Source organism: Oryza glaberrima, chromosome 11, assembly GCF_000147395.1.
Source record: "Oryza glaberrima chromosome 11, OglaRS2, whole genome shotgun sequence".
Lineage (NCBI taxonomy): Eukaryota > Viridiplantae > Streptophyta > Magnoliopsida > Poales > Poaceae > Oryza > Oryza glaberrima.
The window spans coordinates 25,605,772-25,669,822 of record NC_068336.1 but is presented as its reverse complement, the minus strand read 5'-3'; the positions used below and the strand labels follow the sequence as shown (position 1 = coordinate 25,669,822).

General features: G+C 41.6%; 4 protein-coding genes and 3 pseudogenes across 5 annotated transcripts in view; 3 read left to right on the top strand and 4 right to left on the bottom strand.

The window, feature by feature from the left end:
- Positions 1-3,349: 3,349 nt before the first annotated feature.
- On the bottom strand, positions 3,350-7,406 carry LOC127754946 (disease resistance protein RGA4-like). Of its 2 annotated transcripts, XM_052280555.1 has the most exons (3): positions 6,547-7,406; positions 3,983-6,156; positions 3,350-3,854 (listed from the first exon to the last, which is right to left on the bottom strand). In XM_052280555.1, exons 1-2 carry the CDS (start codon positions 7,404-7,406, stop codon positions 4,005-4,007), a joined length of 3,012 nt encoding a protein of 1,003 aa, XP_052136515.1. In that variant the 3' UTR covers positions 3,350-3,854; positions 3,983-4,004. The 2 variants fall into 2 exon arrangements, with proteins under 2 accessions (XP_052136515.1, XP_052136514.1); XM_052280554.1 differs by having other exon boundaries at positions 3,350-6,156.
- A 1,927-nt stretch (positions 7,407-9,333) lies between these two features.
- On the top strand, positions 9,334-23,327 carry LOC127754951 (disease resistance protein RGA5-like; annotated as a pseudogene).
- Positions 23,328-27,270: 3,943 nt separating this feature from the next.
- LOC127755882 (disease resistance protein RGA5-like) lies at positions 27,271-35,150 on the top strand. Its single transcript, XM_052281497.1, has 10 exons — positions 27,271-28,121; positions 28,636-28,703; positions 28,926-29,311; positions 29,378-29,675; positions 29,733-30,777; positions 30,928-31,061; positions 32,360-32,628; positions 34,216-34,457; positions 34,540-34,689; positions 34,767-35,150. Exons 1-10 carry the CDS (start codon positions 27,271-27,273, stop codon positions 35,083-35,085), a joined length of 3,762 nt encoding a protein of 1,253 aa, XP_052137457.1. The 3' UTR covers positions 35,086-35,150.
- A 2,173-nt stretch (positions 35,151-37,323) lies between these two features.
- LOC127754949 (disease resistance protein RGA4-like) lies at positions 37,324-42,175 on the bottom strand (annotated as a pseudogene).
- A 6,834-nt stretch (positions 42,176-49,009) lies between these two features.
- Positions 49,010-53,404, bottom strand: LOC127754948 (uncharacterized; annotated as a pseudogene).
- Positions 53,405-57,265: 3,861 nt separating this feature from the next.
- Positions 57,266-62,079, bottom strand: LOC127754183 (disease resistance protein RGA4-like). Its single transcript, XM_052279662.1, has 2 exons — positions 61,154-62,079; positions 57,266-60,344 (listed from the first exon to the last, which is right to left on the bottom strand). Exons 1-2 carry the CDS (start codon positions 61,981-61,983, stop codon positions 57,773-57,775), a joined length of 3,402 nt encoding a protein of 1,133 aa, XP_052135622.1. The 5' UTR covers positions 61,984-62,079; the 3' UTR covers positions 57,266-57,772.
- Positions 62,080-63,675: 1,596 nt separating this feature from the next.
- Positions 63,676-64,051, top strand: part of LOC127754143 (disease resistance protein RGA5-like) — a 12,832-nt gene continuing 12,456 nt past the window's right edge. The window contains exon 1 of the mRNA XM_052279616.1: positions 63,676-64,051. This exon is cut by the window's right edge and continues 735 nt beyond it. Within this exon, the coding sequence (XP_052135576.1) occupies positions 63,849-64,051 (203 nt within the window). The 5' untranslated portion in view covers positions 63,676-63,848.

Below are 64,051 nucleotides of genomic sequence, written 5' to 3'. Positions count from 1 at the left end.
CCAAGGAATAAAAAGAAACGTGATTTTGATATGGTGGGTCTGCAAAACACATGAAAAATATAGAAATAATCGTTACAATAGACCATAGAAATAACACATGAATTGATCAATGAGAGAGATATAGAGTCGAAGGAAATATTTCGAGAGGTTGAAGTTTTTGCTAACTTTTCTTCAAAATCTTTATATAAAACTACCATTTCTTAGAAATTTAAAACCAAAAGATAAGATTTAATAGTTTGCTTAAGATGTCTTTCTAGGAATTTTTTTAACAGGGTTAAATTTCTTCGTTTTCCTCTCGAAAACTCCTCCATTCTCCTATGGTTTTTCTTACCAATCAAGGTGACTTTAGGCCGAGTTTAGTTCCAAATTTTTTCTTCAAACTTCCAACTTTTTCATCACATCAAAACTTTTCTACATACATAAACTTTCAACTTTTTCATCACATCATTCAAATTTCAACCAAACTTTCAATTTTAGCGTGAACATAGTACTACGATTAATTGTGTGAAAAGGATGGAACGCTGTACAAGGATTGAATTTTCTGACGAGGGCAGGTAGTAATCTTGATTGCACACTTACGCCGAACGCGGTGAGAGAATTGATGGGCGCCTTGTGTGTACGGACGATTAATTAATCCTGGTTCGTATGCAAGGGTTCAAGACCGTCAGACAATTAATTATCATCGATTAATTTGCATACGCCACCCATTGTTACGTCATCCATGGGTACGCCATCAATGGGTGTAGTACGTGGAGTCCTCTTGAGTTGACTCCAGGTCATGTCTGTTGGGCCTTGAACCATGCACATCCATTGGCTGCTACGTACGATCATGAATTCCGTTTGTATTTACAAATGCTGCACTGCTAAACGACTGTTTTTTTTACAAACGGCTAAAATGATACTCCCTCCATTTTAAATTGATCTATATAGTTTTTTTAGTTATTTCTAGATGATCTACATATTTGTGTTCATTCATTAAGTCTATTCATTATTTGTGCATTGGAGTAAATGGATATTGACGCATGCATCCATGCATACAAGTATTTATAACCCACATGCAATATCTTGATTTGCTATTGGCTAGAAAATAGTGGGGATTGTGCATGCATCGAGTTTGTTGCTAGAGTAAATATAGTATGAGAGAATTGATCTACATATTTCATAGGTACACCAAGACCAAGAAAAGCTAATAACTCTCTCATACTATATTTACTCTAGCAACAAACTTAATGCATGCACCATTCCCACTATTTCCCAGCTAATAGCAAATCAAGATATTGCATGTGGGTTATAAATGCTTGTGTGCATGGACGCATGCATCAATGTCTATTTACTCCAATGCACAAATAACGAATAGACCTAATAAATGAACACAAATATGTAGATCATTTAGGAATAACCTCAAAAAAACTATATGTAGATCAATTTGGAATGGAGGGAGTATTGTATTAAAGATTAGTGTTTAGCAACTACATACTCCCTCCATTTCACAATGTAAGTCATTCTAACATTTACCACATTCATATTGATGTTAATGAATCTAGACATATATATATTTATCTAGATTCATTAACAATAATATGAATGTGGGAAATGTTAAAATGACTTACATTGTGAAACGGAGTTTCTGACCGCAACTGTTGAGGGCTCCTTTGAATCGCAGGGTAGAAAAAACGGAGGAATAGGAAAAACATAGGATTCTGACAGGAATTGAAGTGTAAAACAGAGGATTGCAAAACACAGGAAAAACACAGGAATGGTTGTTTGTTTGGAGCGCAGGAAAAACGCAGGAATCAGATGAGAGAGATAGACTCAAAGGAAATTTTCCAAGAGGTTGGAGCTCTTGCTAAATTTCCTTCAAAATCCACATGCAATGTGCCATTCCATAGGAATTTCATAGTATTTGAAAAGCTTCAATCCTTTGAATCAAATGGCCAAATAGGAAAATTTCCTATAGGATTTGAATCCTATAAAATTCCTACATAAATCTTTTGATTCAAAGGGGCCCTCAATTTATACAATTTGGTCAGCTATTCTTCGGTCGACCAGGCAAAAAAAAAAAGTTCTATTGGAGATACAACCTATCCTTAACTTCATCTTAAAATACTAGAGTATTTTGAGTAACTAAGGATAACAAGAATAAAAAGTCTACAATGCAGAATTACTGACATATAGTATGACATGAACCTTTGCCGACAGACAGTTTATTAGTGATTCTTTATATTCCCCAACATATGTCTGTTGCTAATTTGGTGTTATGGTGTAGTGGCGGCCGCCAGCTGCGCGCCGGAGAAGACAGCGTCGTCCCAAGCCACCTTCGATCTACTCCTACTTACGGCGACGACGTCGAGCTTGGAAGGGGAGAAGTGGCGGCGACAGCTAAGGGAGAGGCGATGGGGTGCGAAAAGGGGATTCGATGGAGATGAAGAAGACAAGGTGTGCGAGAGCTTCGAGCGGCGGTGTGCCCATAGCTTTGGCGACCAAGTGGGGATTCGGCGGAGGGAACAAGGAGACCGATAGAAAAATGTTGCTTCAGTATGACTGATTCATGGGTCCATAGGAGTTAAGGATTTATACGTGGGTCCACTTCGGTTGGTTTCTGAGGCCATCTGTTGCTATGCATGGACGATTGGGATTGGGGGCCTGGGGCGTGTCATGCGGTAAGGGCAAATTACTGACATTAAAATATGTCATCTCTATCTTTTTTTTTCTCAATGTGTGTTGATGGGTTAATTAGTACTACTAGCGTTTTATCACTAATGATTTCAATGGTATGTTACTTAGCAGTAGTATATAGCTACATTTTGTTTTGTGGAGTAAATACGTTGGAATTGTTTTTTTTTTTAAGTTGGCTCTAGGAAAGACATATATACTTTTAAAACCCGTCGAAAATCCGCACATATGAATACGTCACATAATTGACCAAGTTAACACGCCATGTGGACACCACGAAAAATAAAACCGCCTTCCAAGCCACCAAAGGACTATATTTATTCTGGATTAGGATGCAAATGAAACTCTACCAATAGGTGAGTAACCTAAAGCGGACTTTTTGCAGTTCGATCTAGATGGGCCGAGTCAAGCAGGATGGCCCGCTATTACTGGGCCAGGCCCATCAAGAAAAGGGAGGCAACACGTCGTTCCAGGCGCCGGCGATGGGAAGGGGAAGGGCCGCGGCGGCGGCGGCGGCGGCTGGGAGTGGGAGGGAAGAGGACGAGGGGGGAGCTCCGTCTTCCGCTCTGTTCCTCCTTGGATCGTCCGTCTGGTGGGTCCTCGACGGGGTCGACGATGGCGACCGGGAACCCTCGTCTCGTCTGCATCGCGGCCGCCTGATTCAGTGGAACCACACACTCACGGTGAGTCCTCCTCGCGGAATCTGAATGTCTTAGGCTCTTAGCTGTGTTTGTCCTACTGACTTGTTGCATCTTGGCGAAAAAAATGTTCATCAGATTTTACAACTTAGTAAGAACTAGTAAGAAGTAGTAGTAGTCCTTTAAGTTTACTTACTATTTTTTTTTCTGTTTATTTCATTCGAAAAGGGGAAATTTCATGGACCTATGCTTTTTGCACTGATAATCTGAGTATTTCAACATAAACCAAGTCCTACATTTTAGAAATAGGATTGATATAACTTTGTAGGAGTTCAATTTTACACCTCAAATTACAGAAAAGTTTAATTCAGCATAAACCAAAGGGTTATTTAATACCCTGAATTTACAAACCAGGTCAGTTTACATCCATACCTACAGCCCTTGCCATATGGCCTTTGGACCAAATCTCATAGGATATACAGCCGTCCTGTGTTCTGAGGTAAATTAGCATACTGTTTATCACTTCCTTCCAACAGACATGTACTGCATGTAGTGCACATCACACAACAAGTATCGGAAGAGAGAAATCTGGTCAATGTAACTGAACAACAAACCGACAAATATTTAAAATTACACAACAAAAAGATTGAATGGTCTTTATTGAAGTCTACCTGCTGCAGTGGCATATTTATGCTAGAGATTTGCCAAGGAAGACTGGGGGGCTGCCTCAGTGGCCGTTATCACCACCGGATGAACGAAAACCTGAAGCCGTGAAGAAGAAGGCTTTGAAAGTCTCATCTTATTGAGGCTAGAGTCCAGTCCATCATCTAAACTTGTCGTTTGAGCTACAGAAATTTCTCTCTGCTCCCTTATGGCACAAGGTCTTTCTGGTTCCTCGCTTTCCATTGGATTAACCTTTCTGAGGATCAAAATTTTAGGCCTATTCGGGTGGTTCTTTGCTGCCTGTTCCCATTGTATAGCCACTCCAGAGTTAATCGTGACTTCCTTGAGATATTTCATGTGTTTGATCTCGATGCCAGAAAGACCAACTAGACCTTGACAGAGCAGCTGAAGTGAGATGAGATTTGGGAGAGCTCCATGCTCGATTGTTGGCAGAGCAGAGGTGACACTTTTCACCACAAAGCACAGGCGTCGCAAGCTCGGGAATGCTCCATGTTTTATTTCGAAATTCACTAGCTTATATGCAACCAGTTTGAGGTAGAGCAGTCTGTTTAGATTGATCAGTGCTGATAGATGACCTTGTGTTAACGTAGCTGACGAAATGCAAAGCTCCGTGAGACTTGACAGCAAAGTAACAAATGGTGGCAACCGGTGAAGTTCTCCATTCAATTTTAGTGACCTCAGGGCATATTTGGAACCTTCAGAGCATGTCTTCAAATCAAGCGAACTCAGAAAATTTTCAGGACATTCTTCGGAATCAAGTGAGAGAGAACGGTCAATATCCCTATCAATGGGAGCCTTGGTGAATTCCTGAATGGCCTGTGAAAGATCAGCTATGTAATTACTGCTACCTGCAACATGTTTGAACCATATCTTAACCTTCCTCAGCTTTTTCATATGACCAATATGTTGCAGAAAACCTTTGCTTTCGTCAGTGATAAATCCTGCTAAAGTTTGCAAATTGCTCTTTTTGGAAGAGAAGAATTTTTGTAGTTTAGTCATCTTGTTCACACTATTCACATCATCTCTATGAAGCATAAACTTTCCAAAAAGGTGAGCTAAGTGGGGCAGCATGATTGCTTCAATGGGCAAAAACTTTTTCTCGGTTCTCCTTAAATCCAGTGTCTCTAAACAATGAAGTCCTTCAATGCTCCTTGGAAGCTCACTGATATTGCTCCCAAAGCTCAGGTATTTCAGATGCCATAGTTTGCATATGTATTTCAGGTGTTCATCATCCAAATCATTGCATTCTTGTAGATCCAAGACTCGTATCAATTTGCATTTACGAACATAGCAAATTGCATGTCCTGCATCCCCAAAGATTGTCAGAGATCGTACACGAGATAATTCTTCATCAGATTCCACGCTCTCTGTCAGTTCACCAGCATGAACAGAAAGGTGGCGTGCATTAGTATTGATACCTAGCCTTGGATGATCACGAGATGATTTCGCGATGAATATCTGTGACAAGGACTTGTTCAGCAAAAATTCATGCATAATTCCATGAGTTTTGCACGTTTTTACTTCAGAATTGTTTCTTGTGTCAACAGGCTGAACGATATTCTGGTCAATAAGCTTACTGAAATTCTCATCTGCAATATCCTCTTCTCTACGAAGAGAGTCACTTCGTGCATATCCTTCGGCTAACCACCGTCTGATTACAACTTTCTTCTTGAGAGGACGATTGTTGGGGAATATACCAAGATACAGCAAGCAGCTCAGAGCATAGCCAGAAAAACTGTCATAGCTGTCAAGGAGCACCTTCCTGAGTTCTGAAAAGCTGTAATGGCCATCCCGTTCTTTCAGATGAGATCCAAGGTTGCGGCACAGCTTAGCACATAGCTCTCCTGTGGGCTCACTTGAGCTCTTCAGATAATCAGAAACACTGACCAGAGCAAGAGGAAGGCCATCGCATTTCCCTAATAATGATTCTGAACCTTGCTCCAATTCAGGTGATCTAAACCCTGGAAATGTTAGTGTTTTAGAGTCTTCTTCACCAAGTGTGTTCATTTTATACACATAACCATTGCCATGGCTGCACATATTTGCTACTGACTGAATGGTTGTGGTCAGTATTATCCTGCTGCTTGTACCGTTGTCTACAAATGTTGATCTTATGATGCTCCATTGTTCCATATTGATGTCATCCATAACAATTAAATACCTAATAGCCAAATTGGGAAAATAGTAGGAAAATTGAGTAGTAAAACATAAATTCTGCTAATGCAATAGTCAGAACTATAAACAGTGAGTGCCAGGAGGATGTTCCTCTGATAAAATGAAAATCAAATTTGTTTGAATTTAGCAAAAGTGGTTTGCATTTTTTCTTTCTGGTTGAAGTTCCATTCCCCTGAATTATTTTGGGTTCTTAAACGGTGAACCAATGAAATTGATAAATGAGCAAAAACAAAAGTCGATCGAAAGTTCAGTTATGCAGATGAAATAGTCATCAGTGCAGAATCATGTTGGATCATTAGAGTAGCTAGTTAAACATATATATATATATATATATATATGCGTGCGTGCGTGCGTGCGTGCGTGCGTGCGACCTAACCTCTTGTCCTTGAGGTATTCTTTGAGCAAGGCTTCAAGGTCATGTTGCCCATCAACACCAATGGCGTCTTTGGGAAGAACTTGCTGGAGTAGAGCATGCAGGATCCCACTGTCTCTCTCCGGAGAGGTACCGATGGTGACCCATGCACGGTGGGAGAATTTGCCCTTTGCGCCAGGGCTATCATAGACCGCCCTGGCAAGAGTGGTCTTCCCCAATCCGCCAAACCCAACGACAGAGATGACCCTCATCTGTTCTGGCTCGCCCTCCACCTCGTCCAGCAGCGAGAGGAGCTCCTCCACGGGCTCTCCTATGCCCACTGGGTTGCATGTATTCCGGCATGGCGCTGTTGCCGACGAACTCATGGCACCTGTGGTGGGTTGGCCTCCGGCGATGACATCCACAATAGATTTGATGTCCATGACACGCTGGTGCGCCTCCCTGATGCGCCTCTTGAGCTTCTGGATCTCTTCGGCGAAGCTTGACCGGCTCTGGACCTTGCTGAGCTCGTGAGCCATCCGGCGCACCATGGACGACGCTCCGGGTCCGGCGCCATTGCTGCCGCTGCCGCGCTTGTGGTTATTGCAGGTGAGGCGGTGCAAGAAGCGGTCGACGCAGTCCTCAATGTCGTGCGAAAGATCAAGCATCTCCTCGGTGTGGAGCCGCGCGACGGCGTTCCGGGCGTCGTTCCTCCCCAGGACACGGAGCTGGTCGTCCATGGCGGCGGCGATCATGCGGAGGTCCTGCTGCAGAGAGTGGGTTTCTTGGGCGAGGCCCTTGTGCTTGCTGTACTCCTTCTCCAGCGCCATGAACAGCCTCCCCATCACGCTCTTCAAGAGTGCGCTCGCCGCCGCCGACTCCATTGACGTCCCTCGATCCACTGTCGATCAATCCACCTTGAGGTAATTCTGTGGATCAGCCAGAGGGAGCAGCAGCTGCAGGCTGGCTGCAGCCTACAACTCTCCAACAAGTCAACAGCCAACCACCAGCTGTCATATGTGTATATATGCGTGGACACCCTCAACTGAGTGCAAAATCAGATGTATAATATCAAAATCTTCGATCGGGCACAAGTACGTTTTTTAAACACAAACTTCAGATATCAGAAATTACTTTAATCTTGTTCACAATAGAGAACATATATATTCATAATTAATTTCACAACTTATTTTACATTTCAGTACAATATAAGTGTGCTCTTTTTGAGAAAGGATTAGGCTTATGTTGGTGTGTGCAAATTCATAACCCACTCCATCCATTTCAGATTATAAATCATTTTAACTTTGGTCAAAGCCAAACTACTTCAAGTTTGTAAAAAACTAGTAATATTTTAACCCAAGATAAATATATTATAAAATATACTCAATTATTGATTTAATGAAACTAATTTGGTGTTGTGAATATTACTATATTAGTTAAGAAAGTAGTTTCATTTTCATCAAAGTCAAAACAACTTATAATGTGAAACGGAGGGAGTATTTACTAATTCCTTTATGTATAGTGCAAAACTTGCTCTCGTGATTAGCCATTCAAGTTTATAGTTAAGATGGAATTTTTTTTGTTCTACGGTCTAGCTTGTCATACATTTGTAAATCACAAAATGTGTAAAATATAATATGGAGCAGTGTGTAATTTGTGGAAGAAAGTATATAACACTGCGTTTTGTGACAAATGTAAATCAAGTGAAGTTTGAGTGTTGAAATGTAATTCTCAATTTCAGGAATATTTGAGGACTGCTCTGTAAACCACATCATAGTATATTGAAAGGTGCTTGTCAAGTTGGTACTACAAATAATTGTCGAAGAGCTGGCTACACATGACACCGTCGTCTATTCCAAAGAAAACTACTACTCCCTCTCCCTCCGTCGCAAAATATAATAATTTGTGGATGGATGAGACATATTATATTGAAAGATACTTATTAAGTTGGTACTACAAATAATTGTCGAAGAGCTCGCTACACATGACCCCGTCGTCTATTCTAAAGAACACTACTACTCCCTCTCCCTCCATTGCAAAATATAATAATTTTTGGGTGGATGAGACATATTATATTGAAAGATACTTGTCAAGTTGGTACTACAAATAACTGTGGAACAGCTCGCTACACATGACCCCGTCGTCTATTCCAAAGAAAACTACTACTCCCTCTCCCTCCGTTGCAAAATATAATAATTTTTAGGTGGATGAGACATATTATCTTGAAATATTGAAAGATACTTGTCAAGTTGGTACTGCAAATAGTTGTTGAACAACTCGCTACACATGACCCCCGTTGTCTATTCCAAAGAAAACTACTAATCCCTCTCCCTCCATTGCAAAATATAATAAGTTTTGAGTGGATGAGACATTATATTGAAAGATACTTGTCAAGTTGGTACTACAAATAATTGTTGAACAGCTCGCTACACATGACCCCGTCGTCTATTCCAAAGAAAACTACTACTCCCTCCGTTGCAAAATATAATAATTTTTGGGTGGATGAGAAATTATCGGAGTACCTCTGTTCCAGAATATAAAAGGTTTTAGAATTGGACACTATTATTTAAAAAGTAGGTAAAATTAATGAGAAGAGATTCTAATTGGTTAAGAAATGAAGGTAGGTGGGGTAAGTGGATGGTAGAGGATTGTGATTGGTTGATGAAAAGAGAATGGTTGAGTGGAGGTAGGTGAAGAAGTTTTATACTTGGGACAAATTCTGTGTGCTAAAAGTTATTATGTTTTGGGATAGAGGGAGTAAATTATAATTGGAAGTCAATCACTCAATCCCCAAGGAGAGGAAAGCGTTAGACATGAAGCTAGTAAATGAAGCAAAATGGAAGAAGTCTCTCTCCCGTGTCCGACCTCCTCACTTGCTCAAGAGAGCTCGCTCATGCTACTCTGATCATCTGATGCCTTCAACTTCTAGCTAGGTTCAGTAATGCCTATCTTCTGTGTTTTTGTGATTCAAGTTGTATTAATTGCTTCCTGTTTAGCATCAAATTTTATTAGCAGTAGGCCTTGCAAATCTGTAACATGCACTTGATTTGTCTTCAGAAATCAGAACAGATATCTATGGTCTATGGAGGGCGCCTTGTTCAACCTCCCAGGGAGGCTCGATGAGCTCCTACGTCGTCACCGCAGCATCCTGCCCAAGGGTGCGGAGGACGAGATACCACTCATCAAGCAAGATCTAGAGGAGATAATCTCCATCCTCCATGGTCACTGCAGCGAGCCAAAACTGGAGGACCATGCCATGGTGGTCAAGTGCTGGATGAAGGAGGTGCGCGAGCTTTCCTACAACATCGAGGACTGCATCGATCAGTATGAGGAATGCATCGAGCAGTATGAGCACATCAGTGCAGCCAGGTATTATATTCGGCGCCGTAAGTTCAATCGGCGGCATGGGAACAGGCTGCCCCCTTGGGTTCCAGAGAGGCTGAAGCAGCGCCTATGGATGGCCAACAAGATCCGAGAATTCAGCCTGCGTGTGCAGGAGGTGATTCAACGCTACGCCATGTACAAGAACGACCTCAGTGGTATTGCCAGTACTGCTTCTACTACTACCATCATTTCTGATGTATCTTCTAGCTCATCTTGGCACCCTGAACCGGGTGGAAAGTGTGGTTATTTTGGTATTGACGCCGCTATGAACAAGATCGAAGATTGGCTTACTGATGGAGAACACAAGAAGCTCAAGGTGGTGTCCATTGTTGGAGTAGGAGGAGTTGGCAAGACCACGCTTGCCAATGAGCTGTACCGCAAACTTGGGCATCAGTTCGAATACCGGGCATTTGTGCGTTCCTCGCATAAGCCTGATATGAGGAGTATTCTCATCAGTATGCTCTCGCAGATTCACCCACAGCAACCACCTGACAATTGGAAGGTGTATAACCTAATTTCCAGTATCAGAACACATCTAAAAGATAAGAGGTGAGCACAATGTTTCAGGGTGTGAAACAGAGTTACAGATTATTCCATGTTTTTATTGCTGACTGCTACCATTGCCGCCTACTAAGCATGATATCTTTTTATTCTCTCATGAAACCAAACTATCTAAAATATTTCTATTATTTTGATGATTAATTAATGTAAACCTTCAAAAAAAATAGTTAACTAATCTACGGGCATGTGTTGAATAATAGTCTTTTCTTTGGATCAAACCATATCTTTTAATCATTTTTAGCCTTAGGATGGCTGTTCTAAGTTACAGACTGTACAAGGGCCGGAGAAAAAAAAATCATCTTAATGCTTATCATTTCATCATGCAAATTTCCCAAAACAATGCCTGATCGAGGCTTCCATTTAGCTATGTTAAAAACTTTCCCTTAAGCTTACTGCATCTGTGACTAAACATTTAATACCATTAATGCAAGAAAAAACATGAGTCCACATAGAGCGATGAGCTCATATAGCAATCATTGTTAGATTATTATTAGCATACTTTATTGTACAAGCATGGTTTTTGAGAAAAATATTTGACAGGTACTTGATCATAATTGATGATTGTTGAGTTATGTATGTGTTGGCCCATGAGGCCCATATACTACTCATATGTACATGTATATAGCAGAGTTAGAGAAATGAAAAAAAGTAGTGAAGCTTCTAGAGAAAAATTCCCAAAACTTCATGGTATCAGAGCCAACCGGCTGGTGGCTGGCGACGGGCGACGGCTAAACCCTAGCCTCGCCGGAGCTTGTCGAGGCGTGCAGAGAGGTGCTGAGGGAGCTGCGCTGGCAGAGCTGCGCGTGTACGCGGCGCAGGAGCGCGTGGAGCTCCAGGTGAGGAGGGAAACGCTGGTGCTGGAGCTCGCGGCGAGGACGCAGCGGCGTCGACGGCGGCAGGCAGAGCCAACGGCGGCCGCGCGCGGAGGGAGCTGCTGGTTGTGAGGACGGCACTGCTGGTGCTGGTGTGAGGATTTGGTGAGCTGCTATTGCTGTTCTGTTGCTGAGGCAGAGAAGATCGAGCTGAGGATTTGGTAGTGTGCTGTTGCTGCCGAAAGGAAAAGGGGAACACAAATTTGGTAAGTGTGTTGTTGCTGTTGCTGTTGAGCGAGCAGAGGAATTGTTTGCCGGTTGTGCTATTGGTGTGGCTTGTGTGTGCTGCGGCAAGGAGGTGAGCTTGTGAGTATTGTACTGCTGTGTGTGGTTGAGAAAGGAAGAAAAAGAAGGGAGTATTGCTGCTGGATCTGTTGGTGGTGTCGTGTGTGCTGAAGATTACAGGTGCAGAGAGCAATAGCAGGTGAGGAAAGCTGTAGCTAGCTTCATCTAGAAGGGAAGAAGCGGCTTTGGTGTTGGAAATTAATTATTGTCAAGAAGTAAGGCAACAGGTTGTGCAAGGTGAATGTGAAGTTAGTGCTTCAGATTGGCAGGCAACCAACCAAAATTCGTGTGTGCGAGAACACAGTCCAAGCCTCGGCAGTCACAGAGAGGGAGAGGGGTGCTGCTGTGTCGAGTTCCCTGATCAGGAGGAAAGAAAACCAGGGGACGTTGTCTTCAAGGTGTTAGAATAGAGTGAGTTTGTAAAAAAAAAAAAGAATGGAGGGAAGTCAAGGAACTGAACAGCTGCTTCAGAAAATGGCTGTAGAAATACAAGAAATAAGGGAAAGAATACGGAAGGAGAGGGAGAAAACAACAGTTCTTGGCAACCTTGTCAACCTCGCGCATCCCATGCAGATGCAGGTACCTCACTCAACCTGGATATTAGACTCTGGAGCATCTAGACATGTAACAGGTATGCCAAGTGAGTTTGTGTCATTTACTCCATATCCACCCACATATAAAGAAACTGTTCAGACCGCCGATGGTACTTCACAGCCTATCAAAGGTGTGGGAAGAGTACAGTGCACTCCATCCATTACATTATCATCAGTGTTATATGCTCCCTCCTTTCCAGTTAATTTGGTATCAATAAGTTCTTTGGTTGACCATATGGATTGTCGGGTTACTCTTGATCGAGAAAATTGTCTAATAGAAGAGAGAAGAACAGGAAGGAAGCTTGGGATTGGCATTAGGCAGAACGGATTGTGGTACTTAGATAGAAGCGGAACAAATAAAGCACTATGTAGTGCATTGGCAGTTGGTACAAGTGAAGAGGAAGCTAGATTGATTCTCCAGCATTGTCGATTGGGCCATATGTGTTTTGAAACTATGAGGAAGATATATCCTGATGAGATGAGTAAGGTGGACAGAAGCAAACTAGTATGTGATGCATGTGAATATGGAAAGCATACAAGAGCTACATATATAAGCAGAGGACTTCGGAGCATATCACCCTTTATGTTAATCCACTCTGATGTGTGGACTTCCCCTATTGTCTCGGTTAGTGGAATGAAGTACTTTGTGACTTTTATTGATTGTTACTCCCGAATGACCTGGATATATCTTATAAAACATAAAAATGAAGTACTAAAATGCTTCAAGGACTTCTACGCATTTGTTAGAAACCAATTCAACACATGAGTCAAAATTATCAGAACTGATAATGGGAAAGAGTATGTGAACAACGAATTTGGTAGTTTCCTTTTGATAGAAGGGATACTACATCAAACTTCTTGTCCTGACACACCACCGCAGAATGGGGTGGCTGAGAGAAAGAATCGCTATATCTTGGAGGTGGCACGTTCACTCATGTATACTATGAATGTACCAAAGTTCCTCTGGAGTGAGGCGGTCATGACAGCTACATATCTTATCAATCGTACACCATCAAGAATACTTGGGATGAAGGCTCCATATGAGATGGTATTTGGATGTAATGAATTTATTGTTCCACCAAAGGTGTTTGGATGCGTATGCTTTGTTCAAGATCATAGACCTTCTGTGGGAAAATTGGATCCCAGAGCTATCAAGTGCATATTTATAGGTTACTCATCTAGTCAGAAAGGATACAAATGTTGGAGTCCATCTGAGAGGCGAACATTTGTAAGTATGGATGTCACCTTCAGAGAGTCTATTCCTTTCTATGGAGAAATGACAGATTTGAGTTATTTGTTTTCTGATCTTGACAATCCAATCACGAGTGAAGATAGGTATGAAGGGGTGAATGAATCACTAGGAATGGAGGAAGGGGATGAATCAAAGAGGACGAAGGTTGTTATTGGGTCAATCCCATGCCCTATGGGCAAACTCCCACATGAGCAGAATTGGAGGAAACCACATGAAGAAGAAAATCTACAGGTTTATACAAGGAGAAAGCCAAGGTCCTTGGAGACACAACAGGTAGAACAACAACCTCTAACAATTGATAGGAATGAGATGGTGGAACAACATCAACAACCTCTAGTCATTGATGAAATAAATGATCAATCTTCTTATCAGTCAGATCCTATACAAGAGAATACCGAGACAGGGGGAGAGGAGAGTGAAATATCAGGAGAGGAATCTAACTTGCCTATTGCTAATAGGAAAGGGATAAGAAGCACGGCAGGAAAGCCCCCTATAAGATATGGCTTTGAGGAGGTTGAGGAGGAAAATGGGAATGACATAGCTAATTATGTGTCATATTCATCTTTATCTCCTGCCTATAGGGCTTTTATTGCATCATTACAATCCATAGTAATCCCAAAGGATTGGAGAGAAGCGAAGAATGATCCAAAGTGGCATGAGGCAATGATGGAGGAGATGTTAGCACTTGAGAAGAACAAGACCTGGGAGCTTGTACCTTTTCCAACAGGTAAGAAGGTGATTAGTTGCAAGTGGGTGTATGCTGTAAAACAAGATCCACTTGGGAAAGTAGAAAGGTACAAGGCAAGGCTTGTGGCAAAAGGGTACAGTCAAACATATGGAATCGATTATGATGAAACCTTTGCACCTGTTGCAAAGATGAGCACAGTGAGAACCTTGATATCATGTGCAGCTAACTTTGATTGGCCACTATACCAACTAGATGTTAAGAATGCATTTTTGCATGGAGATCTTCAAGAGGAAGTTTATATGGAGATTCCACCGGGTTTTTCCACCTCTCAAACTAAAGGAAAGGTATTGAGATTGAAGAAATCCTTGTATAGCCTTAAGCAGTCACCAAGGGCTTGGTTTGATAGATTTAGACGTGCAATGTGTGGCATGGGCTACAAACAGTGCAATGGAGACCATACATTGTTTTATCGTCACCGTGGAAAGAAGATTGCCATCCTGGCTGTATATGTGGATGACATAATTATTACAGGAGATGACACTCAAGAAATAGCTCAGTTAAAAGAGAATATAAGCAAAGAATTTGAAGTCAAAGATCTTGGTCAGCTCAAATATTTTTTGGGCATTGAGATTGCAAGATCCCCTAGAGGGATAGTTCTTTCACAACGAAAGTATGTATTGGATCTACTTTGTGACACAGGTATGCTCGGTTGCCGACCTGCCTCTACACCAATTGAGCAAAATCATAAGTTATGTACTGAATTAGGAGATCCAGTGAATAAAGAAAGATATCAAAGACTTGTGGGACGACTGATATATTTGTGTCATACCAGGCCTGACATAACTTATGCTGTGAGTGTTGTTAGTCGATACATGCATGACCCTCGAAGTGGTCACATGGACGCAGTATATAGAATCCTGAGATATTTAAAAGGGAGCCCAAGAAAAGGCTTATGGTTCAAGAAAAATGGACATCTAGGTGTGGAGGGCTACTGTGATGCGGACTGGGCTAGCAGCCTTGATGATAGGAGGTCAACCTCTGGTTACTGCGTATTTGTTGGTGGCAATTTGGTCTCTTGGAGGAGCAAGAAACAACCGGTAGTGTCTCGCTCAACTGCTGAGGCAGAATACAGGGCAATGTCAGTGAGTTTAAGTGAGCTGTTATGGTCGAGAAATCTTCTTTCTGAGTTAAAGTTGCTAATGAATATTCCCATGAAGTTGTGGTGTGACAATAAGTCGGCTATTAGCATCGCTAACAATCCAGTTCAGCATGATCGAACAAAACATGTGGAGATAGATCGTTTTTTTATCAAGGAAAAACTAGATGAAGGGATTTTGAAGCTAGGTTTTGTTATGTCGGGGGAACAAGTAGCTGACTGTTTAACAAAAGCTTTAAGTGTTGGGGAGTGTACTTCATCGTGTAACAAGATGGGCATGATAGATATCTATCGCCCATCTTGAGGGGGAGTGTTGAGTTATGTATGTGTTGGCCCATGAGGCCCATATACTACTCATATGTACATGTATATAGCAGAGTTAGAGAAATGAAAAAAGTAGTGAAGCTTCTAGAGAAAAATTCCCAAAACTCTGCACTCTACCAGATAGTAATAGCTGCAGCAGAATACTAACCACGACGGAAATTGAGGATCTAGCTCTACAATCTTGTAGTTATGACTCAAAGTATATATTCAAGATGAAACCTCTTGGTGAGGAGGACTCAAGAAATTTATTTTTCAGTACAGTTTTTGGCTCTCGTCCTACTTGTTCTCCAGAACTCAGTGAAGTTTCCTATGATATTGTAAAGAAATGTGGTGGTTTGCCGCTAGGTGTTGTCACTATTGCAAGTCTTTTAGCAAGCCAGCTTGAGAAACAAGAGCAATGGGACTATATAAACAAGACATTAGGTTACAGTTTGATGGCAAATCCTAATTTGGAAGGGATGAAACAACTATTGAGCCTTTGTTACAACAGTCTTTCTCAGCATTTGAAGACATGCATGTTATATTTTAGTACATATCAAGAGGATACCATAATTTGGAAGGATGATTTGGTGAATCAATGGATAGCTGAAGGTTTCATATGTGCAATTGAAGGGCATGACAAGGAAGAAATTTCAAGGGCCTATTTCGATGAGCTTGTTGACAAAAAAGTTATCCAGCCTGTACATATCAATGACAATGGTGAGGTTTTGTCTTGTGTAGTTCACTATATGGTACTCAATCTTATTACAAATACGTCAATAGAAGAAAATTTTATTATTGCAATAGACCATTCACAAGCGACTACAAGACTAACTGACATGGTTCGACGATTATCTATTCACTTCAGTAATGTAGAAGATGCAACTCCACCAACTAATATGAGACTCTCCCAAGTTCGGACACTTGCCTTTTCAGGGGTCTTGAAGTGTATGTCTTTTATTACGGGGTTCCGACTTCTTAGAGTTCTAATTCTACATATTTGGGGGGATGAGGATAGCATCAGAGCTAATCTCAATAAAATTTCGGAACTTGTTCGACTGAGATATTTGAAGGTCACCTCTAATGTCACCTTAGAACTGCCAACCCAGATGCAAGGTCTACAATATTTGGAGACGATGAAAATAGACGGGAAAATAGGTGCAGTTCCATCAGACATCATTCATTTGCCAGGCTTGCTGCATCTTAGTCTTTCTGCTAAGACAAACCTGCCCAATGGAATTTTCCACTTGATATCGCTTCGTACACTTGGATATTTTGATCTTGGTTGTAACTCAATAGAGAATATGCGGAGCCTTGGTGAGCTGACCAATCTCCAGGATCTACAGCTCACATATTCTACCGCACATTCTGATGATCTGAAGAATTATATGCAATGCCTTGGATCCATTTTGGAGAAACTCAAAAGCCTCAAGTCTGTAACTCTGTCACGTGCAGACTCCTCTGATGCAAATACTCTGCACACTGAGAGTGCTATAAGCATGAGAATATTTGTTGATGGCTGGAGCAACCTGTCCTCTCCACCGGCCTTGCTTCAGAGAATTGAGTTGTTACCGTGTGTTTGCATCTTCTCTAGCATCCCGAATTGGATTGGGCAGCTTGGAAATCTCTGCAGTTTAAAGATTGGGATTAGAGAAGTAACAAGTACTGATGTTGATGTTCTCGGAAGATTACCAGCACTCACTGTTTTGTCACTATATGTCCATAGAAAACCAATGGAAAGGATTATCTTTGATAATGTAGGGTTTTCAATCCTCAAATACTTCAAGTTTAGATGCATCGTAGCGTGGATGAAATTTGAGGCTGGTGCAATGCCTAATCTCCAGAAGCTTAAGCTAGGTTTTGATGTCCGTAGAGCAGATCAGCATGATACTATTCCCGTTGGAATCAAACATTTGTCAGGACTCAAAGAGATCTCTGCAAAAATTAGGGTCGCCTGTACGGTTGATGATCTTTGTAGAGGATTTGCAGAGTCAGAATTGACTAACGCCATTAGGATGCATCCAGGACAACCTCGTGTCAACATACGGTGTATAGATTGGACCTTTGATGGTAAGGATGATAACAATGTTGGGACACGAGAGGAAGAAAGTACTACTTTTGAAAAGCAACACCATATCGTGAAAGTAGACTCAACTGTAAAGTTTGCAGTTCCAGAAAAGGACCCTACAGGACGAGAAGAAGCAGATAAATCTATTGGCAGAAGGTATGGATTTCTCATCCCTTAATACAACATTACTAGTTTATTACGAGTACTTTTGCTAGACTATCACTCTTGACTCAAACATAACAGTTTTGTATTAAACTAGTGGTAGGCCAGGAGAATTTGAGGTGTGTCCACTCACCAGTCAAGAGCAACAATGTCGAAAATTCTTCATGCACTAAGGCACAAATAAAGTTTAAATGCGATTGGTTCAACTTGATCTAAGTCTAGAAATCACAAAAACACATTTTCAATTTTTCAACACCCATCGGCTTCAATTTACAGTGAACAATCAGCAATTCATACTAAATCCTAAAATATTTGGGGTACGCTGACGCCCCACCCACCAAATCCAAAAAAAAAAAATGCAAAATATACTTGCACGGTCCACTTCGCAGGTTGCTCTGCCATAAAAATATAGTTTCGTGATAAATTTGATGCTAAATTTGTAGTTGTTACACATATATTTAATCTTTGGTTTTGAGTTAGTTTGGTTAAAGTATTTGTAGTCTTTTGAAATGTGTTCATTCAGCATGGCACTAGAACTCGATTGAAACCAATAACATTTTCAACCGATTATTTTCTAGACAGTCCTAAGTATAATCTGGCTTCGTGCAAAACTTGGGAGGAAATTTTGGTTAGTTTTGTTTCCAAGGGCAGAGACAAATATGGTTTCTAGTCAACCATCAAACAACGCAAATTCCCTAACGGCAAGTACCCAGCAAACCAGAGTTGACTTCACCATATATTTATTCTTGGAATGTTCTCACATCGAACTTGTTGGCTCCTCTAACGCCGGATCATGCTTATGCAGTTACCCTATCCTTTCCTGCAGGCATCGCGACAACCTCCATGTCGCTGGCAGTTCGGCAGCAATGGACGATGCTGCCCAGGCGGCAGACACATCGGGAAGCGGGTCGCAGTATAGCGTCAGGATGTCGGTGAGCAGCGTCGCAGGCATATCCAACGAGGTAGAGGCGGAGGTGGGGGAGGCGAGCCCAGCAGCAGCGGCGGACAAGGTGTTTGTGGCCCTCGGCGCCGATGTCAAGCACGGCAAGAGCACCTTGCAGTGGGCGCTGCAGAACCTTGCCAAGGATGGCACCAAGATCGTGATTGCTCACGTCCACCGCCCCGCTCAGATGGTGCCCATGAGTAAGGCTTTTAGGTTTGGTTTTATCACATTACTTGAGAGACTCAAGATTGGATAGCTTGTCGTTTGGGTGATTTAGCGAGAATTTCGGGATTCCAGTTTTTGTCTTGAATCTTTGACTATGTCCTATTGTTAATTTCAGTGGGGGCAAAAGTTCATTATACCCTGATCAATCCACAAGAAGTGAACGACTATAGGAACAAGGAGCGAGAAAAGGCAGAAGAGGAACTAGACCAATATCTTCTGATATGCAGATAACTAAAGGTGCTCTTCCCCTCTTTTAGTTGTATCTATCACGAACCATAAATAAACTGTAAGCCATCTACCAGTCATGCATTCTAACATGATTTCAGAATATATACGTATCTTGTGAGAAACTAATAATTGAGGAGGAGGATATAGCTAAAGGGCTTGAACATCTTATTGCCCTTCATGGCATCACCAAGCTTGTCATGGGAGCAGCAGCAGACAAACACTACTCGAGGTATAGACCACAACCTGTTCTTCTTGGGACTAGCTATATTTATGGCGCCATATTTTTCACCAAAAAATAGTCGGTTTGTATTTACATTGTAAGTCCTTAAATTACATATGTAATTTTAGTGTATTTACAATGTAAGTTTCAAAATTACATATTTAAGTATCTAAATTGCATATGTAATTTTAGTGTATTTACAATGTAAATTCCAAAATTACATATGTAAGTCCCTAAATTACACATGTGTAATTACTTTGTAAATAGAGTAATTACATTCGTTGATGACCAGCACGTGTCATGCAAAGCAAAAAAAGAGTCGTCAACTTAGGAGCAAGTTGTTCGATCAGCTTATCAGATGCACTTTGCACGAATCGTGAAGAAGATTAGATGGCAGACAAACTGACTGTATTTAGCCTAGAAATATGTCGACATAATTTTAGCAACGCCGTTCTTTCTTTTTTTAATCTCATGGACCAAAACCTGTTTTTTTTTCCCTTCTAATCTCATGTTGGTGGTATTTCTAGAGCTGCAAAATATCATATTTGGCATACACATTGAACATTTAAAGTTGTATCACAAAATGTCGATTCTTTCATGATAAGTAGCAGTCGATGAATGCTGCTGGCAACAAATGAGAAACGGAAATTAAGGTTTATCAAGTTCTTACATTTTCGACCCTGGAATTGTTCCCAATATGCAGGAATATGAGCACACCAAGGTCCATGATAGCACTCAAAATATTGGAAGCAGCAGACCCATCATGTAAAATATGGTTTACCTGTAAAGGGCGTCTGATATGTACCAGGTAGGGTTAAAGAAAGCAGGGCCAAAGCAGTCTTATGGTTGATAGTTTTCAATGATACTAATATCAGAAAAGCACATTGAATAACATGTGAAAAAATGCTAATTAAATTTATCTGTCAACACTGAAGGGAAGGAAATACAATTATTCCTGCAATATCATCGACACCATTCCTCGATAAATTTGAGACATTGCGAAAAGCCTTCAGGTACCATGCATAATACAGATATGGATTGTCTGTTAGCACACTTTTCAAACTACCACACGGTACATTCTATGCGAAAACTTTCTATATAAAAGTTGCATTAAAATATCAAATATATCAACTTGTAATAGCTTTCTTGTTTTACATGTGCCAACTTGATCTTCATCTTCATCAATTTCAAACACCAACAAGATATAGATTTTTCCTCAGTTTCCATTAATAGCACGTTTTTAAACTGCTAAACGGTGTGTTTCGTGCGAAAACTTTTTACATAGAAGGTGCTATAAAAAATCAAATAAATCTATTTTTCAAGTTTTTAATAATTAAAATTTAATTAATCATGTACTAATGACTTGTCTACAGTGATATTATCAGGATCTCTGGATCAGTTAGGCGAGCAGCCCAGCAGGCCATGTATGAACATGTTGATAACCATTTTGCATCTCCTTGCGAGCTGGTATATATATATATTGCCTGATGTTCTGTGCAAGTTGAAAACCTAAGAGATGAGTTTTCTCGTCACTGAAGGTTTTGTGCAACGCAGGAGAATTCAGGTGATGATGCGGTAAGTGAAGCTCAAGACTTGCGCCAGAAGAACAAACAGAGAATTTCTTCCATGCCGGGGAAAAAGCAATACACCGAGTTCTCCTCCTCCGAGCTTAAACGAGCAGCCAGACACTTCAGTTTTGAACTCAAGATCGGTGTTGGTGCATTCGGGAGCGTCTACAAAGGCACACTCCGCAACACAACTGTGGCTATCGAGTTGCTGGTTGGCCATAGCATAGAAGGGCAATCAAAAGAATTTGACGAGGCGGTAATAAACTACTCCCTCCATTTATAAATATTTGATACCGTTAACTTTGTAAGTATATGTTTGACCGTTCGTCTTATTCAAAAACTTTCGTGAAATATGTAAAACTATATGTATACATATAAGTATATTTAACAATAAATCAAATGATAGAAAAATAATTAATAATTATTTAAATTTTTAAATTTTTTAAATAAGACGTACGGTCAAACATATTTAAAAAAAGTCAACGGCGTTAAATATTTAGAAACGGAGGGAGTAGTTCATCCACTAGATCACTCCTAATAACTCCATTCAATCAAATTGGCAACCATGCATGCCTGTTTAACCAAAATTAACATCATTATTGCAGATTGCTTATATCAGTAGAGTACGGCATCCTAATCTTGTCAGACTTATCGGCGTTTGCCAGAAGCCACTTGCCCTGGTGTACGAGTTCCTCCCCAAAGGCAACCTCGACGACCGCCTGACAAGTCAGAAGCAGCCGCCATTGACATGGCAGGAGCGCACGAAGATCATCTATGAGATTTGCTCGGTGCTGACCTTCCTCCACTCGACCAATCCGCCGATTGTCCACGGTGACCTGCAACCGGCAAACATCCTCTTCGACGCCAACTTGGTCAGCAAGCTGAGCAACTTGGGCATCTATCGGCTATTCATGCTGTTGAACAGGACCGCCTCCATTGTCATCGAACAGAGGGGGACCTATATGTACTTGGACCCGGAGTACTATATAACCGGAACACTGACGCCGCACAGTGACGTCTACTCCCTCGGAATCATCATCCTGCAGCTGCTGACGGGGAAGAATCCCGGAGGTGTTGCCGTAGTGGTGAAGGAGGCGATTAAGAGAGGTGAACTACACTCGATTCTCGATCACTCCGCGGAGAACTGGCCGCTCGTACAGGCCAAAAAGCTCGCACATCTCGGTCTGCAATGCGCCGAGGTTTCACGGAGGGACCGGCCTGGTCTCGCTAGCGATGTGTGGAAAGTAGTCGAGCCCCTCATGAAGGCCGCTTCGCCGACCGCCGGAAGGGCGCCGTCGTTTGACGTACTCCCACCGCCTGACTTCGTCTACCCGGTCATAAAGGTAAGTATTCCCTCACTTTCATGGAGTATGTTCCATATTACTGTATTAATTATCGCTTTGACTTTTGTTTTAAGGTCAAGCTTCCTGAAAATTTGATCTTGTTTATAGGAAAATATAGCAACACTTATAGTACCTAATTAGTTCCATTGCATCTAACATCGAACATATTTTCATAGTTTCTTTGTGGACTTTTGTTTGAAAATATTGTTATAAATTTAGTTCAACTTCAAGAAGTTTGATTTTGCAAAAAAAAAAAAAATCAAAACAGCTTATAATATGAAATGTAGATAGTAGTAATAAAAAAAATGTGATTTGTTGTGCTGACCGTTTTGAAAAAGACGGAAAAAAAAAACCCGTGATCGATCTGATGATTCAATCTAACTCGTGATTATATGATGGATGTGAAGCAGGAGGTGATGAACGATCCCCAAACGGGGAGCTCATCAGGGGGTGGCTCGACAGCGGGAACGGCACGTCGCCGATGACGAGCCTGAAGCTCCAACACCGGAAGCTCATCCCAAACAGAGCGCTTCGTTTGGCGATTCTCAAGTGGCAGAAAGAACAGCGTCAACGGCAGCAGCAAGAGGAGCAAAAGCAATCCGTCTGCACATCCCGCTGCTCCATGCCCGGCGCTTCATCCTAACTGTAACACCATATGCATGTCCTATGTGCACATACAGACATTATAGGCCTGTTTGGTACAGCTCCAACTTCTAAATTTAACTTCTATTTGGTACAGCTCCAACTCCTAAATTTAACTTCAGGAGTTGGGTCTGGAGTAGAGTTGTGGAGCTGCCTAAATCCAGCTCCACAACTTTAGTTCATTTTGTGAGAGAGCTCCATCCAGCTCCACTCCCAGTTTTGGTGGAGCTGAAACTGTTTGACTGATTTCCAACTCCAGGAGGGCAAGCAGCTAGCTGTTCATTGCATATTTAAGGCTTTTACTTTCTTTTATTTTATCACGACACTTGGTCGCTACCATCGGTAGATATCATGGGCCCGGCCAACACAAAATATAATGGTACCCTCTTTGGTAGGCATAGTTTTTATGTTTCGAATCTACGTTCTGATCAACAAGATTGACCGGCATTACCTTCGACACCATGATTCAAGAATTTATACAGCTCTGATGCAAAATTCAATCTCTGTATTTGTTTTACTAGCTGAATGTTCACCACTTGTTCTTGACTGCTACTTGGCTGCTTAATTATATATGCAGTATCATCAGTTCAGTTAACTAAGCTTGCTTCCAAGTTACTACTAAAGAATTGCGTGATGATACCACAGTGAGCAACAGTATCTGGGAGATATTCAATGGTAAGGTGATCGAATCTACACTGGAGTATATATATGTAGCATTGACTTGTAGCAGTAGAGCTGATTTATGCTGACAGATAAGCCAGAGTTGTTATCTCACCGACTTGGAATTAGCCAAACAGTGCTTTAAAATTTGCAAGGTACTACGTATTAACTAATTCTGTCTCTTCCAACTTCCAACTATAGCTACCATTACTGATAAGTGAAAATGCTGATGGGCTTCTGAAGCTTAAACTGATCTCACATTCTCAAACATCAAAATTACTGTACTCGAAAAGTTTAAGTTGGGTTTGAATGCTGACTAGTGAGAAGTGACTAATCTTAATGTGTGTGCTGAGCGGAGACTGTGGGGTTCGGAGATTTGTTCACCGAACCCAGAAAATGCGATGGGCCAACCTGTGATTGGTCCATTTAATCGTAACTGGGCCCAACTCCGGCCCACCCTGGCCATCTCTCCTGCGAGCAGTCGCCGGCGCCCGACGAGTGATTCCGTGTGACAACTGTGATGTTCTGAATTAGTTTTTGTTCAGTAGGACAGAATAATCTACGTTTCGTTTTAATTACAGCTGATGATCTGAAGCTGCTGTTGGACTGTCAGTGCATTACACAGATCGAATACAGAGCAGAAAGAAAGGCTTAGCATGGAATGCATGGCAAGATGACGGGTAGACGAGTGCACCGGCCGCTTAACACTCTATGCAGATGCAGGTATGAGCGAATAAGCTTATTTCGGATGTACCATAGTAAGCAGCAGTATATATATGTCAGAGATTCTTTTCTTGCGAGTTAATTTAACATGCAAGATATGAAATGGTAGCTAGCCGAGCACCATATCTATACCTAATAATTAAAAAATACATAAAACATCGAGGACAGTTTTCGTCCGTCTTTGTTGTAATCCGCACGCCACACATTTTTTGTTTGAGCGAAACGGACTCTACTACACGAGACCATCGTTCGTATTCTGTGCACATGCATTTCAATATGTCCCAATGAAAACATATAAATTGAGTTTTAATAGAATAGATAAAAAATCGAAGAACCATATACACAGATGTGAGATTGGACCTGATGGAAACACACAAATTGAATCGAATTTAGTGGGTCGTGTCACAGTCTTCATCTTTAGTGGGTCGTCTCACAATCAACCACGGCACCGTTGCACGCATATGTGAACACTCCTAGGCACCCCTTGCGCGCCATACAATTTGGCTACCTTGACATCAACACACCTGACTTAGACTATGTCGACCACAGCTGCTCTATGCATGGCTACCACGACCGCAAGGTTCTCCTCCCCCTCCACAGGGTTCTCCCCCCACAATCCAAATCCCAGGAGGGTTGGGGGTTTGGATCAGAAGGAGAGGGATGGAGAAAGGCCGTGAAAATGCTGACTTGAATCACGACATCATCTAGCTGCTAGCAGAAGCTTCGTCGTCACTGCTCCATCAAGCCACTCGCGGTGTCGCTCGCTCAGATTGGAGAAGTTGGGAGGAGAGGAAGGGGAATGAATCTAGGTTAAGGATTTAACCGGGCAATGTTTTGTCTAAATCAAGAGTGTTTCTGACTATTGGATCAAATTCAACAGCTCTCAGCGCATCTATGCCGACTTGGGCCGTGGCCTGCTACATGGGCCCTTGTGCAAACAGGCCATGGTGTGAAAGAGAGATACAAGCCGTCCTTTAAACAGTGGGCTTAATTATGTTTTATTTATCCTCAGTCGATTTAAACTATTTCACCATGAACAAACTTAGTTTAAGCACTATTTGAGCCACTAAAAATTGCTGAAATTTGATATAGTTTTTTCCTTCTTCATATGGTAATATTAATGAGTAAAAAAATATTAGTCAGCCTGGAATCTTAGTTTAGTTTTTTTTCCATGATTCATCCATTTGAAATTCAGAATTAAAAATATGAACTTGTGCCTTGGACTCTTAATTTAATATCTATTAATAGAGTACATTTTTTTACTAACAATAGAGTAAATTTCACCTAACTATATATGTATTATGGTCTAAGTTACACAAAACCACATGACACATAACCTCAGATATCATGGTTATAAAGTTTCAGAAAATCACACTAATTATCATTTTGACTTTAATCTTTCACAATTTTCAGTTCTATAATTACATCTCTAATTTATGAGTTTTATATCCACCATATGAATGTTACATTAATGTAAGTATATATATAGATTTTTAAATTTTGACATGGTAGTATGTTAAATTGGTTAACAGTGTGGTTTTGCAAAACTTTAGGACCATAATATATACCTGGAGTCATGTACCACGCAAGAATATCCCTATCGTTTTGTGTAACTTGGACCATAATACATGAGGCTATGAAATTTACTCTTATTAATACTTTAAATTTTGGCATTCAACATTAATACTTACTAAGCTTTAAATGACGTACGTTAACTCTTTTTGAAAATATAAAATCATTATAATCCAAAATCCCACCTGTGACTACACTGATTTTCTACTTTTCCAATTAACATGGAAATTTTCTTGTAGTGCCAATTAGTTTGCGTATGTAGAAACCAAGTTTGAAAAAGAAAAACAAGTCGAACTTTGATGCTCCATTTCATAATTTCAGGAACAATGAAGGATTGAGATGTAAAACTCATTTTAAAGGTTGCACGTCCTTGTTATGTAGTCACCATGAAAGTGTCCGGAGATAAAGTTAACTGAGTTAGTGTTTTTTCTTCAAGACTTCAACAGCACACATGGCCCGGTTTCGCTTGGCGTCTATTGTTTGTTCTCACTTGTACGTGTAGAAAAAGCTACCTCGCCCAGACATACCACTGTGTATTATATCTATATATTTAAAGCGTGAGTGGCTTAATTACTTAATAATTACTTACAAGGGACGATGGTCTTGAATTAATCAACTGCCGGTAATTGTTAGATGTAAACCGCAGGCTTCCTTAAAGCAAAAGGAAAAGAAGAAAATCTAAACCGCAGGCTTGCCTTAAAAAATGTCAACTATACATGTGCACGAAACCGCATAACAATACATTAATCCTGAATAAAAGAAGGAAAAAACGTATTGGACTTGAAATCTACTCTCTCCGTCAAAAAAAAAAAACTTAATATAGATGGATACGTGACCCCTATTGATACAATAAATCTGAACAGTCTAAATTTATTGTATAAGGATTAGTCACATTTTCATTTAGGTTGAGTTTTTTTTAGACAAAAGGAGTACAGCTCGGAAATAAATCTAAATGGAAGAAGTCTTGCCCGTAGTTCCATCTTCCATGCATGTCATGTCATATATGTACAGTTTGTTTGAGTGCATGTGTGGACTGTGGGTGAATATATAGGCGGGATTTTTTCTTCAGATAGTTATCAACATTAGTTGATCAGATCAGAAGTCGCTCACACTCATCCTGTTCTGATCCGAGTATCTGACACCTTCAACAGACGCGAACAGTGGCAGTGCTGTATTTTTGCATTTTGCTTATAGCTAGAAAACTATGCAACACTTTTTTGTAAGCAACTACTGACATGCACTTTGGTTGGCGTCAGAGAGATCATCAATGGAGGTTTCAACCTGTGCTTTGTGGGGCGCCATGTTCAACCTCCCCGGGAGGCTGGATGAGCTACTGCGTCGTCACGGCAGCATGCTACCCAAGGGCGCAGAGGAGGAGATACCGCTCATCAAGAGAGATCTCGAGAAAATAATCTCCATCCTCCATGACCACAACCACAACCACAACGACGAAGAAATGGAAGGCCATGCCAGTGGTGCCATTATGGTGAGGAGGTGCTGGATGAAGGAGGTGCGTGAGCTGGGCTACGACATCGAGGACTGCATCGACCACTACGAGCATGGCGCTGCTGGCTGCAGTTCCTCCAGATCAATTCCTCATCCTCGCCGTAAGATCACCCGCAGGCGGCGGCGTACGACCAAGATGCCGCCTCGTCTTCCCGACAAGCTCAAGCAGCGCCTATGGATGGCCAACATGATCAGAGAGTTCAGCCTGCGCGTGCAGGAGGCGCTTCAACGACATGGCACGTACAACCTCGGTGGAAGCTCTTCTTCTACTAACGACGACGCATCTTCTGATCATCGCTTATCGGTTGGCGAGTATGCCCATGACCGCCGTCACTTTGGCATCCACAGTACAGCCATGGACAAGCTCCGAGAATGGCTGGATGTGGATAATGGTGGAGCGGAGAAGCTCAAGGTTGTGTTCCTTGTTGGAGCCGGAGGTGTCGGCAAGACCACGGTGGCCGGCGAGCTGTACGGCGAACTTAGACGGCGGTTCGAGTGCGGGGCGTTTGTGCGCACATCCCAAAAGCCTAATATTACGAGGCTCCTCATCAGCATGCTCTCACAGGTTCGCCCGCACCAATCCCCTGAGAATTGGAAGGTTCATACTCTGATTTCGAGCATTAGGACACATCTGCAAGATAAGAGGTACGTACGTACAATACCATTTATTTTTCTATTTTCGACATATATAAGGTGTAAACTGAACATGTATAATATATAATTAATAATACGAAACTAAAACTCTACTGATAAACTGGGCAAATTCTTGTTTGCTGTAGTTTTTATTCCCTGAATTATTCTATATGCAAAAATATCGTGTGTTTTTTTTTTAAGTTTAGGTTTGTAACAGACGAGTCATTCGATATTTACACTAGTGAAGAAACGATCTTTGTTACATTTTTTTCTTTTTCTTTTTTTTTTTGGAGGGGGGGGGGGGGGGGGGGAGGGAGGATTTGGGGAGTACAGCTAGCACACATTGAGTGATGATTTTCGGAAGCGTACAATGTGCAGACTTGATAAAGGATTAAGGGAGTTGCTACTTACACCCAGAAGTAACAGGAAATTTCTCAATTCAAATTAGTTATGATATTTAATTTGATATTACTACTGGCCTCAATTATGTATATTAATTTGTTGTACAAATTAAACTACTGGGCAGGTATTTGATCGTAATTGATGATTTATGGGCTACATCCACATGGGATATTATTAAATGTGCTTTACCAGATGGGAATACTTGCAGCAGAATACTAACAACTACAGAAATTGAGGATCTAGCTTTTCAGTCTTATGATTATGACTACAAGTACGTTTTCAAGATGAAACCTCTTGGTGAGGATGACTCAAGAGATTTATTTTTCAGTACAGTTTTTGGCCCTAACTCAACGTGTCCAACAAACCTTCGAGAAGTTTCTTGTGATATTATAAGGAAATGTGGTGGCTTGCCACTAGCTATTGTAACTATTGCCAGCCTTTTGGCAAAGCTGAGGAAATGGGAGCAATGGGGTTATGTAAACAAAGACTTAGGTTACAGTTTGATGACAAATCCAACCATGGAAGGGATCAAACAAGTCATGAACCTTAGTTATAACAATCTTCCTCAGCATTTGAAACCTTGCATGCTGTACCTCAGTATATATCAAGAGGACTATATAATTTGGAAGGATGATTTAGTGAATCAATGGATGGCTGAAGGCCTTATCTGTGGAACACAAGGCCATGACAATGAAGACATTTCAGGGACTTATTTTGAAGAGCTTGTTGGTAGAAAAATGGTCCAGCCTGTACACATAAATGAGAACGGTAAGGTTTTGTCATGTGTAATTCACCCAATGGTACTCAATTTTATAAAGTACAAGTCAATAGAAGAGAACTTTATCACTGCAATAGATCATTCTCAGATAAATACAGTAATAGCTGACAAGATTCGTCGATTATCTATTCACTTTGGTAATACAAAAGACGCATCAATACCAACAAATATGAGATTGTCACAAGTACGGACACTTGCCATTTTTGGGTTCTTCAAGTGTATACCTTTTATTATGGATTTTCGACTTCTTAAAGTTCTCATTCTACATTTTTGGGATGATAAGGATAGCACCAGTTTTGATCTCACTAAAATTTCAGAACTTTTCCGACTGAGATATTTGAAGATCATTTCTAATGTCACCTTAAAACTGCAAAAGCAGATTCAAGGTCTACAACATTTGGAGACACTGCAAATAGATGCAAGAGTAAGTGCGGTTCCATCAGACATCACTCATTTGACAGGCTTGCTGCATCTGAATCTTCCTGCTGATACAGTACTGCCTGATGGAATTGGACAGATGGCATCTCTTCGCACCCTTAGTTTTTATCTAAACGGTAACTCGATAGAAAATGTGATTAGCCTTGGTGAGTTAACCAATATCCGAGATCTTCAGTTCACCTGTTCTAGTATACAACCAGACAATCTGAAGAAAAAAATGCAATGCCTGGGCTCAATTATTGAGAAACTCAAAAACCTCAAGTCTATTACTCTGTTATATACCCGCTCCTCTTATGCAAATAATTCTCTGGAAGATGCTGGTGCTACAAGCATGAGGATTCATGTTGATGGCCTGAGCAGCGTGTCCTCTCCCCCTGCTCATCTTGAGAGGCTTGAGTTGTTGCCACGCATTTGCATATTGTCCTACTTCCCCATGTGGATCGGAAATCTCAGTAAGCTCTGCATTTTAAAGATTGGGGTTAGAGAACTAGTGAAAAATGATATTGATGTTCTTGGAGGACTGCCTGCTCTTATTGTTCTCTCACTATATGTACACACCAAGCCTGAAGAAATTATTGTCTTTGACAAAACAGGATTCCCTGTTCTCAAGTACTTAAAGTTCAATTGCTGTGTACCTTGGCTGAGATTTAAAGAGGATTCAATGCACAATCTGCGGAAGCTAAAGCTTGGTTACAACGCCCATAGAGCTGACGAAGAAAGTACGATACCAGATGGCATGGAGTACCTGTCGTTACACCTGAATGAGGTCTCGGTAAAAATTGGAGTTGCGGATCCTGAGAAATACGACAAACTGTCTGCAGAGCTCGAGTACAAACTCGCCTTCGGGTTCGATATGATACACCCGACCGTGACCATAAGGTGCGTGAAGCATATGTTTGACTGCAAGGTAAGTAAGAGTAGCCTGGCACAAGAAGATTATGGGAAGGTAGAACAACACGAGATCTTGGAGGAAGACACTGACGTTCCCGATGAGGTTGATGAAATCAAGCAGGACTCTGGGCAAGAAGCAAGCAAGTGTACTGACAGCAAGTAAGGATTTGTCCTTGATATTGTTTAGATAACGGATAGCTAAACACAGCCATTAACGATTGTTATTCCTTGTTGGTGGTCTTACTTATTTGGTCTTAACTTTTGAACGGAAACAAATTTAAAGCTGATGTATGTAATTGTAATCTGCAGCTCTACTTTATCTGACCGGCACATTTTGCTCCTCTTGACAAACAAGCTGGACAAGCAGCCCGATGATCCCACTCACACCATCCCCGTGGTCGGTGTCTACTCCGTCGATCCTTGGCAGCTCAAAGCAAAAGCAGGTAGTTGAAGCAAGACATCTTTTTCTTTATAATTGATTTTACGGTTCTTTAAAGGTAAAATTTTGGTAACTCCTAGTACAATCATATCAAATTTTATAATAAAAAGTATGATACCTTTCGGTCTTTAAAAACTATCTTTTCAAAAATAAAGAAATAATAGGAAAGAAAAGCAAACACATATTAGGGCATATAGTTTTTTTTTAATATTCCTTGTATGCTATGGATTCTAATGCTTATATATGACACGGTTAATGATTTTCTCGGTTCCTTTTGATCTAAAATCAATAACATGAAGAACCTTGTTGCAGAGTCTTTTATATATGGCTCAAGAATTATATTTAAAGTTTTTAAAAGAATTACAATAGTTTGGATTTTAAATATTCAATGAGAAATTATAAACCAATAGATATTTGGAAATAGTGATCATAAGACAACATTATCCTTGGATCAATCTCATACATTCTGAAGCAATTCACATTGAATTTCTTTATTAGTGTAGTGGACTCCACCTAAGGATTTAAGCTTTTGGTGTCCGCAAATATAGTTGTGTGCATCTGGTGCAAATGTTGAAAGTTATATTTCCCATTATCTTAAAAAAAAGGATTTTCTATATGAAATGAATCAGCCTTGGTGGCCTGCAAATCAGCTTACAAAATATCTTTGATCAAGCTTGATAGAGCAAGAGATGAGGAAGTGTTGTTAGTCTTAAAATTGTTTCCCAATAATATGAATTGTACACGCCCATGTTATATCTGTTTTAGCACTAGAAAATACTTAATGGGCGTATCAAATTGTGTTGATTGAATCATATTAAGCAATACAATAGTTCAAACGAATCCGAAATTAGATATACCTACATGTTAAAAGATATGATGGTTTAACTATATGGTAGTACTGTCCGTCCTCCGTCGCCATGTTGCATATATAGGTGAATTTATTCATGGTTCTTAGAGAGGTATTATATCTTTTCATTAGTACTAATTACTTCGTATTTTAATATATGACGCCGTTAATTTTTTTTTGACCAATGTTTGACATTCATCTTATTCAAAAATTTAAGTAATTATCATTTATTTTATTGTGACTTGATTTATCATCAAATATTCTTTAAGCATAACATAAATATTTTTATATTTGCACAAAAAATGGTCAAACTTTGATAAAAAAAAAAGTCAATGGCGTCAAACATTAAAATACAGAGGGAGTATATGATTTATATATAGTGCCCTCCAATCCCTTGTAATGAAAAGATAGCAAGAAAAAAACTGCACGATCTTATCATATCATGTTACATGCAGAGGTTGACGCCAGAAAGGGGGAGCCATGGTTGTACTTCTGCCCAGAACCGGGGAAGGAGGGTTCGAGCCGGAGCACACCATCAGGGTACTGGAAAGCTCAAGCTGGCCCATCCCGTAGGATTATCTACTCAACCGGTGGGCTCCCTATCGGGGTGAAGAACACCATGGTGTTCCACTACAGCAGCGCAGAGTTGGCAACTAAAACCGGATGGACAGTGGATGAGTTTACGGCATTTCATAATGAGGGTGGTGGTACAACAATTCCGAAGGTAATTTCAATCTCTTGGACTTATTGACTTCTAGGTCCTTTGCTGCAAAATGCAATGTTAACTTGAAATTAACCGTCATAAAATTTGGAAGTGGATTTTAAGCTCCCAAGGCATAGCCTAGCTTGTTTTTTTTCATGCAATTCAAATAGTTTTAAAAATATCTAGGAGTACATACATTCATGCATGCATACATACATACATAGGCAATGTATCATATGCACGCACCAAGGTTTATACACATGCACTCGGCTAATGTAGACCATCCGATCCTAATCCAATGGATAAGATGCAGGCATGGGTGTTTTTGCAGAAAGAGGCCGCATCGTCCATGCAAATTTGCAGATAAACCCATGCTTTCTTTCTTCTTCTCCTTGCTCCTCCCCAAATCGATCCCCATCCCCAAACCTCCTTCCTCTGCCTGCGGCATCGATCTCGAATCGCCTTGCCGATGAGCCTAACGTCCTAGGTCCTACTGTACTTGGAGCAAACGGATCTATTATCTGTGCCTACGTACAGCATGGTCTGCAAGCTGCGGCGGTGCCCAATCGAGGAAACAAAATGGCGTGGAGGCTGAGACAAGGAAGCACTAATTCTATATATTTCACCCCTGAATACCATGTGCTATTGACATCTGAAACCATGAAAATAGCACGGTGTATTGTTTGCAATCAGTTAACACAAAGCAATAAGACTTGATTGGAGAAATCAAAGCAGAAGATTTTGCATGTTGTTAACAGCAAATGGAGAAAAATAGACCGTGCTTTGTGCTGATCGTTTACCAAGTTAAGCGAATTCATGTGCTACCCTATTCAATCTCCACTGCCATCGGAATCCATTCAGCCACTAGCCAAAGGAGATTGGGGAGATTCTCACTTGTTTTCCGCATGCATGCTTCCCAAACTACTAAACGGTGTATTTTTTTGCAAAAAATTTCTATATGAAAGTTGCTTTAAAAAATCATATTACTCCATTTTTGAAATTTAAAATAGTTAATACTCAATTAATCATGCGCTAATGGCTCACCTCGTTTTGCGTATCTTTCCAATCTTCTCAATCCCCTCTCCCTCAAACACAGCCTTAGCCTTCATAGCAAACTAATAGCTCTACCTCTTCTGCCACCACACATTTCTGAGCAACTTTCCAATATGTGAGAAGGGTCTGTCATGCAGAGTTCCAAATCACAATCCCTATGGCCCCTTTTCCATCCTCTTGGTAATAGGCACCGCCAACATTGAGATTCAGCTAGCCAGTTGCCGGTGGACGCCAATGCAGCTAATGGTTTCCCGTAGTGCTTGGGATGCCTCAGTCGCTCGGCGTTTCCTATGCCATCATATATTCAGGTTGGCTGCTAGCTTTTCCTTTTGGGTTATTTGATTTTTGTCGGACGAGGAATAGTGTTTCTGCATAATTCTGGAGGAAAGCCACCGACCCAGCTATTGATGCTTGTGAATGCACTTTACACACCTTTTTTTTTATTAAATTCGATCCTACATATACATCTTTTTCTGGAGGCCTAGCTTAAAATAGTTTCTCACATTGTGTGTTTTTTGTTTTGTTTTCTGTACATATATTATATATATGCTATAGCCGAGGAGCGATATCAGCTTGTGCCGGCTGTACACTACCCAGGGGCCGAGTGCATTGTGTAGTACTGAGGGCAGTTCTAGTGAGTGGCCGATTAGGCGGGGAATGGTTCCGCGGATGGAGGGAGCATTAGAGGCTCCAAAACAATGCGAGAAAGGGACAACTACTGAAGGAAAAGGAATTATTGAAAGCGTCTTATTAGCAGGGGAAAACGCCAACAAAAATGCTGACAGTGACAAGAGCAGGTATAATTAATGATGCGCGTGTTCTTGACGCCGCAGTTAAATTAATTAGTTTCACCATTCATATCTGTATATATGATGGCAGGAAACGCCGAACGACGGAATCCAGGTTAGGGGGCAGCCGTCAGCTGGTCCGCAAGGTGACGACGAGCTGCGACCCCAACGCCGACGGCTTGTCCGGGAGCTGGAGGATGTACGGTCAGAAGTACATCGACGTCGACTCGCGGTGGCCGAGGTCAGAAACCTATCTGTATCGATCACATGTACGTACGTCCGGCGTGTTTTGCGAAACTTAAACTCACTCCCCAGCAGGAGCTATTACCGGTGCACCCACCGATCGACGCACGACTGCCGGGCGACAAGAACAGTGCAGCAGCGGCGATGCACGGGTGATGGCACGCCGATGTACGAAGTGCTCGACTACGGCGAACACACCTGCCCCGTCCAGCACCAGCAGCAGCTTCCGTCGCACTCCGACGATGACCGGGGATCGGGAATTAGCGCAGCAGTGCAACAGCCGTCCACGACGCCCGGTGCTGCCGACACCGGCTCCGTCGATCATGTCAGCAGCGTCTCGGGCTCTGCCACTAGTGCATCGCCCGCCTCCTCCCCACCTGCAGGCAACAGCTGAAAAGGATCATCATCGATCACCTACTTATCCTTTAGAGAATTGCTCCGCTCCAACAAACATCAAGATACCGGTACTTCAATTTTTTGTTGGACCGGAGTAATTTATTATAGTTACTTTTATATATACTAGCAAAATTGTCCGTGCGTTGCAACGGGTGAAAAAATTCAATGACAATATACATTTCACATGTATAACCATGTCAATGATAATGTTTGTATCGATCATTATAACTAAGACATATCATAAGAAAAATTGGAATATCTTCAATATAATAGCCCAACCTCGACGATGGGGCAATATTACCTATGCCTCCTTTACCGAAAAGAATTGAATTATTTATGTGATTGTATACATATAATCCGAAATACTATTTGCAACTAATAATATGATTAATCAAATCATACACTGTCTCTCATGGTCAACTCTAGACAAAACAGATATTAGCTATCAAGTCGCATGTAAAACAATATAAATGAAGATTATTTTTCATGAAATCGGATGTTTTCTTTACTTGAAACACAGTTCTTTTCGCATTGCACAATGCCGAACCGGATTTTTTTATAAGCGCATGCTTTTTTTCGCGTTGGGTCGGACAGTTTTTTTAGAGCGGTTTTTTATAAACGATGTTTTTTTTCTTGCGTGGAGTAGGACTGTTTTTTTATCCGCTTTTTCTCGTGTGAACTTAGACTTTTTTATCTGTTTTTTATATCCAACGATTTTATCTCGTGTTGTCTTTTTCTCGTGTGGATTCAGACTTTTTTTTATCTGTTTTTCATATACGATGATTTTTATCTCGCGTTGAGTCGAACGTTTTCTCGGACCAGTGTTTTTATAAACGGCATTTTTTCTCCTCATGTTGAGTCAGGTGATTTTTCCGAACCGGTTTTCTTATAAATGGCGTTTTTCTCGCTTTTGGTTCTTTTTTTCCCCTTTTTTTATAGATGATGAAACTTGCCTTTGCAGAGGATGTGGAAGGAATAGAGAATCAATTTTTGTAATTAATTAGAGGAGAAAATATATGGATAGACATTTTATTATTTATAGAATTTGGGGTGGATTTTTTATTTTACGGACTTTGAGTCGGACTTTTTTTCTTTTTTCTTTTAATCGGACGAGAAGTCCTTTTGCCCGGAGTCGGACGGTTTTTTATTAGGGGGAGTCGGACATTTTTTTTTCTTTTTTTCCTTTTTTTTACGACAGAATTTTTTTCTCGCCTTTTTTAGTTGTAAACGGACGGTGGAAACATCTTTTATTTTTTAAGTAGTAGAGATTCAACTAGCAAGTAGTCCGCGCACTTATTTAGTACTTCCTCCATCTCAAAATAACTGCTTCTTTTGGGTTCAAATTTTGTACCAAAATAACTGCCCCCTTAGTCATGTAGGGTCCACCTCATAGTATAATATCTCCCTCCATCAGTATTAATGCAGGAGTAGGCAGAGCAGTGAATTGGACTAAAAAAATCATAGCTTGTTTGCCGTAAGAAGGGCATAATGGTCATTTCACTTCCACATTAATGTGTGTGCCCCTACTCGAAAGGGGCAATTATTTTGGGACGGAGAGAGTATTGCTTGAATTTTAATTATAAATGTTTACGTGTGGATGTTATTTTTAAAATAGATCTTTGACCCTATTTTAAACATATTTTTATTAATATCTGGTTTGGACATATTACTGAAACCGTACAAACTTTAATTTTTGAGAAAAAAGTTACCAAGATAATAGAACAATAATGGAATAGTGGAGTCGGTGCAAATTAATTACGTTTGCTGACGTGCATATGACAGCTGATGGATAGCAAAATCGGCGCGTGTGATTGGTGGGGGTTCGTTCGGAGAAGGCAGCGTCTGCATGGGCCTTTTAGTCGGAACTGGATCGATCACCGGCCCAACAATCATGGGCCTCCTCTCTCCCTCAATCTGGCCCACCATTAGGGCACACAATCATCTCAATGAACGGCCCATTGAACAACCCAACCGCACCGCACGTCGTCGAGGAACCTTGGACCCCGACTTTCACAGCTCTTCGTACACTTTCAGTTTTTCTTCAGATATTCAGAAAATTGCTTCCTTCTTCCTGACGGCTGCTCCATCTTCCTCCATCCCCCCCTCCCCCCATTGACGCCGACGGGGCAGGGAACCCTCGCCTGCATCGCGCCGCCTGATTCAGACTTCAGAGGAGCCACGCAGGGTGAGTCCTCCTCCGCTCCCGCCTTCTCGCGGAACGGGAATTTCTCTATACCTTACCAGTGTTGTCCTACTGATTTGTTGCATCCTAGTGAAAACGAAGCTCTGTAAGAATTTACATCTAGTTTTTGTTTGGTTTCGTAAGATTGAAGAAATTTCATGGGATCTATGTTTTGTGCTACACACTTGGTACGTAATTTGGGTATCCCAATATGCCAGCTCCATTTTATTTTACAAACAGGCTAGATTTAGGTCTGCAAGAAGTCAATTTTACACTTCTAATTACAAAGCAGGTCACTTAAAGCATTACAAAGACTGCTATTTAACACTCTGACAGTAATTTGCACCTTCTACAACGATTTAGTATCCAGATATGACAAGATAAAACTTGAGTCATGACATTGGCACTTGGGTCCTGTTTGTCCTGGTCCTCTTGTTGAACTACAGGATTGGCTTGCACAACAACCTTCTAGCCATTAGTGTTACGAACAATTTCAGCTTCAGCACCACCTCCTGGTCGGCCCATTTTTGCATCCTCTGTGGACATCAACAACTTCTGCAGATCACATTCCTCCCTAGGCATCAGATTTATCAACATGGCCTCTGGAGAATTGACTTGTTCCTCCGATCTCAAACCAACATCTCTCGAATGTTTATCTTCGCATTGTTGCAACATTTCAGCACACATATCATCAACCTCAAACTGATAGTACTTTGTTATCTCTGCATAAGACAATTGTGCTCTATTAGGTTCTTCATCTATAGGATTTAGTACAAGACAGAACTTTTGCTAGTAACATACCGTACTCATTTTTATCTCTCTAATATTTATATATGCTAATTAGAAGCTCTGTTAGAAGCCCCATTTTATGCTAAAAGTGAAAAGGTTAGAAATTCCCACATTAATCAGAAAAGCTAGAAATTCTCATGTTACTCTAAAAGACATATAATCATATGATATTAAATTCGGAATTAATAAATACCCAGTTATATTTAATATGTACTCTTAACTAAAATCTTTTTTCCATGATTCATAAATTCAAAAACAAGGAATTAATAATATAGAGTTATACCCAGCCTAGAGTCTCAATTCTAGGTTTTTAAATATTTAATAATCCTAAAATTTGAAATTAATAAATACTGAGTTCTCAGTTTATGATCTCTCTTATAATATTTTTGTCATTTAGTAATTCTAAAATGCGAAATAGTAAATACCAAGTTGTTGATCATTTTGATTACGTAGTGTGTGAGAATGCATGTATTAATGGCTAATGTCTAAAAGTCTCATCTTCTCAAAGACTAAAATCACCTGATTGACCCATTTTTGCTCCCTCTGTGGATATGAGCTCATGTCGATCATATTCCTTCCCAGGTATCAAAAATTTCAACTTCGGGTGTGGAGAATTGAGTTGTTCATTTGATCTCAAATCAACATCCACCACCATGGAGTGTTTATGTCTGCATTCCTGCAGCGTTTCAGGACACTTCTGATCAACTTCAGTCTGGTCATTTCTTCTTGTGTCTTCATTAGATAAGTCAACATGTGTTCTATCACTTCCAACATCTCCATACGTAGGATTTACAAGACCCAAAGGACTTTTGCTAGTACCTTCTCCATTTTTGTGCCTCTTATGGTCTCTAGAATCTAGTTCATCATTTGAACAATATTTCCTCTTCTCCACCTCAAGACGTTTTCCCGGTTCCTCGCTTTCCACTGTATCAACCTTTTGGGACTGTCTGCATTCCTGCAACGTTTCAGGACACTTCTGATCAACTTCAGTCTGGTCATTTCTTCTTGTGTCTTCATTAGATAAGTCAACATGTGTTCTATCACTTCCAACATCTCCATACGTAGGATTTACAAGACCCAAAGGACTTTTGCTAGTACCTTCTCCATTTTTGTGCCTCTTATGGTCTCTAGAATCCAATTCATCATTTGAACAATATTTCCTCTTCTCCACCTCAAGACATTTTCCCGGTTCCTCGCTTTCCACTGTATCAACCTTTTGGGACCATGAAAATTTAGGTCTATTCGGGTGATTTTTGGCTGCATGTGCCCAGTCTTTCTTTGTTTGGGGAGTCACGTCAGAGTCAATCATGACCTCCTTGAGATGTTTCAGGTGTCTGATCTCGATGCCGGAGAGTCCGACTAGACCTCGACAGAGCAGATGAAGTGAGACAAGGTTTGGCAGAGCTCCTTGCCTGATTGTTGGCAAATCCTAATTGACACTGTTAACCATAAAGCACATATGTCGCAAACTTGGGAATGCCCCATGTTTTATTTCGAAATTTTCGAGCTTATCTGCAATCAGTTTAAGGTAAAGCAAGCCGTTCAAATTGACCAGTGCTGATAGATGATCTTGTGTTAGTGTAGATGATGAAATGAAAAGCTCCATGAGTCCTGACAGCATGGTAACAAATGGAGGCAATCGGAGCAACTTGCCATGCAGCTTTAATGATCTTAGGTGGTATTTGTAATCTTCGGAGCATGCCTCCAAAACAAGTGAACCCAGAAAATTTTCAGAGCATTCTTCACAATCAATTGAGAGAGAACGGTCAGTGTCACTGTCAATCGGAGCCCTCGTGAATTTCTGAATGGCCTGTGAAAGATCAGCGATGTAATTACTGCTACCTGCAACATGCTTGCACCATATCTTAACCTTCCTCAGTTTTTTCATATGACCAACAATTTGCGGAAATCCTTTGCCCTCGTCAGTGATAAATCCTGCTAAAGTTTGCAAGTTGCTCTTATTTGATGAGAAGAATTTTAATAATTTACTCATCTTCTTCACATTGTTCAGATCATCTTTGTGAAGCATAAACTTTCCAAACAAGTGAGTCAAGTGGGGCAGCATGATAGCTTCAATGGGCAAAAACTTTATATCTGTTCTCCTTAAATCCAGTGTCTCTAAACAATGCAGCCTTTCAATACTCCTTTGAAGCTCACTGATATTGCCCCCAAGGCTCAGGTATTTCAGATGCCACAATTCACATGTGCGTTTCAGATGATCTTCATTCAAATCGTCGCATTCTTGTAGATCCAAGACTCGTATCAGCTTGCATTTGCGAAGATAAGAAATTGCATCACCTGCATTCCCAAAGATTGTCAGAGATCGGACTCGAGATAATTCTTCATCAGATGCCACACATTCTGTCTGTTTACCAGCATCGACAGAAAGGTGGCGTGCATTGGTAGTATTGATTCCAACTCTTGGATGATCATGCGATGATGTCGCGATGAATCTCTGGGCCAAGGACTTGTTCAGCAAAAACTCATGCATAATTCCGTGAGTTTTGTATGTCTTCCCTTCAGCATTGTTTCTTGTGTCAACGGGCTGAATGATATTCCGGTCAATAAGTTTTCTGAAATTCTTTTCTGCAGTGTACTCTTCGCTGCGATAAGGGTTATCACTTCTTGCATATCCTTCAGCTAACCACCGTCTGATTATAACTTTCTTCTTGATAGGACGATTGTTTGGGAATATACCAAGGTACAGCAAGCAGCTCAAAGTATAGCCAGAAAAACTGTCATAGTTGTCAAGGAGCACCTTCCTGAGTTCTGAAAAGCTGTAATGGCCATCCTCTTTCAGATCAGAACCAAGGTTGAGGCACAGCTCTGCACACAGCTCTCCTGTGGGCTCACTAAAGCTCTTCAGATAATCAGAGACACTGACCAGAGCCAGAGGAAGACCATCACATTTCGCTAATAATGATGCTGGACCTTGCTGCTCCGGTTCAATTGATCTGAACTCTGAATAAGCTAGTTCCTTGGAGTCCTCTTTGCCAAGGGTCTTCATTTGGTACACATACCGTTGCCATGGCTGCATGTATTAGCTACTTGCTGATCATCTGTCGTCAGTATTATCCTGCTGCCTGTACCACTGTCTGGAAAGGTCGACTCTATGAATCTAAGCTGATCCACATGAATGTCATCGATGACAATCAAATACCTAACAACAAAGAATCGACAAGTGAGAAGCAATTAAAGCACAGATTATGCTGATGCAATAGTCATTACCGGTAGATTATGCTGATGCAATAGTCATTACTGGTACCTCGATGTACTTTTTATTGGACCGGAGCAAATCTCTTATATCGTTAAGGTACTCTTTGAGCAAGGATTCAAGATGCTGGCCGTCGACATCCATGGCATCGCCGCCGGGACGCACTTGCCGGAGTACATCACGCAGGATCCCCCTCATCCAATCGCTCGACTGATCCGGCGAGCCACCGGCGGTGACCAACGCACGGTGGCTGAATTTCTCTTTTGAATGAGGGCTATCGTAGACCGCCTTGGCGAGGGTGGTCTTCCCCAATCCACCGAACCCCACGATGGAGATGACCCTCATCTGCTTTGGCTCGCCCTCCACCTCGTCCAGCAGCGAGAGGAGCTCCTCCATGGGCTCCCTGATGCCCACCAGGCCGCGCGTCGATACGGCCGCCGTCGCCGATGACGATGACCCGGCCGCGCCGGCTGATTGACAGGCAATATGTGAATCATTGATGTTGACGACCCGCTGCTGCACTTCACCGAGGTGTATCTTGAACTCGTGGATCTCATTGGCAAAGCTCGAACGGATCATAACCTTCTTGACCTCGTGTGCCACCCCACCGCGATTGTGCTTGCAGGTGAGGAGGTGCATGAAACGGTCGATGCAGTCCTCGACGTCATGCTCAAGATCGAGCATCTCCTCTGCGTGCAGCCGCGCGACGGCCGTGCGGGCTTTGCTGCTCCTCCCTATGGAAAGGACCTGGTCGTCCATGGCGGCGGCGACCATGCGGAACTCCTGCTGGAGGGAGCTGATTTCTCACTCGAGGGCCTTGTAATTGATGTACTGCTTCTCCAGCACCATGAACAGCTTCCCCATGACGGCCTCCAAGAAAGCACTTGCTGCCGCAGACGCCATGGACAACGTTCGCGTTCTTGCACCAATCCAACCTTAGATGATACTTTCATGGATCAACAAGACTGCCAGAGGCTAGAGGGATGAGCAGAGCAGCAGCTAGCTGCAATCATTCAGCCTCCAAGTCTTCAAGTCAACAACCCATAAATCTCATGTGTATTTGCGCGGATACCCCCCCAATTCAGTGCAAAATCTGCACTTTACAATATCTCCGGTGACAAAGTACTACGAAGTTTTCTTTTCTTGCACAAACTTCTGAACATTAATATCGCTTTAATAATCAGATCAGTATCTTTATTTATATCCGAAATTACTTGAAAAATCTTGTTCGCAATACAGGGTACTTATATATATATATATATATATATATATATATATATATATATATATATAACAAAGGAATGTTCTAGAGGGGGCCCTTTTCCGCTATATTCGCGATATTGAACAAAATGGAAGAAATTCTTCACGATTTCTAGAGTTCCGGGATTACTTCACTGATATCGATTTTCGCCTAAGCACGGCCTCTAGGTTAGTTCAAAGTGTAGTACAACGAACTATCGATACACCGAAAACGAGTAAAGATGGGTACATAAAATGAATTTCCTATACTTGACCGAACAACTTCCAATTCCGTTATTTCAACTACACCAAATGATCTTTCGAATTGGTCAAGACTCTCCTGTTTATGGCCCCTTCTATATGGTTGTTGATCCTTTCCTCTAGGTATTGAGATCCTTCGACAAGTTGTTCTTCCCCCGAAGAATCGTCACCAAAGACATTCTTCCATGGTTTTTTTACATGGGGGGGGCTCGGTTTTGTAAAAGATTATGGGTTTGTGTCGAATTATTTTATTCTTCTCGAATATGCTCGAAGATCTCGAAATGATCTTCCAGTTCCGGGGAGAATTCGCAAAACTCCGTTTCCATAAAGAATTTGATGGAGTTTTCCCATATTTCGACCGGAGAATCTAACATAGACAATCGTATGATGAAGTACCACATGAGTGGATATATAGGAAAGGAATCCAAATCTGCCGAATCGCTCATGTTATGATCTTCTACATCCTAGGTCTCCGCGTTCCGTCATCTGGCTTATGTTCTTCATGTAGCATTCAGATCGAATGACTCTATGAAATTACGTCGATACTTCTACATATTATGGGTAACGTAGGAGACTGTAGATAATGCGATGACTGCCTATCTCTTTCGAGAAGGAGTCCTTTTTCCGATACTTACTATTGGGGTAGGCTAAGGTTGCGCACAGCGTGCCGTTGGTAATGATTCTACTACGGCGCTGCAAATTCGCAAGCTGATCCTAAGTAATCGTTGTTGTTCATTGGATTCCCCCGGAATTACTTCGTTAGGATTGAAGAATTGCTGCAATTCTTCCTGAATAGACTCGATTCTCCCGTCGAGAGTTTCTTTGAAAGTCTTACCTAAACTCTTCCGACTGAATATGAGAAAGCCTATAAAACAACGAGCTACTATCATTTCTTCATTATAGATTGAGATCTTCTTCGGTTCCGGGTCTTTTCGTTGCATTCACTTACAACAAGAAACAACCACCAGCGTTTGGTGCAGCACCTGCATTTTGGTGCATTCTTCTTCCTTTCCTTGGTCTTTCGTTCCGTCGCTCCTATCTCTCGGCAAAGATCGTGTGAGTGTGCAGTTATGCTTCGGATGCTTCGCCATGGAATAGATCGACTCAGTTCCCCTTCTTTTCCGGTGCACTCGCTTATTAAACTTAGAAGAGGAAAACAAATTGAAGAAATGAAATTAAATCTTTATGTACTGACTCCTAAGCGAATTATTTGGGATTGTGAAGTGAAAGAAATCATTTTTTCTACTAATAGTGGCCAAATTGGCGTATTACCAAACCACGCCCCCATTAACACAGCTGTAGATATGGGTCCCTTGAGAATACGCCTCCTCAACGATCAATGGTTAACGGCGGAGAGAAAGTGATTTAAGAATGTGAATTTGATTTGATAAGTGCGTTCCTTTTTATTTTTTAGGATGCTGGTCTCATGTTTGATCTGGTAGCGAGAATGAATCTTGCTCTGGCGATCATGGTGGGATTGGTACACCTCTAGGTCGGCAGAGAACGAACAAATGCAAGATCCTCAAGAAAATGGATTAAGGTAAGGTGGGCTTCGGATTACCGAAATTGGATTTCCTTTTCGTGCCATATGTCGCTTAGACTTGACCTTTTCTCCCGCCCCCTAAAATCTTCGGCTCCTAGGATTCGCGAAGTCAAATGTTCAAGAAAAGACGGACGGAAGGTGATAGAGTTACCTTGCTTCCTAAGTAGCCCTCTTTCTCCACAACAAAACTAAAAACAAACAATGAAAATGACTTGAATATTGAAAGTAGCAAGGTACTCCACTACGGGTACGGAGGCCAGATAGAAGGATTGAAGAATCCTGATGTGCAGTTCCGGGGAAGTGAAGAAGGAGACGATGGGGAGGGAGATGGTGAGGAGACGATGTTCCAATGCAGTAGGGTTGCCGTTTCCTCCGCCCCGGGGAGGGTCCTTTTTTTATGTACTAATCGAGCTTTACCCAGGGCTTCTTTGGGCCAACGCACAAGCTATTCTTGAGGGTGCCGAAAGAGCCATTTTTCTTGGTGCAGCTGTTTAGCGGGTCTACAGTTCATTCTTTCTGCTGATCAGAAACCCTATTTCTTGAACTTTGACCGTGAAAAAGCGATGAGGCTTCTAGAGGCGCAAAAACGCAAAGGCAAATAGGAACATTTGGACCTCCAAGACACGAGTCGAGTCACTAGAGGTACACAGGAAGAAGAGGATCTTTGATTCCTCAGCAGAGGGGGTGAGACCGGCACCACAATGGTGGCAAGGAAAGAACGGGCAGGTAAAGGCGGAGAGCCCCACCAAACAAGGAAGAAAGCTAGCCTCGGAATAGAGGTTTTCTTTTGCCTGTCAAGGATCGGCGGCATATGAAGCTGAAAGATTTGTTGCTCAAGCCTCCCCCGTCCCATTTCCAGTTGTCCTAAGGTAATCCCTTACAGTTGGGAATGCTAAGGTAATAAACTCCATTTGCAGTTGTGCCTAACGGACTTACCTTTCCGTTGTAAATAAGTGGTACTTCACTGATATCGATTTTCGCCTAAGCACGGCCTCTAGGTTAGTTCAAAGTGTAGTACAACGAACTATCGATACACCGAAAACGAGTATATATATATATATATATATATATATATATATATATATATATATATATATTTGAAAAGGTTTTTGCTCATAACTTAATTATGTACGTATTTCACATTTCAGTACAAAATAAGTGTGCCCCCCGTTCTTTTCCTGTTGCAGATTAGGGATATTATCACGGGTATGTTTCCCAAGTTCTAATAGCGGATGTGATTTTTTAAAAACTTTATATTCATAAATTTATCATAAAATATTTTTTGAAACAACTTTGTAACAGTTAATTCATTTATACCCTTGAATATTACCCCAAAATCATATAATCCATCGTCCATTCAGCTAAAAAGAATTGGGGCCAGAAAGGATTTATATTGTAGTGGTGTGTGCAAAACCGTATTAACTAATTCCTTTATGCATAGTGTAAAAAGCATAAAAGATTATATATTGCTTTCTTAGCCATTCATGTTTGTAGTTAAGATGGTCCAACATGTCATGAATTTGTAAAACATATAATTTACAGAAGGAAAAAGTACAAATTGCCCCCCCGAACTATCACGGTCGACCGAATTATCCCCCTAAACTTAAATACCAGACATTTTACACCCTAAACTATTTATACCGGACTAATAACCCCCTGAATACTGTTACGAGCAGTTTTGACTTGAGCTGAGCAGTTTTGACTTGAGCTAAACACACGTGGTGCCAACGTGGCAGTCTAGTCAGAAAAAAAAAAAGTTTAAAACCCCCTGGGCCCACCTGTCATCCTTCTCCTTTAGCCCAATCTCTCCCAAAAGCGCTGCTCTCTCTCACGCGCGCACACTGGGCGAGCGGCGAAGGTGGGCGACGGAGGACAGGCGCGCGGGACAGGCACGCGGAGGCGGGCGGAGCTCTCTCGGGCGGCCAGCGGCGGAGGCCCTCTCCTTCTTCTTCCTTCTTCTTCTTCGCTTATCTCCTACTCCAATCTCCCTCTCGCTCCTCTTCTCACTCGCGCCGAGCAACGCGAGGCGCGGCAAGGCAGGGGCAGTAGTGGCGGCGGAGAACAAAGGACAACGGGCGGCAGCCGGCGACTGGCCCTAAGGGCAGAGGGAGCTCGGGTTGTGGACTTGTGGGGTGGGGGAATGAAAAGGCGGAGCTTGGCGGTGGCTTTGTTCGAGTTCGAGAAGAGGACGGCGGCGGCCGGATTTGGGGGAACCGGCTCACCTCAGCCGCCGGTCGCCCGGGCGAGCTCCGCCCGATTCCGCCGTTGGCCCGCCTCGACGCGCCTCCCCCGAGCGAGCTTCAGCTACCTCTTTCGCGTGCGGGCAAAGGGGAGAAGAGGGCGATGGCGGCCGGATTTGGGGGAACCAGCTCACCTCAGCCGCCGGCAGCCCAGGCGAGCTCCGCCACCGGCCCGCCTCGATGCGCCTCTCCCGAGCGAGCTTCGGCTGCCTCCTCCGCGGGTGGCCAAAGGGGAGAAAATGACGGCGGCGGCCTCCACTCCCGCCACGACGCCCTCCGCCGCCCTCCACTCCCACGACGACTCCCTTCGCCGCCCTCCGCCTCGAGTGTGACTCCCTCCACCGCGACGTCGCCCCCCCCGCCACGCCCGCCGCCCGCCGCGCCCGTCGCACGCCGCCCGCCACCTAGTCGCCGACCTCCCAGCGACATCTGAGAGAGAGATTGAGAGGAAGAGGGGAAAGAGAGAGGTGGGTCCCACCATGTTTACCTGTTTTGGCTGACAAATGGGTCCCATATTTTTTATTTGTTTTGCTAAGACATGTATGCATCCACCTAGGATCAAACTGCCCTGGATCGATAAGAGGGGTAATTTATTCGGTTTGTAAAGTTTAAGGTTAAAAATAACTGGTATTAAAGTTTAGGGGGGTAAATCGAACGACCGTAATTGTTCAAGGGTAATACGTACTTTTTCCTTTACAGAACATAATATGGGCCATATTGTAATTTGTGAAACTTTGGCAGATAACTCTGCAATTTGAGACAGATGTAAATCATGTGAAGCTTGAGCGTTGATATGTAAATTCTCAATTCATGGTATACTTGAGGGTCGGTATGTAAAGCATATCGAAGGTGCGTTAGTGCTTGCTCTTTTGTGTGTTTGTCGTGGTACCTCTCTGACCTCTTATCTTAAAAAAAAGGTGCGTTAGTGCTTTGATAGGTGTGTAAGGCATAATGCTGATGGTGCTTTTCTGATTATTTTTTGTTTATGAACTTGTAATGCGATGATGACAGTAAGGGTTAGAGTAGAATGGGATGTGAAGCAAAGGCAGCTTGATGTATTTTGGGGATTTAGTGAATGATTTTTGGATGATTTTATGAATGATTTGCGGTGCTCGAAATCAATAGATGCAAGCAGTAAAAAAATAATAAAATAAAAAAAACTTTAATCCCGATTGATAACACCAAAGACTAAAGATGATTTTTAGTCCCTGTTTTTTTAACCGGGGCCATCTTTAGTCCATATTATGGTGTCCCGATTTGCAACCCAAGACTAAAGGGGTTGCAAACCGAGATTAAAGAGCCTTTCTCCAGCAGTGATATACCATATGGCACTGATCAGTCATCAATTTATCATGAAAAGCATTGTGAACAAATCCAGAAAATAATTAGAGAATGGATATATTGAGTGTTCATAATTAATTTATTTCCAATCCCTGAAATAACATGGAATTATTTCCATTGTGCTTTCACCGACGAGCCTAGCTGTGTTCGTTGATTTGGGTTGGGAACCCATATCCTGCGCACGGAAAACGAAGCGGTCCATTAGCGTGTGATTAATTACGTATTAGCTATTTTTTTTAAAAAAGAAAGGATCAATATGATTTTTTTAGACAACTTTTCTATAGAATTTTTTTACAAAAATCACACCGTTTGGCAGTTTGAAATGCTTGCGCGCGAAAAAGAGGGTGGTGAGTTGGGAAAACCGTGGAAAGAAAGCCAGCAGACTCGTAGGGTTACTGGGCGATGGATCTGCTCCTAATTGTGAAGGAGCAGATTGATTAGAATAGTCAGATATCGCAAGACAGTTTTGAAAGTACTTTTGATTTCAAAGAAACGAAAGTAGCAACTGCAACAAACTGATAAATATGCCAAGGACCAGCAACCAGCGAGCTTTCTCTCAAGTCAAACATTTTTAACTTTAACCATTAATTTATATGAATTAAAATAGTTTACCAACATGTGAATTATTTCTTATGATGAATCTAAAAATATAAATCTTATGATTTTGAACTATATAATTAAGTTAGGAATGTTTGACTTAATTAGGACAAAGCTAAAATGATAATAATTTAAATCCCAGGAATAATTACAATGGACAAGCAGGTGCTGGTTGGATAATCGATAACGAGAGTAATATTTATTGAGAAGGAAAATGGATACAATAATGGGAAATGAGCAGATCCAGCTTGCTCTTGCGGCCAACGGCAACGGCACAACTCACACGACTGCCGGATTATTACTAGCTAATTAACTAGCTCTCCAGTACATAATCTCGTGATGCATACACACACAGATCGATTGATCTACGGGCTAGCAACATAGGCAAAAGCTCGTACACTTGTTCAATACATGCAAATCAACGCAATAGAGACATGCATTTGGCAAAATACTTATAAGATTAATTATAGCTAATAACAAGCATTATGCTTGAAGCTGCTTCATCATCGGCTAATTATTCCACCTCTGGCGCCGTATCGCCGTGGCTAGCAAATCTAGCATCGCCTCTGGTTGCTCACGTGCACCACGGCCTGCATCCACCAGATCGATGTGATAATTAGTCTTTGCTTTTGCTTACTACTCCCTCCGTCAAAATTCAAAAAAAATAAAAAATTTCTAAGATGTTTATAGTAAATAGTAAGGTTAGGTGAAAATATTCCTTTTATTCATTTCACTTTATCAATTTTGAAATTTTCAAGTATCTAATTGGCTTTAGAATTATTGAAATAATAAAGATCGATGCATGGAAACCAGTGCAGAAATGCTTATATTATGGTATAAAATTCGAATCCTAGAATTCTTTATATTTTGTTACAGATGGAGTGGTATATTCAAGTGATTTTATATGTATCCAAAGTAAAAAAAAAATCCTTTCTATGAATGCTTATATATGCTTATATAAATGGTATATGTTTCAGAATCCCTACAGTTAACCTAAATTATTGTCTAGGACACAACTTTTAGGCATAGAAATTGACATTTCCAAATTTATTATAACATAAACTTTCATAATATTACACTTGTATACATACAACTACTTTTGTATTTATATGAAATCAAATTAAGTTGTCAAACTTATACCTGATTAACTTTGAAAAGTCTAAAACGTAAATAATGTGACACGTCTACGAGGAAATAAAAAATAATAATAGATAGACTTTCATCTAGATTCATCATATCAGATACTATAGGCCGTGTTTAGTTCCAAAAAAATTCTTCAAACTTCCAACTTTTTCATTACATCGAAACTTTTCTACACACATAACTTTCAACTTTTTCATCATATCATTCCAATTTCAATTAAACTTTCAATTTTGGTGTGAACTAAACACAGCTATAGTAACGTGTAAAAGTACGTACCAGGTAGATGTCGTGGTGCATTGCTCGGTCGATGGCCTCCAGCGACGCCTCCCGGAACACGGCGGTCAGCTGGACGTCTTCCTGCTCCGGCGACGGCTGGTACATGAGCGGCGCCTCGCGTCTCACCTTCGACCACAGCTCAAGCCGCTGCCGGATCACGTAGTGGAGATCGTCGCCGCCATCGCAGCCGCCGCCGCCGGGCCTCTCTCTCGCCGCCTCAGCAGCGGCTGCCGCCGGCGGCGGCGGCGGTGGTAGCTTCCGCGCCTCCTCCACCATGATCACCATGGCTGGCGTCATGAACTCGGCCACCACCTTCTCCGGCGAGCCCAAGGCGGTGGCGCGCTGCATCTGGTGGCTCGACACCCACGAGCTGACGTAGGCTAGCCCGCTCCTGAGGCTGGCCACCATGGCGTCCACCTCCCTCTCGACGCCGTCCAGCTGGACGCCGCCCCAGAACTGCCTGGCTCGCCGGAACTCCTCCCACTTGCCCTGCAGCACGTCGGCGGCGCGCGGCTGCGTCGTCGCCGCCGGCGGCTTCGACGGCATCTCGGTTTCCGCGAAGCCGGCGACGAGCTCCAGCAGCTCGAACCGGACCATGTGCTGCATCACGACGGGGGATGGGAGGAGGGCTTGTCGTTGTCGGCCGCCGCCGCCGACGCCGTCGACGGAGACGAAGACGGCCGCCACCTCGGGCCTCTCGACGAACACGCCGTGCCCTTCGACGGACACCGCCGCGGCGGCGAAGCCCGGAGCGTGGCTGTACGAGTAGCCGACGGCGAGCAGCTGCTGTTGGTGACGGTGATGGCAATGGTCGCAGACCGTGGCGGCGCCGCAGTAGCCTCACTCCGACGACGAGAAAAAGGTCGTCGGCGAAGCAGCCGGCACGTGGAGGTGGACGACGAAGTTCTTCACCTCGCCGGCGTAGAGCACGCCGACGACGACCTCACCGGAGGCCCCGCCGCAAGCAACGCTACTCTGGTATCCGCCGGAGTCGACGCGCACTATCCGCGCGCCGCCGCTCAGCTCGGCGGCCTTGAGGCTGACGCGCGTGTCGACGGTCTTGAGCCGTCTTGAGCCCGCCGAGGCAGACGGCGAGGGCGCCGGCGATCTTGCCGAGGTTGTCGTCGTCGACGAAGGAGTAGGTGCCGCGCGATTCTTGCGCGATGTGGAGCAGCGCCTCCGGGTCGTGGGACGCGCCCAGGCCGAAGGTGTGGACGGGGTAGTTGGCGACGGCGCCATGGATGGCGTCGCGGCTCCACCGGAATCCGGTCGTGTCGTCGCCGTCGGTAAGGAGGAGGATGAACCCTACGCGGTTCCGGCTGCTGCCTTGCCGCTCATCAAGGATCTGTGATTAGGTCAGGGATTGAAATTTCGGTTCGAAATTTCGCCCCCCACCGAAATGCTTATATATCGCCCGAAACTTTCGGTTTTTTGCAATTTTTTGTGAATTTGGTCAAATTTTATTCAAATCCATTCAAAATCAGTCAAAAATTCAAAAATTTCGTACCAAAAAATTCCGAAATTTCGGTTCTGTCGCTCCCCTCCGAAATTTTGGCTATTTCCAAAATTTGAAACCCTGTCAGATATCACAGATTTGTATAATTATTGGGCTTCCGTTGGATAAGTACTCTACTATAGCACACGCTCTACCTGTAAAATTTGATCATGAAATTGAGGATTTACCGTCCTTATTATACTCACACGAGCGCTCGCGAAATCCAGCAGCATTGGGCATCCGGGGGGACGTGGATAGCACGGGAAACGGCCACACCGCCCCAAATCGCTGTGGAGGCACCATTTGGGGGCAGGTTTTAATTTAACCGATAGGTGACCTTAGATGACCTTTACATGTCATTGGTCTGTAGGAGGGTAAATCCTTAATTTTCCATTTAAAGGGAAAAATACAATATAATCATAATTACTCCATTAATATAGCATATTTTTAAGCTTAGAAAAAAAGAAATTTTAGGTACTTCTGATGGTCAAAACAATTATCTCATCTTTGATATTGACATGGTTGTCCAGATATAACATAAACACATAGTGGTTTCTATTATAATAATACAAAGCTAGATGCGTGGATCTATCTGGTGTTCCTAAAACAATATTTCTACTCCCTCCATTCCATAATACAATTAGGTGTCTTATAGATATTTCAGGACTGAGGAGTACTACATGATATTTGAAAAAAAAAACTATTATGGTGATAATTTTAGAGACAAGTCTACACATATATATATATACTAGCTAGTTTTCAACCAAAATATTATGAAGGTATCGATTGAAATATGTGCAAACAACATGTTTTTATGGCTGATTGAGGTAACAATTAGCCAAACATGCAAATATATGGTACATTACTACACAACGTACCTTGACAGCCTCCTCCAAGGCTGGCATAAGCGCGGTGCCACCACGGGCCTGAAGCCGGTCGATCTTTTTTCCGACGATGCTCCGGCCATCGCCAGAAACATCCAACAAGCCGAAGCTATATTCCTTGACGGGTCCATAGTTAAACGCCACGATGGAGAGGCAGTCCCCATTGTCAAGCTTCCTGATGATGAACTTCATGGACGCCTTGAGCACATCCAACCTCGACGCCTGCAGATTGCGCTCCGGCGACGCCGCCGCCACCTGATCATTCATGCTGCCGCTAACATCGAGCACCGCGACGACGTCTATGGAGACATGGCCGTTGAGATCGGCCGCCGCCGGCGCCTCGACGTGCAGTAACACCTGAAAGTCCTTGTTCGTCTGAGCTCTTGGGATTGTGGGGTAGATGGGTGTGGTGCTCACTTTCACTGGAGCTACACTCATCGTCTGTATTCATAATTTCAGATGCATGTATGTGTGAAATATTGGTGGCTAAAATTATTATATTATTGTTATTGGAATTATTCAAGATGTTAACTTATTCATTGCAAACTGTTCTTCTCAAACTAGCAAAGACATGGTACGTACGTTATCATTTTTCTGCTACTGTGAGTAGCACTCTGGCTGGTTTTTCTCAAACATTTACAAATAAGAATCAGATAAATATACGATTAATCCTCTGTTTCTCCACAGGTCAATTCTCTTACCATTCTATCGGTTAAGTGATTAAATCATTGTACAAGTTGATAAAATATTTGCCTTCAAAGGAAAACTGGAGCAGTAGTATTTTGCGAATTTCTTTACTACTGTAAAAGTGGATCCTTCTTGCTCCTCCCTCACCATCCAGAAAAAACGGAAACACAAAATCCAACTCCATAAAACCAAAAGACGTTCGTCCATATTCCTCCTAATCCCGTTACAAAGCACGGGGCATACGTATAGCACTAGTTAAATTAAGAAACGGACTTAAAACAGAGGAGTTTTTAGCAGTTAAACCTCTATGCGCAGTAGTGTGCAGAAGATCAGGCATGGCAGCAGAAGCATCAAATTATGGAGTTGCCCCATGCTACTACTTGAATGTAAACCGTCTAACCGATCGAGTCTTGTGTGATTCTTGCCTTCGGCTGATGCAAATGAATCTCCAAGACAAGCTTTTGATTCAGTGCCAATATATAGGCTCAAATAGACCCACGACTTAACTAGTAAGTCAATGCAAATCTAGGAGAAATGATTACTTAAATTATATGCATATATTTTGATCTCTTGCAAGTATGTTCTTGATAATAATGACAACACGTACTAGACGACTTCAAGTATACACAAGGTCAGCTATTAATGTTGGATCTAGGACCTAGCTAGCTAGCACATCCACTGGAACCATGTGTTTAGTTCGTGTATCAAATTTTTTTTAAGTATACGGACACATATTTGAAGTATTAAACGTAGACTAATAACAAAATAAATTACAGATTACGTATGTAAACTGCGAGACGAATCTATTAAGCCTAATTAATCCTTCAATCCATCATTAGCAAATGTTTACTGTACGTAGCACCACATTGTCAAATAATAGTGTAATTAGGCTCAAAAGATTCGTTTCGCGATTTACATGCAAACTATGCAATTGGTTTTTTTCATCCACATTTAATGCTCCATGCATATGTCCAAATATTTGATGTGAGAGAAAAGTTGGAAGTTGAAGAAAAAAATTTGAATCTAAACACGGCCTTAATTATTAGTCAAATCAAATCAACATTATAATAACTATCTAAAAATAAGGACATGCCACAGTTTGGTTCGATAAACATATCGCTTTGGCAAACATTTTCAGACATGTCACAGTTTGTGTGGAATCAAATTTTGTTTGTCACAAGTGTGGCAAATTAATTTTGGCAAAAGCAGCACACGAGAATGCATGATGCGTTGAATATGAACAAGAAAAATATATAGCGTGTCACAACTGTCACAATAAACCAAACACTATCACAACATGAACGTACACGCACACCATGTACGTACACACGGTAACAGCTAAAGAGAGCAAACTTAACGGGTTGTTCCTTACCGGCCGGGTCCTCGTCATCATTCGACGACGTACTAGCTCTTTTCTGAATTTATCTCCAAATATATATATATATATATATATATATATATATAATCTAAAATGTCATATAAATGAAAATGGAGTGAGTACTTGGCTGGTGATATATTAATAAGCTAAAAAAAAGTCTCTCCTTTGAAACTTATGCTTGAAAAAACCGAGGAATAAAAAAAACATGTTGTTGATATGAATTGGTCTTCAAAACACACTAAAAGTACTAAAAGTATAAGAATAATAGTTTCAATAGACCGTTCAAATAACACATGAGTTAAATGAGAGATATAGACTCGAAGAAAATATTTTAAGATATTGAAACTTTTGCTAACTTTCCTTCAAAATCTTTATAAAAAATTACCCTTTCACAGAAATTTTAAAGACAAAGATAAGAATTAATCGTTTGCTTCAAAGGTCTTTCTAGGAATTCTTTTTATAACAGGATTAAAATTCTTCGTTTTCAAAATTTTCCTTTTGAAAAGTCCTCCACTCTCCTATGTTTTTCTTACTAATCAAGGTGGCCTTAATTACTTGGTTGCCTGAAAAGGATGAAACGCTGTACAAGGATTGAATTTTCTGACGAGGGCAGGTAGTAATCTTGATTGCACACTTACGCCGAACGCGGTGAGAGAATTGATGGGCGCCTTGTGTGTACGGAGGATCATTCCAAGTGTAGTCATATTTTTTTCGTGCTCAACTTAGATCATTCATTTTATTTGAAAAATTATTAAAAAAATTTAAAAACATAAGTCACGCATAAAGTATATATATTCATGTTTTATCATCTCATAACAACAAACATACTAATTATTTTTTTAAACAAGACGGATGATTAAAATTAAACACGAAAACACATAGTTTCACTTAAAATGGAATCGGAGGAAGTATCATCGATTAATTGGCATACGTCATCCATGGGCACGCCATCAATAGGTGTACTACGTGGAGTGCCCTTTAATTAGTTGACTCCAGGTCATGTCTGTTGGGCCTTCAATCATGCACATCCATTGTTTGCTACAATCATCAATTCCGAGTTACAGGGAAAGGGACTGCGCGGGGGGGAGGGGGGGGGGGGGGGGTGGGTGGGTAGGGAGGGGGAGGAGGAAAAATAAATAATGTATAGTAGGGAGATACTATGAATACATCGTTAGGTTGGGGCATGGATCTTAAAAAAATAATATGATTCAAAATCACTTTAATTTTATAGTTATAGGTAACTATATTTTAGAAAAAAAAGAAAAGTAAACATATATTTTGAGACGAATAGAGTATCTTGGTTCTAAATTAACTCAAGTTAGAATCAATGCATGCATTTGAGCTGTACATACGACTCTTTTGAAAAAAAAATATTTTCTTTTCTTAAACACACAAAGCTTGCAAGGAAAGGGGTTAGAAGGAAGAGGCAAAAACGATGGGAAGGAGCTTCTGGAAGCACCCTACATATTACTTTTTCCGTCCCAAAATAATTTAGGGTATGTTTAGATCCCCTGACAAAATTTTTCACCTTGTCACACATCGAATGTTTTGTTACATGCATGAAGTATTAAATATAAACAAAAAAATAACTAATTATACAGATCGCGTGTAAAATGCGAGACGAATCTTTTAAGCCTAACTGCTCCATTATTTGACAATGTTTGCTAATGACGGATTAATTAAGTTTAATAAATTCGTCTCGTGGTTTACTGACGGATTCTGTAATTAGTTTTTTTATTAGCCTACGTTTAATACTTCAAATGTGGTGTCCGTATATCCGATGTGACACACCAAAACTTTTTACCCTTGGATCTAAACCTAGCCTTAATCTAGAAGGGAATGTGATCTCTCCTAATACAATAAATCTGGATAGAGGGTTGTTCAGATTCGTTGTACTGTGAGGATTCATATCCCCACTTAAGTTGAGTTCTTTTAAGACGTAGGGAGTACTTACATAACTACAGTATGCTCCTGCCAAAGAAGCTTGGCCCAAACGTCAGTGACAGATTTAGAAAACCAGTTCGTTGATGTTATATTGTTATTCTTTGCATTGTTGGGACTCAAAATATGTTTCACATATCATCATGATTTGAAGATAACACCGGTGAAGCGCAAGTGCGCAACGTCGGAGGGGTTCGGAGATTTCAAAGAGGCATTTGGGCCATAGAGCGACTGGGCCATTGTAGTCAGATTTGGGCTAATCTCTCCGTCAAACCTACGAGAAGCCAGCCCCTCGACGGCCGACCGACGGCAACCCTCGTCCGCTCCACATCGCGCCGGCGCCGCCTTATTCAAAGGAGCCACGCACGGTGAGTTCTCCTCCTCGTCGCGGAATGGGAATTACCGAATTACTGTATGTGCCTTAGCGGTGTTGCCCTATTGATTTGTCGCATCTTAAAGAAAACGAAGCTCTCTTAGATTTTTTTTATATAAAAAAAGCACTAAATCGGCAGGCCAAATGCAAATTATATTTTATTAAGAAAATTTACAACTCTTCGTTTGTTTGTTTTCGTAAAATTGAAGGGATTTCTCGGACCTATGTTTTGTGTAACACACATGATAAACTCTCGGCAACAAGCCTAATCGTATGGATCAATGAGGAGGCTAAAACTTGAACCATAGCAGGAGCGAAAGGACTGTGTAACATAGTGTCTTAGAGCTCTCTTTTTCTCTTTACCTGTTTAGGGATACATTGTATAATTTTTTTCCTGCTATATTCAATGAAATTGACACAATCTAAGTATCAGTTCGTTAAGAAAAAAATTATCCTAATTTTTTTAATCAAAGGCAGAGCGCCCAGCTTTACTAATAAAGCATAACAAAGGTTCTTACAATACGAGAAAAGGAAAAACAAATTATCCTAAATTCCCAATATACCAGCACCATTTTATTTTACAAACATGGTAGATTTAGCTCTGCAACAGGTCAATTTTACACCTCAAATTACAAAGCATTTTTTTCTCGAACATGTAGGATAGCTGCGTATCATTATATTATAATAAAAATGGAGAGGGTAAGAACCCTAACAACACACACATAAACCTTACGTGAGACCAAAAGAGGACCTCAACCTACTACAAGTAAACATTATTCACCATTCAGCATGGGCAAGAATGCCCTTAGCCCTGGCCAAACTCCATTGATATAACTCTTCTCTAGCAAGCATCAAGACTTAGCCATGTTGGGAGAGGTACCGTCGAATGGACAACGATTGCAATGTTCTCATAATGTCCAGGCTCCCAAGACAACAGTAGAATTAAGCCCTTTTCTAACCTGTCCATCCACCCTAACTTCTGCACTTGCCCACCAGTCATCAAAGGAAGCAATATCTTGTTGTGGCGAAAGAGCATGCCACTTAAGCATTAAAAAGACTGCTATTTAACACTCTGACAGTAGTTTGCACCTTTCACAACGATTTAGTATCCATGTGTGACAGAACTTGATTCATATGACATTGTTACTTGAGAGCCCTGGTCCTCTTGTTCAAAGACATGATTGGCTTGCGCAACAACCTTCTTGCCATTAGTGTTATAAACAATTTGATCTTCAGCACCACCTGATTGGCATTGGCCCACTTTTGCTCCCTCTGTTGGTATCAGCTCCTGTCGATCATATTCCTTCCCAGGCATCAGATTCTTCAACTTGGGATGGGGAGGATTGACTTGTTCATCTGATCTCAAATCGACATCCACAACCATGGAACATTTATCTTTGCATTCCTGCAACATTTCTGGACACTTCTGATCAACTTCAGTCCGATCGTACCTTCTTGTCTCTTCGTTAGATAAGTGAACTTGTGTTCTATCAGTTCCAACATCTCCATACATAGGATATACAAGACCCACAGAACTTTTGCTAGTATCACCTTCTCCAATTTTCTGCCTCTTATGGTCTCTACTCTCTGATAGTCTCATCTCCTGAAGATTATAATCCAGTTCATCATTTGAACAATATTTCCTCTTCTCTGTCTCAAGATGTTTTGCCGGTTCCTCGCTTTCCACTAAATCAACCTTTCGAGGCCATGAAAATTTAGGTCTATTCGGGTGGTTTTTTGCTGCGCGTGCCCAGTCTTGCTTTGTTTGTGGAGTCACGTCAGAGTCAATCACGACTTCCTTGAGATGTTTCAGGTGTCTGATCTCGATGCCGGAGAGTCCGACTAAACCTCGACAGAGCAGATGAAGTGAGACAAGGTTTGGCAGAGCTCCTTGCTTGATTGTTGGCAAATCTGAAGTGACACTTTTAACCACAAAGCACAGGCGTCGCAGGCTCGGGAATGCCCCATGTTTTATTTCAAAATTCTCAAGCTTGTCTGCAATCAGTTTGAGGTAGAGAAGTCTGTTCAGAGTGATCAGTGCTGATAGATGATCTTGTGTCAGCGTAGCTGATGAAATGAAAACCTCCGTGAGGCCTGACAGCGAGGTAACAAATGGAGTCAATCGGAGGAACCTGCCTTGCAGCTTTAGTGACCTTACATGGTATTTGAAATCTTCTGAGCATGGCTCCAAGTGAAGTGCGCTCAGGAAATCTTCAGAGCATTCTCCAGAATCAAGTGAGAGAGAATGGTTACTGTCACTGTCAATAGGAACCTTGGTGAATTCCTGAATGGCCTGTGAAAGATCAGCTATGTAATTACTGCTACCTGCAACATGCTTGCACCATATCTTAACCTTTCTCAGCTTTTTCATATGACCCATAAGTTTCAGAAATCCTTCGTTCTCACCAGTGATAAACCCTGCTAGAGTTTGCAAGTTGCTCTTTTTTGATGTGAAGAATTTTGGTAGTATATTCATCCCTTTTTTTTGTTTTTTGCAAGGATTTAGTTTACTCATCTTGTTGACATTCTTCAGGTCATCTTTATGCAGCATAAACTTTCCAAACAGGTGAGCTAAGTGGGGCAGCATGACAGCTTCAATGGGCAAAAACTTGACCTTGGTTCTCCTTAAATCCAGTGTCTCCAAGCAATGCAGTCCTTCAATGCTCCTTGGAAGCACATTGATATTGTACCCAAAGCTCAGGTATTTCAGATGCCATAATTTGCATATGTGTTTCAGATGATCGTCAGCAAAATCATTACATTCTTGTAAATCCAGTACTCGTATTAGCTTGCACTTCCGAACATAAGAAACTGTATCACTTGCATCCCCGAATACAGTTAGAGATCGAACACGAGAAAATTCTTCATCAGATGCCACGTATCCTGTCAGTTCACCATCATGGACAGAAAGGTGGCGTGCATTGGAGATAAGTCTTGGATGATCACGAGACAATGTCATGATGAATCTCTGGGCCAAGGACATGTTCAGCAAAAACTCATGCATAATTCCATGAGTTTTGCACGTCTTCACGTCTGAATTGTTTCTTGTGTCAACAGGCAGAATGATATTCCGATCAATAAGCTTATTGAAATTCTCATCTGCAATGTCCTCTTCGTTGCGAAGAGAATCACTTCTTGCATATCCTTCAGCCAACCACCGTCTGATTACAACTTTCTTTTTCAGAGGACGATTGCTTGGGAATATACCAAGATACAGCAAGCAGCTGAGAGCATAGCCGGATAAACTGTCATAGTTGTCAAGAAGCACCTTCCTGAGTTCTGAAAAGCTGGGATGACCATCCTGCTCTTTCAGATGAGCACCGAGGTTGCGGCACAGGTTTGCACACAGCTCTCCTGTGGGCTCACACGAACTCTTCAGATAATCAGATACACTGACCAGAGCAAGAGGAAGGCCATCACATTTGCCTAATAATGGTACTGAACCAGTCTCCAACTCAGGTGATCTTATCCCAGTTGGTAAGGCTATTTCCTTGCAGTCCTCTTCACCAAGCGTGTTCATTTGGTGCACATAACCATTGCCATGGCTGCAGCTATTAGCTATTGATTGAATAGTTGTGGTCAGTATTATTCTGCTGCTTGTACCGTTGTCCTTAAAGGTGGAACTTATGATGCTCCATTGATCCATCCCGATGTCATCGATCACAATTAAATACCTAATAACGGAATTGAGAAATTATAGAAGCAAAATTGATGTCATGGATCTCATTATCACAAATTGTTACAAAGTTCCTACTAACAAGCATCTCAACTGTTTAATTCCGTTAGTTGGAAATTTTTTAAAAAATCAAGATCTAATCATAGCATGATACATCAGTATCTTTTGAACACTTGTAAAATACTTTCTGTGCATGTATCCTTTCCCTTATCATAGATCATATTGAGAATACATATTAAATAAAACTTGAAACACTATGTACTGTTTATGTTTAGTTATTATGAAATTAATAATTCTAAAATATGGAATGAACAAATATAAAAACTGTATTAATCTTAGGCTCTCCATTTAGTATTTTATTAATCTAATTTTAAATTTAAAAATAAATAATTTGCAAGCTGTAAATGGTCTACTCTATTCTTTGTAAATATTTAGAAAATGACATCCATATCAAACATATATTTTTAGAGAAGGGTATTTTTACCCAGCCTCTACAATCCATATTAAACATATGAACTTTTAATAATTATAATATAGTAATAACATTCAATAGAGCGCACAACTGAGCGACTACTCTCTCCATACACAAAATATAAAGACTCTTAGCATTAGAAATTTGTCTAGAAATATAGGGCAGTGTAGTCTTTTCGCCCCATCCCTAATCTCTCTAAAAAACCCACAAGTGGTTATATTTGGATGGAGGGAGTAAATATATATTAGTTAGCAATCATTTGGATTGGAGTACTAGGTAATAGAAAAGGGATCATTGAGGTATTCAGATCTGGAAAATGAAAAATGTGCACCCACCTCTTGTCCTTGAGGTATTTTTTGAGCGAGGTTTCAAGTTGGTCGTCAACATCCAAGGCATCATTGGGAAGAATTTTCTGTATCACAGCACGCAAGATCCCCCTCATCCCACTGCTTGTCTCCGGCGAGGCACCGGCGGGAACCCATGCACGGAGGTGGAATTTCTCCCTCACGCGAGGGCTATCATAGACCGCCTTGGCGAGGGTTGTCTTCCCCAATCCACCGAATCCCACGATGGAGATGACCCTCATTCGCTCCGGCTCACCCTCAACCTCATCCAGCAGAGAGAGGAGCTCCTCCACGGGCTCCTCTATGCCCACCGGGTTATCCGCGATGTGACGATCTTGCGGAGATGGGGAAGATGATTGACCACCACTACTGGTGGTGACAGCCAGTGGATTGTTCTTGATGACATCCTGGTGCACTTGCCTGAGGCGCCTCTTGAGCTTCTGGATCTCGTTGGCGAAGCTCGAGCGGCTCTGAACCTTCTTGAGCTCGTGCGCGACCCGGTCCAGAAGGGAGTTCCGGCCGGCACTAGCACACTGCTGCCAGCAAGTGAGATGGTGGATGAAGCGGTCGACGTAGTCCTCGATGTCATGCGCAAGATCGAGCATCTCCTTGCTGTGCAGCCGCGCGACGGCCGTGCGGGCGTCGCTCCTCCCCATGGAGAGGAGCTGGTCGTCCATGGCCGCCGCAACGATGCGGAGGTCCTGCTGGAGGGAGTTGGTTTCTTGAGCCAGCTCCCTGTGCTTGCTGTACTCCTTCTCTAGCACCGTGAAGAGCCTCCCCATGACGCTCTTCAGCAATGCGCTCGCCACGGCAGACTCCATGTATTCTCGATCGATATGAGCTCTACCTCCAGCGCTCAATCCACTACCTTAACTTATGATAACCTTGATTAGTATACCATGAACCAGCAAATGGGCATGGTACGTAGTGGTAGCTAGGGAAGAAAGGCAGCTCCATCCTCCCTTAAGAGTAGCACAATGATAGGATATAAGTTTGCTTATGTTGTTTTTTTATTTTTTTTGCAAACTAGGAAGGGAGCCTACGCAGATGCGTGGGCACCTTATTTATTATTTATAGAAATAATGTTAATATAATTAAGTCATATCTCACTATATGCATATAATAAGTTGTAGATTTCACCTTATAATTGAAAAAAAATCTTTGTCGTGAAATAGACCGTAGATTTTAATAAACAATAAGAATGTTTCTTATATTCAAGCAAAAATCACATTTTCTTAACGAATTCTGTGTATTCACACAAAGAATAAACTCTTTTTTAATAGATCTAATCTATCGGTCTAAAATAACGGGTCTACCAACTTAAATGAAAATCGACGTTGAGATTATAGCATATCACGTGGCAACCTAGAAGTGCTTGTAGGAGTGTCACATGGTGGCTTACGAGCGTTTATAGGAAGATTAATAGACTTTTAGTATATAATAGATATGTCAGAGGGGGAAAAGAGGATAAATAAGAGGCTTGTTTTTTTCTTTTTTTTTTTGCAAATATGTAAGAGGGAGAAAAGAGGATAAATAAGAGGCTAGCTAGACCCTCCTGCAAAAGGCAGCTTTATGCGCACTTGAAGGAAAATTATCTGAATAGCTAGAGGTAGAACTAGGTAAAGGTACACCTTTCTTGCAACCAATCTTATAGCTATCTGATCTCTCTAATAAAATAGTTATCTCTACAAGAATATATAGGTGATATGGATATGCAGGATTTGATAGTTAATTACTGCCTCTACTATTGATCATGCATGTAAGATTGTCACAAAGAATGCGTGATTTCTTTCGCAAATATGATATGGTTAATTATATGTGCGCGCGCCATGTTTGTCATTGTTAATAAGCCTAATGCATGATTGCACGATTGTCTACACGCAATTAGGCAGCATTAAGCAAATATGATTCCTGCGAGAATGGATCTATTCCTACAGTATTATCAAGAAAATCCTATAAAATTCATGTGTTTCCAATTGGTCTCTTAAAAAAAAGACTAGTGTATGCATACGTTAAAGTTATCTAGTCAGCATGAAATCGTCGGCATATAATGCCAACCTTTTTTTTGAGAAAGATATACTCCATCCATCCGTCCCTAAATATTTGACGCCGTTGACTTTTTAACACATGTTTGACCATTCGTCTTATTCAAAAACTATTGTGAAATATGTAAAACTATATGTATACATAAAAATATATTTAAAAATGAATCAAATGATAGGAAAAGAACTAATAATTATTTAAATTTTTGAATAAGACGAATGGTTAAATATGTTTAAAAAAGTCAACAGCGTCAAATATTTTTAGAGATGGAGGGAGTATAATTCTAACTAAAAAGTGCTCGTCTAGTCAGCAAGCACTTGAACCAGTTTTGTATTCATCGTTTATTCCGAAGAAAGGCATCTGGTCCCGTGACGCTGCCGTGAAACAGTAGTCCGCAAGAAGCTAAAGATCGAGCGAATTGAAAAGGACCAAAATGAACTGGCCTGTCGTTTGCACCAGTGTATGTCCTACGGCCGCCTCAATCGTTGATGCTATTGTGATCAGAAGCCATCCAACTTCAGTTGTAACTGTCGTGTTTCCTCTGATTAGTTCTTACAGCATCTGTTAGTAAATCACTTGGTATTCCTGCAGTGATTAACACATATGCACTTATAATCCGTCTAACTTCAGAGAAAATATAGCTATGGAGGCTCCGATCTGTGGTTTGTGGGGCGCCGTGTTGAACCTCCCCGGGAGGCTCGACGGGATCCTCCTTCGCCATGGCAGCATTCTTCCCAAGGGCGCGGAGGAGGAGATACCGCTCATCAAGAAAGATCTCCATCTTATGATCTCCATACTCAATGGTTATTACAGCGAGTCGCCGGAGCCGGAGGATGCCACGGCGAC

Excerpts from the sequence above, each read along its gene's own strand:
- LOC127755882 (XM_052281497.1), top strand. The coding sequence starts at position 27,271 with ATGTTCAACCTCCCCGGGAGGCTGGATGAGCTACTGCGTCGTCACGGC. Across the intron at positions 30,778-30,927 it reads AGCAAGTGTACTGACAGCAA|CTCTACTTTATCTGACCGGC; the intron begins GTAAGGATTTGT and ends TGTAATCTGCAG. Across the intron at positions 34,690-34,766 it reads GTCGACTCGCGGTGGCCGAG|GAGCTATTACCGGTGCACCC; the intron begins GTCAGAAACCTA and ends ACTCCCCAGCAG.
- LOC127754183 (XM_052279662.1), bottom strand. The coding sequence starts at position 61,983 with ATGGAGTCTGCCGTGGCGAGCGCATTGCTGAAGAGCGTCATGGGGAGG. Across the intron at positions 60,345-61,153 it reads AAATACCTCAAGGACAAGAG|GTATTTAATTGTGATCGATG; the intron begins GTGGGTGCACAT and ends TTCCGTTATTAG.
- LOC127754946 (XM_052280554.1), bottom strand. The coding sequence starts at position 7,406 with ATGGAGTCGGCGGCGGCGAGCGCACTCTTGAAGAGCGTGATGGGGAGG. Across the intron at positions 6,157-6,546 it reads GAATACCTCAAGGACAAGAG|GTATTTAATTGTTATGGATG; the intron begins GTTAGGTCGCAC and ends TTTGGCTATTAG.